At 49.7% G+C, this 69,414-nt stretch overlaps 2 protein-coding genes and 2 long non-coding RNA genes across 4 annotated transcripts; all 4 read left to right on the top strand.

Annotated features, from left to right (window-relative positions):
* Positions 1-33,159: 33,159 nt before the first annotated feature.
* Positions 33,160-35,729, top strand: LOC125322654. The gene is made up of 3 exons (XR_007202143.1): positions 33,160-33,190; positions 34,582-34,670; positions 35,621-35,729. It is a non-coding gene; the product is annotated as an uncharacterized LOC125322654 (long non-coding RNA).
* A 6,176-nt stretch (positions 35,730-41,905) lies between these two features.
* Positions 41,906-44,820, top strand: LOC125322558. Its single transcript, XR_007202076.1, has 3 exons — positions 41,906-41,947; positions 43,448-43,600; positions 44,781-44,820. It is a non-coding gene; the product is annotated as an uncharacterized LOC125322558 (long non-coding RNA).
* A 46-nt stretch (positions 44,821-44,866) lies between these two features.
* Positions 44,867-51,207, top strand: LOC125322364 (TOG array regulator of axonemal microtubules protein 2-like). Its single transcript, XM_048296017.1, has 5 exons — positions 44,867-44,898; positions 45,855-45,958; positions 48,679-48,883; positions 50,067-50,283; positions 51,194-51,207. Exons 1-5 carry the CDS (start codon positions 44,887-44,889, stop codon positions 51,205-51,207), a joined length of 552 nt encoding a protein of 183 aa, XP_048151974.1. The 5' UTR covers positions 44,867-44,886.
* A 412-nt stretch (positions 51,208-51,619) lies between these two features.
* On the top strand, positions 51,620-53,265 carry LOC125323597 (TOG array regulator of axonemal microtubules protein 2-like). The gene is made up of 2 exons (XM_048298720.1): positions 51,620-51,703; positions 52,882-53,265. Exons 1-2 carry the CDS (start codon positions 51,631-51,633, stop codon positions 53,115-53,117), a joined length of 309 nt encoding a protein of 102 aa, XP_048154677.1. The 5' UTR covers positions 51,620-51,630; the 3' UTR covers positions 53,118-53,265.
* Positions 53,266-69,414: the final 16,149 nt, after the last annotated feature.

Raw genomic sequence — 69,414 nt, 5'->3', positions numbered from 1 at the left:
ATCAGGATGGGCAAAAGCCAGAGCTTAGGTCTTTACCACTACTTTATGCAGCTCAGCTTTCCAATGGATCAATAAGAACCAACTGCTCCAGTTCTGCCGAGCTGGAGTAACTCAAGAGTAGATTTGCTGTTCATTCTCAGCACAGGCTATGAACCCAAGATCCCAGCTGTGGTGGCTGAATCAGGAGGCAGTTTGTGCTCCTTGTGCAAGGAAAACCGGTGCAGGAAAAAGCTGCTGTGGAGCAGGCTTACCTGAGGAGTTGCGTGGGAAGCTGCCGTCTCCATGGATGATGGGCTTCTTGGGCAGTAAGGGCACGTTGTCCTGCTTCCTCAAGACCTTCTTCTTCAAGGCACTACCAGGGTGTTTCCTCTGCACACTGGAAGCTGTGCCATTGACAGGCGGTAGGCTAAAGCCTGCAGGGACCAAAGAGGAGCTTGGAAGTGGAGGGTGACAATGGAAAGGCCCAGAAAACTTGCTGGAGCTGGGTAACATCTCTTTGTTATCCCAAAGAACTTCAAGTATAACAGTGGCACAGAAACCAATGGTTTCTGAAGAATGTCTCCTGTCCTCACCTTGGCAATTACACACAGTGAGGTGGAATGCTTTATTGCCATAACCTCCCACTGCTCCAAGGTACTGTTTCTCAGCCTGTGTCAGGAGGCCCTGCTTGAAGCAAGAAAATCACAGGAGTGCTCCAAGACAGATGAAGAGCCTACGTGATCAGTGAGCAGGCAGTTCCCTTCCTACAGGCCATGGCAGGAGAATAAAAACCATGTGCAATACGCAGCAAGGAGGGGTCAGTAGCTGTTGCTTAACACTCATGGCCAGGAATTGCAGCTGTTTCTCACTTCTGGCTACTGAAGGACTCAGCTGCTCTCGGAGACCGTGAGGCCAAAAAGAGGAGTCACGTGAAAACAAGTTGCAGAAACATTGATGGTAATGCATGGAAAAATTGAGAATGAGAGGGCTGTGAGATACAGCAAGAAAGGTAACCAGGAAAAATCAAACTCTCCCATTTTATTTTGCACCCTTGCTTACACTCAGCATGAGAATCCTTGCTTCTGTGCTTCCCAGGATGCACTTTGCCCACATTCACTGATGTGTAGCTTGCTCTGCCATTCAGAACTTCTCTACAAGGGCCTTTGCACATAAAGAATGCTTCTGGCATGACCTTAGCACCATCTCCAAACCAGTGACCTTGCCACCACTGGAAATAGCCAAGCAATTGCTCTGTAGCTGTCAAATATATTCCCAAGAGAATCCCCACCCCCCAAGAGTGGAAGATTATGATTTTCAGGGACAGTTTGGGCCTAGCACTAAACAGTCACTGGAAAGGAAGTCTGCTCATCCCTGTCCTTATCCCTCACCTTTCCAAAGCCATCCTTCAGGGCTTCGGCACTCGTAAGGCCAGCACTGGTGGGGTGATCCATCTCCTTGGCCTGGCTCACTGGGAGGCCTGTTAATGGAAGCAAAGGTTCCTGTAAATCTCTGGCACACTTCAAGCCCCCAACAGCGCCTTGCTGGGCAACAGGCAAGACAGCTTCCAGATTGCAGAGCTCTGATAAGACCCAGAGATTGTGTCTGAGAGCAGCAAGCTACATATGCCTAGAACCTCTCCCAATGGATGGGCTACTGCCACAGTGCACTGGCAGCAGACATGGCATTGCTCTGTGGCCAGCAGAATGAAACCTCCTGCATGATGGAGGCCTCAGCCCTGGATGCTGGAGAGCCGCTGCGTTTGATAGAGAAGGGCAGAGACGGAGCTTGCTCTTGACAGAGATTCTTATCTGTCCTAATTCATGCTGATTTTAGTAAACATCTTCTTCCTGGTTCCTAAAAGAACTCCTGGGTTTCAATGCCCGTAAGCATTTGGATCAATATTTTCTTGTCTTTGTGGCAATATGTTAGAGGACATGAAAAGAAAAGCTTAGGATTGCAGGAGTGTTAGCAAAACGTGAATTGTGTTCTTGAAACTGGATAATTTGCTTTCCCCAAGGATTTTCATTCTAAACTGTGTGAGATTGGGCCACTTTCAGGCCAGTCTGACTAAAGGCTGATTTTCCTAATGGAAGTGGAACAATGTAGCTCATTCTGAAACACTCTCCAACAGAGCCCTTAAAACTCAGAGGATGAATCACTCTTTACATGGCTTCACAGAGGATAAAAACACGTGGCAGCAAAGTAGCAGAAAACCAATGTCTTAAATCTGGATTTTTTGCCCTGCAAAATGGTCAGCTTAATAATAAAAAAGAGTTAGATATGGGCTTTGAGGAAGGAGGGCTATTCTGGATTGGGAGGCAAGGCCTTGGAAGGTAAGAGCATCTGAGAAGTTGACAGGGAAACTACTGACTCCAGGGTAACCTCCTTGGGACCAGTGCAGTCAGTCCCAAGTGCAAAGTGGAGACACAAAATATAACAGAGGCCACAATGCCAACATAAAGCATCTGAAGCTACAGTATTTCATGTGAGAGATTCCCTGGAAACTTCTAAAGAGCTGCACAGGGAAACACGCTCCTGCCAGCAGCCACTTGAGGCAGGCTGTGTGAATGAAGAGACACTGGCACATCAGAACCTCTGCAGAGCAGCCTCCTGGAAGGCTCCACATCATAGGCATTAGCTTCATTAGGACAGCAGGATCAGTTCTTTACTGCATGCTTGCATGAAGATCATTTGGGACCTCCTTTTTGTATCTCATGCAGGAAAGGAGCTCTTAATAATACCCTGCTACTGAAACCCACACTGGGGTGTAGCTCTGTAGTGGTTCCCAATGAAGCAGATTGCCTGCTTTGTCACTGCCAGCCCTGGTGACCCTGTGAGGGACCAAACTTCATCCCACACACGTTCTGTCTCCAGGAAAAGCTTGCCTTGGCTTATTAGAGTGGAAAAAAATAGAAGAATAATAAAATGGACAATTATACTTGGATACGATCACGCTGTCGATGTCAGCCTTGTACCTCATTCTCCCAAGGCTTGTAAGACATCCTGAAACATATCAATAGAAAAAACTCAGATCCTATGCTACATCTGAATGAAATTGCCTCAGATCATTAAGAATTCTCCTGTCAGGACCAGGACAAAACCCTTCCCACACTCGCTTGTAGCTGTCCTGGATTTCTGCAGCTCTTTGTGGAAACCTGCTGTAGGCAGAGTGTCTGGAGTTGGTTTGGGCCTTTAGGAAAGATTTGTGGAACAGCAGCAGGGCTCTCCTAGGAGAAAAATGCTGGCCAGCGATCATATTTTAGTAGTCCCCTGTGGGGGATGGCTTCACACAGCAAGAGCCCCAAGGCTGCTGAGAGGAAGGCACAGAGGAAGATAACCCTCCTATTTCTGAGGGAAATTCTCTGACAACAAACCAACCTGAGTTGTCAAACAGCTGTGAGAAATATTCACTCAGCCATAAGGCTGAAAGAGGAGAAAGTCATCTAAGCAAAACTCTTTATGAGTATAAACAAGTCAGCTGAGTTGAGTGCATCTCCCTTAACATAAACAGAGTTGCCCAATCAAAATTAATAAAGAAATGACATTTATTATGCGACCGAAATATCGTTTTCAAACACCACGATCGAGAAAAACAGCACCGAGCCCGGGGTCGGAGCTGGGTGAACACGCATAGATCTGATCTCTATCGCATCAGACCTTCCAAGTTCACGAGTGCTGCTTTGGCTGGTCCCTTCTTATACAGTTTTTGGGCAGAGTCCGAATTAATTCTATTCTTCTCGTATTCATGAAGTTTTCTTGTCCCAGAGTAGTTGGGCCGCACAAAGCCTTTCCTGGGTCTGATGAATTGTCCATCCTGGGTGATGAGTGGGCCATTTCTGCTGATGGATGGGCCATCTCTGGTTCCCGGAACAGTTATTTTTAGTTCCCGGAATGTCCGATTCCTTCTCAGATGCGCTGTAGATATCAGAGTGTGGTGATCAAGTCGTCATGGTGCAAATGTCCCGGTGATAAGATCCAACCCCACCTAGGTGGAATCCTCACTTATTGTGAAAGAAATACTTTTAGTGTTGTGAAATTTTTCTCTCAGCCACGCTGGTGCAGGGATTTAGAAACTCGGTCTCTGTAGGGTCTCATTACATTTCAGTTTTAGATAGAATAGCACGAATTACATATTTTATTTATAACATCCCTGATGAGGCACAGCTCTGCCTCAAATGCACAAACCTTTATGCCTTTTCCTGGCCCATGGGGCTGCCTGTCCCCTTTCCCACGTGCCGGCTGCTCAGGAACTTACGTTCTTTCCGACTGCCCACCAGGCTCCAAGCAACAGCTCCTTTCCCCTCCCCTTTCTCTGCCGGTAACAAGCGTGGGTTCCCTCCCCTTTTCCTCCCGCCCACACTCAGCAGGCCTGGCCTCCTGCTCGTTACATCTTTGCTTGTGTGACATGAGCACTCCTTCTCATGGCTACCTGCAATGCCTGAACGAAAACATCATTTTATCCCTCACGCAGCTGGCCTGATGTTTCGAGACATGGGCCAAAGGGGAAACCTTTCAGTGTGTTTGGTCAAGGCCGGGCTATGCTCAAGGCAAAGGTGTGTCAGTGTACTCGGCTCCTTCTCTCCTCATGGTGTCCGGCAGGCACAGGAGCCCAGAGCTCCTGCAGAAACCATCACAGCACTCGGTGGGAGCAAACTTGTGTCCAGTCCTCACACAGAGCTCTGGTGTCCAGCACTGCACCTCCTTGGAATGAGGAATTGTTGCAGTGCTCTTGGAAGGAGCTAAGGAGGTTTGGCCTTCAGATCAGCTCCTTCCTAGCTCCTGATTTGCTGCCCTGGGTAAGCTGCTGCCTGTGGCAACACTTGGTTCACAGCTGACAGCCCTGCTCTGCTGGCGGGCAGCCATTGCAGGAGCTTTTGCTGGGGACATTGAACCTTTCAGATCTTCCCAAGGAGAGCTAAGGAGGGAACTTGTCAAAAGAGCATTGCCTGGGCAAAGCTTTTAATATTAAATCTTTCCTCTGTGCTCATTACCATGCACAGGAAATATTTGAGGAAGCAAGCTTCCTGCTCCAGAAATTCCCCAAATCTATCAGTTTTCCAGAAAGAAAGCACAGATTTGGGATGTGTAATCTCACTTTAATTCATTGTGCAGAAAAATACAGGAGCACTTCTTGGGAGCTGTGTGTCTAACCTAAGTGACCTTGCCACCAAGAACTGAGAAAGGTGGGGAGAGATGGAATCAGTGGCACAAGGATCTGCAGTGGGATTCTCCCGCAGGCCTGAGGAAACTGCCCCGTTCCAATGGGCTTGTTGCACTAGATAAAACTCATGCTTCAGGTACATGATCTCTAAGCTGAAATTTCAGGGCTCAGAAAAGCCTCAAAGAACTGACATCACTCAAATTTAATTTTATCCTCCCATCAAGTCTCTGACTGATGATAAACTGTGTTTGACCTCCACAGCAGCTCCAGTCCTGATGGGCTCTGTAGCGTGCTTGCCATGAGCATGTTTCATATAACATTACTGTATGTTTGCTGCACAACAATGGGAGAACATCATGGACCTATTTCCTTGCTATTACTCCTATGAAATGAAACCTTGGAAGATATACCTGACTCCCTGCCTTATGTACTAGCCCCACTCTCAATGGGTCCCACAGAGAGCTTTGGCTGGAACTCAGGGGAACAGGAGAGTTTATCATCTTTGGAGAAAGGGGCAGGCAACTCAGGAGGACTCTACGGATGTCGTGAGGTTATGCAGGGACAAAATTGGAAGGGACAAAGCCCAAGTTTAATCTGACTCCTGCAGGGAAATCGTAGAATCACAGAATGACTTAGATTGGAAAGGACCTGAAAGATTCTCTACTTCCAAAGCTCTGGCTGTGGGCAGGGATACCTTCCACTATACCGGGTTGCTCAGGGCCCCATCTGACCTGGCCTTGAACGCTTCCAGGCTTGGGGCATCCACAGCTTCTCTGGGTAACTTGTTCCCAGTGCCTCAGCAGCCTCACAGTAAAGAATTTCTTCCTAGAAACTTGCAAAAGAGAGTAGAACTATTGCTGTAAATACAACAGCAACAAAAGGAGGGCTGAGGAGAATCTCTGCCTTTTATGTGGGGGGAAACAGAGAACAAAGCCTGAGGAAAAGCCTGAAGTACTTCATGCACTCTTCCTTCCCTGGGTGAAGACTGTCAGGGAGTGGTGGAATGAAATGGAATTAAATGCAGTTGGTGGCTGGTCACAAGTGGTGTTCCCCAGGGCTCAGCACTGGGGCCAGTCGTGTTTCATATCTTTATCAATGATCTGGAGGAGAGGATCAAGGGCCTCTCAGCCAGTTTGCAGACGACGCCAAGCTGGGTGGGAGTGTTGATCTGCTGGAGGGTAGGCAGTCTCTACAGAGAGATCTGGCCAGGCTGGATCATGGGCTGAGGTCAGTTGTATGAGGTTCAACAAGGTGAAGTGTCCCGTCCTGCACTTGGGCCACAACAACCCCACGGAAGGCTACAGGCCGGGGGCAGAGTGGCTGGAAAGCTGCCCAGCAGAGAAGGACCTGAGGGTGCTGCTTGGCAGTGGCTGAACGTGAGCCAGCGTGTGCCCAGGTGGCCAAGAAGGCCAATGGCATCCCGTCCTGGGATATGCTTTAGTGGTGGCCTTGGCAGTGTTAGCGGGCTCAGGTTATTGGGGGAACTCTGTGAGCTTAAAGGTCTTTCCCAATGGAAACAGTTCTGTGCTTCTAAACCTCCATTCCTTGTTTTGAAGGATGCAGTCCCAAACAGACCTGCATTTGTGTTTTTAAGGAATTTAGCATCTACTTTTCCGTGCAAGTAAGAGGAATCAGGCTTGAAATGCTCTCGAAACACTTTTATTCCTTGATCTTAAGCTGTGTGTTTGAATTGAGGAGATTTTGTACAGAAAGGTTGGACCAGAAGATAAATGCAGGCAATTTAGCTGCAATGGCACTTGTTTCATCTGCTTTTCTGCTTCCTTTCCCCATGGGGGGCAGATTTGGGAGTATTTGTCTTGTGCTTTGAGTTCTGGCCCAGACTTGCTCATGGATGTGCTGTAAAATCTTATCTACCCCTTTCTACTGACAAAATCTTGCAGACTGGTGGGAATTGCTAGAGACAAGGCTTATAAAGCAGTCCCCAGTATGATTAGCCCAGTGTCCCTGCTTAAATCCAGGCCTGCTTGTATTAAAAAGGAGCAAACTCTTCTAACCACCCCGCCTTTTATTTGTAGCTCTTGGGGCAAGTCCTGTGTGCCATTCCAACTCTTTGTTATCAAATGTGCAAAGTGATGTTGCTGCTGTAGCAGCAGCCTGAGTTCAGTGGGAACAACTCCAAAGCACTGTCCTGGGTCCCACTGCAGTGGGCAAGGTCAGAGACTTGCCTCTGCTGCCATGGGCATCCTGCCATGGGGAGAGCAGCTGCTGGGGCTTCCTCCATTCTGCTGACAGCGGTCTGCCTCCAACATGTGGACTGTATGGCCATGATTTTGACAGCATGTGGAAAATGCATCATTTGAACATTTTTTATGTTGCTCTAACATGACCTGACTCGAGCAGTTTGGTAGGCAGGACGCCCTGTGGGCAGGGCCATGGCAGGGATGGGTGGCTGTCACTCGCACTGGCAGCGTTATTTTTCCATGCAGGCTCCTGATGCTGCGGGGCAACGCACCAGCAGCTGTATCGGGCCCAGCGACCAGCAGCACATCGAGGAGACCCTCATCTGCACAGAGCCCATCACCCCTTTGCTCCCCCCATGGCGGCACAAGACAATTCCGCCCCAGGTGAAGGGCTGCAGCAGACTGGAGACTCCTTCAGCCAGGACTCGTTGCAATCTCCTTCCTGCAGCTGTGCCCGGAGGATGTTGGCCTGCAGCAGCGGTGCCCATGCCCAGGAATGCTGCTCGGCTCAGGGAGGCGGAGTGTGTACAAAAGCTGCGCTCAAAGCGCTGATCGCGAGACCCCGGAGCCGCTGGCAAGTGCAGCAGCTCTTCTTCATTCTGTGCAAGTGAGAGCCCAGCCTTAGAGCCTGTCCCTGGGGACAGGGAAACGCTCTGTGTATAGTTTTGAATTTTCAGGGACAGCCAAGATGAGAATTGTTTTGAGGCAGGTGATGTTAATGTTGGGTTTGGGTGTGTCTGCAGGAAAGAAAGCAGGAATAAACCCCTGCCACAAGGAAGGAGAACATTTGCATGGCCAATTTACACCCTACAGATACACTGATCGTATCGGCCCACTGAATACTGGGAGCATCTAATGCAGGGGGCAAAGCTTCCTTTAATAGATGGGAAAGATGAGATTTGAACAAATAATTTTGCTGATGCAGACAAAGGGATCAGATCCACTGGTCCCTTGCCTCAGGGTTAGTTCTGCCAAATCCTGGCACGGCCCCTTTGGAATGATTCCTTAATTGCTGATATGCAGCTGGAATGCTGAATGCATCTGGGGAGAAGAATTGCTGAGTATGTAAGGTGGCATTTTTGCTGGATTAATTCTGGACTAGGAGTGAGCTATCTCATTAAAGCTTATCTTTCTCTCTTTTATTATTGACTGTAATGTTCTACAGGGGGCAAAAAATCCTGATTTCAGAAAGTTATTCCTTTTTTTTTACCGCTTGGCTGCCACATGATTTTATCATTGGTGGAGGCCTGTACAGAATGATTAGTTCTCTGAGTTTTAGGAGCTCTCTTGGAGAGCATTTCAGAATGACCTGCCCAGTGGTATTTCCATTAGGAAGATTTTCAATTGTTAGGATTAGCCAAGATCAGAAATATTTTGAGGCAGGTCATGTTTATGTTGCGTTTGGGTGTCTCTGCAGGAAGGAAAGCAGGGAATAAACCCCTGGAAAAATGAAGTAGAGCAAAAGTGGATTGTTTGGATAGGCCAGTTTGTTCCCTACAGATATGGGCTGCTTGAATACTGGGGATATCTAATGGAAAGTGCAAAGCTTCTTCAACTTCTAACATGAGGTGCCATTGTTCATGTGCCAGCCCTTCGTTTGTTGTGAACAGAAAAAATCAAATCCAAAAAGTGCAAAACCCAGCCCAGATGTGAGTGGGAGTTACAAAAAGAAATGCCTTGAAAAGTAGCTTTGGAAAGTGCCTTTCCTCCTAGACAGTGTCAAACCCACAGGCCTGGCCTGCTGGGGCTTAGGGCTGGCTGCCCTTGGGAAGGGAAGGGGATGGTGTTGGGATGGGGGTTTTGCGGCCATGGAAACGAGAGAACCACGGGCGAGCGCGTCACAAAGGGGCAGCCCCGCGCTGAGGTTGTGAAGGTGGCGGGTGTCACAGACACGGCGGCAGGAGACGCGTCTGGCTCTGCCTCTCTGGGCCGACTGCTGGCGATTGGAGTCCCCTGACCTTGTTCTAAGGCTGGGTACCAAGCTCCCGTTGCTGTCTACGCCGAGAGCGTTCCCAAATTCAAACCCAGATACTTCTGCGAGGCAGAAGCACGGGTTCCAACATGGACTTCAGTGGAAAAGGAAAGACCGCTGAAGAAAAAGGTGAGGATAGAATGGAGATGAAAGGCCTCAGCCAAATGGAAAAAAATCCCAGCAGATTTCAGGGAAAACTGGTCGATGGTGGTCAGTGCTGGCTCTGTGTCAGAGTAGGTGGCTGACAGGTACAGATGATCCTGTTGGGATGCCCAAGGCATCACAACATTCTGTCCTTAGTTTACTCTGCTTTCTCCTTTTTCTGGGTAGCCAAGTCACTCATACTGCCAGCCAGGACAGGGACTGTGGCCACAGCAGACCACAAGTGGACATGGTCATAAGATGCAAGGCCTGTTTCTACCTTTGCCATCAATGTCAGGTCTCACTAAAAATAAATTTCCTGTTCTTCCTCTGCTTGCTGATCAGCTCGAACCCTGAGGATGTTATAAAGGTGCTATTAAAACACCAGCAAGGCCTGCCTGCTTGCTGAGAGGTCTTGCTGCTTTGCAGGAAAAGTAGTCAGGACTGTGTGGGTCTGTACTTGGTAGGCACAGAAGCCCAGTCTCAAGAAGGAATGGGTTTTTTCCCCACTTATCATTGCAGCCTTCCACCTTGCCCTTCAGGCTTGGCAGGTCCATACTGTTAAGAAGAATTACAGCGATGCAAGTTTCATGAAAGATCAAAACAAAGCAAACTTCTCAATATTTAAAAAACCCCTTGAGTGCCTCACCCATTCGATGAGTAGATATCAAAGGCTGGAGTTCGACTAACTCACTTCTTCCCTTGTACCTGATCCACAGCTTCTTCAGTAGACAAAACCTCAAGGAAGAAGTGGATGGAGACCATGCCTAAGGAGGGCCCTGTGCGGCCTCCCCACCCTGGTGCCCTCCCGCCCCTGGCTGGCTGCAAGGATGCTGTGCAGACCCCCAGGCTTGGCAGTGCAGGTCTCCGCTCGCAGCCTGCTCAGGGGGCCTTGGCCCAGGAGCCCCGGCAGGGGCAGCTGAGCAGCGCTGCCCCCGGGGTCACTGCCAGGGAGCACAAGGTGAAGGCTGAGCATGGCTCAGCCTCACAAAGAGGTAAGGCGGGAGCTGGGCCGCTCTCTGGCGGGAGGAAGGCTCTTGTGCCAGCCTAGAGAGCCTGGGCACATTGCCAGGGAACAGTTCTGCCCTGCATGTGCCCCCTGCACTGAGCTGTGCTGCTCCCAGTGCCCCGTGGAGCTGTAGGGCTGCTCAGCTGTGGGGCCGGGAGAGGAGCAGGAGGGTGCGTGTGCAGCTGAGCCATTCCTGGAAAGCACAGGCCTCTGGGCTCCCTGCTGTCCCAGGGCAGCCCAGAGGCCAGGCTGTTCCTGTGCTGGCTCTGTGCAAGTGGGTCAGGGTGTCTCCCTGGCCTGCCTCAAGTGGTTGCTGGCAGGAGCATGTTTCCCTGTGCAACTCTTTAGAAGTTTCCAGGGAATCTCTCACATGAAATATTGTAGCTTCAGAGGCTTTATGTTGGCATTGTGGCCTCTGTTATATTTTGTGTTTCCATTTTACAGGACTGACTGGCTACACTCTTGCCAAGAAGTTTACCGTGGCAACTCCCTCTATGCTCCTTCCCTCCAAGCAATTGCCTCCCATCCAGAAGAGCTCTCCTTCTTCAAACGCAAAGAAAATAAGTAGCAGAGAGCAGGAGAATGGGAAAAATGGCACTAGCTACGACGAAGACGGTAGAGCAAACCAGGAGTTGAGTACAGAGGGAAAAGGATGGAAGGTAAGGAAATGAAGCTAGAGTCCTGTGTGAAAGGTTTTCAGTTTATGTGCTGTAGGCAGAGCTCGGAGACCTTTTGCTGTGGTGTGAGGCCAGGGAAGCAGCTGAGCAAAGGGAGAGCTCAGCAGGACACTGCACTTCAGGCTGTCTTTGCAGTGGGTGTGTTGTGCAGGCTTCATGTCCTCAGCGGGTATCAATAGCAGGGGAGGTCTTTGAATGGTTTCTGGCTCTCTTGTGGCTCCTGCTCTGTGTTATGGCTGAGAAAACACCAACAGGCAGTCAGAGCAGCTGAAGTTGGCCAATCTTGTGAACCAATCCTTCTACATTTAGTAAACTACGGGTATGTGTGAACCATCTCTGTGTCTTGGTGTTGTTCTCTGTCAGCTGTGTCCGGTTTGGACGGAGAAAGGTGTTTGCTGGAACAGGCAGTCCTGCAAAGTCAGTTCCAGGTTGTGTCAGCTTTTGAGTTGTACAGCCATGCCCTTGTGCCCAGTTGTCTCTGATGCTATTTCTAGACTTCATCAGCTTCTGGGCAGCTTTGTGCATTCTGGCATGGCTTTGTCCAGAGGGAAGGGATGGCAGGTGGCCATGGGGAGAGCAGCCCAGAGCCCACCCCCACGATTGCCTTTGCAGCAGGGCCAGGACCTGCAGTTGTTTTGGGTTTGCCGTGGGGTGCAGGAGGAGGCAGATGAACAACAGCTTTGGTAAACAGAATGTCCAACCCAAGGCTTGTGTACTTGATTCCAGCCTTGCTGAGAAAGGGCCCAGCGTATCCCTGAGAGGAACCGATCCGTCCGCTGAAGTTTGAACAGGGCCTGATTTGGCTCTTTAGCTGTGCCAGGGACAATGGGATGCTAAGGAAGGGTGTGCATCTGCCCCCGCTGCCTCCACCCCGCTTGCTGGACATGGCATGGGGGCCCTGGAGCAACTTGGGCAGGCAGAGGCCTTCCAGAGAGCAGCAGGGCAGGGAGCTCAGCAGAACTTCCTAAATGCCAGTGAGCCTGAGATGATGGATGTGTGGGAGCTGGAGAGCACCGAGCATGCCCAGAGCTCAGCAGCATTGGGGCTCAAAGGCTGCTGGGGAACTGTACGAGGGAAGGGAAGCAGCAGCAGAAATGAGGGGCTTGAGAAAAGCAGGTTTGGACATCCTGCAGGATGGCTTTGTGGGGACTTGGCTGGAGATCCGCACTGGCTGTTAGGTGCTATAGGGACAGGGAGAGAATAGGGATCCAAGGCCATTCCCATACAATCCAAAAGGCCAGTGGAGGCAGTGGCACCGCAGAACATCTTGGTGCCAAACATGTGGATACCATCTGGGAATGTAGATTTCCAGAGAAGTGAGCACAGGGATAGCGGTGGCAAATGTGGGACATGGCCTCTCCCTCACCACTTCCCTTTCCATTCCCGGTCCTAGACCAAGTTGCTCCATCAGTTTGACATTTCTGCCAGGTCTCAGCTAAGAGCATGGCTAAATGTCTTCAGGCATGAATGGGGGCGAGGCTGGATGCTTGATCTGAGGAGTACTGTGTTCTACTCTTTGCAGGCTTCCTTGCTGTGTTCCAGTGGTGGGGATATGAAGAAGGGATCATTGGGACCACCTTTGATCCCCCCAATACGCAAGGCAGTGAGTCCCCCTGTGAGCAGTGCGGCAGCGTCTGTCCCAAGCTCTCCGCAGCTGGATTTCCAGGAGTCCCAGGAGATGAGGTAAGCCAAGGTTTCTGCTGCTCCAGTGTGCTGTTCGCCTCGCTCTTCCCATCTCGTGAGGTTATTTTCCACAGTCATCTCTCCCTTGTATTTAGGCAAACCTCAGTGTATTCCCCATTTTGCCCATCTGTGGTGATCCAGCACAATGGCAAAGCCAACACCATATGCCCTAAGAGCAGAGGTGGTTGTGGGGAAGAGGAGGCAGGGCTTAAGAGCACCTCAGAACAGGTCCTCTGCTGGACTTGGCTACTGATTCCCTCTGTGGTGTTTGTGCTGTCATTTGGGAACTGGATTGCATGGATGTGGATACTGCGGTTCTTTGAATACTGTGATCCTTGCCTGTCAACTTCTGCAGCCATGAGGATATGTCAGGGCAAATATTGGCTACTGAGGAGGTGTCTGCAAATTCAGGTGCTGCTCCTGTAAATGTCAGGTGTGACTTCTCTGTGCCTGGGCCTCCACCGTGAAACCAGAGCCCAGATAAAACTTGGGGTACAGATGTATCATCTGATCGAAGTTTAGTATTTCGATCTGGGCTTACGATCAAAGAGGGCAAGGTGCTAGAGAAGAGTTATAGGACTGTACCTGATGCAAAGACATTGGCTTGGATATATGTGTGAGAAAATGTAGCTGTCAAGCTTATCCTAGTGACAAGGATAAAGCAGGAGTCCCAGAAGTATCATTCCAATTGAAAAGCGTCCGTAGGGCTTTTAAAGTGCAATCGGAATATCCTTACCTAGCAGCTGAGTTGGAAAAGGCCTTTTTGTCCTTGAAAGAGCAAGGAGGTGTACTGTCATTCTCAGGAGAGAGCAGTGCTATGGCCCCATGTAGCCCGAGACTGTCACCAGTGTAAGGCATGAGCAGGCAAAGTCAAGCTTGGGCAGGAGAACAAAAGTAGCTGCCCTCCATACAGACTTGTGTCTCAGCTCAGCAGCTCTTGCTGCTTCACAGAGGCTGTAGGAGCCACTTGGCTCCAAAAGGAGAGAACTGGGCAGGTCTGATGCAAGTTGAAGAATGACTGCTGTGTTTCAGCCGGAGCTTGGCAAGCTCTGTGGGACTCCAGCACCTGAAAGCTTAAGGACAATTCCTCAGCTTTGCATCGTGTTGGGTTTATGTGTTGCATTTCCTCCTTCATCAGGGGGACCATGCTAAGAAGGTTTGCCTCCTTTGATGCTACACACATTCCATGCCCTTCTCTTTCTACCTGCTCATATGTTCTTTTGTCCTCCCTTTTCTCAAGGCCAAGATCCAGCGGAAGAAGCAAAGAGAAGAACTCTGAACATGCAGGTAGGTACAGGGCATGTCTGTCCTAAAATGACCATTGGAATGCTGACCCAGGGGTGGCATTGTGACAGTTTGGTTGAAAACCATCCTGGTTTAAATGTCTTCAAATTCCTTTCAATTCCTTGATGGGCTCTCCCAGAGCCTGGTCACTGGGAGTGTGCTCCGGTGGTGCAGTGAAAATTACTCCAGGAGCTGCACTGGTACCTTGGGGCTTGGGAAATGCACCGCAGGAACCGAAAACATTCCTCTCCATCCTGCACATGCCTTTCATCTCCCTGCACCCTTTCTAAGGTCATAATTAGTAGAGAAAAAAAGACATTTAGCATGAAAGGAGAAATGTTCCCACTCCTTCCTCCTGCCTTTGAAGGAAGAAGGAGAACACCTTCCCTTGGGGCAGTTTCTGCGCTGAACCCTTTGAGATCTGAAGGAGATTCATGGACATTGCCTGGTTTTGCATGGGGAGAAATAGGGAAACCTCCTTAGACAGAAAGTCCTTGTGAATGTTCCAGTTAAGGGGAAGGAGACTTCCAAATGGATGCAGCCTATGCAGGATCAGAGTTTGTCATCCTCTGACAGCACAAGCCTAAAGCCACCTATGGCAGGTTCACGATGGCAAATCTCTTCCCCGACTCTCTCTGCCCGTGTCAGTATTGCAGGCTGAGGCTGGGGGAGGAGATGCCTTCTGCCTTGTCCCCCGTCCCTGCCTTGCCTGATCCCTGACAAGAAGAGTTGTGCCAGACCAAATGAGGTGTCTGGTGCATGTGTGTCAGCCCCTGCTTTCAAGTTCAAAGCCTCAATGCCAGGGTTGTTGTTCCCTTGCCATCTCTGGGCATGGAATGATAGGAGAGATGAGATTTGAAGAAACAATTTTGCTGATGCAGAAAAAGGGATCAGATCCACTGGTCCTTTGCCTCAGGGTTAGTTCTGCCAAATCCTGGGCACGGCCCCTTTGGAATGATTCCTTAATTGCTGATATGCAGCTGGAATGCTGAATGCATCTGGGGAGAAGTATTGCTGACTTAGTAAGGTGGCATTTCTGGATTAATTTTGGAGTAGAAATGAGCTATCTCTTTTAATATTGACCTGGCCTTTCTACAGGGGGAAAAAATTCCAGATTTAAGGCAGGTGTTCGTTTTATGATCTACCCCATGCCACTTCCATTAAGAAAATTTTGAATTGTCAGGAACTGCCATGATCAGAAATGTTTTGAGGCAGGTCATGTTTGTGTTGGGTTTCAGTTTCTTTGCAGAGAAGAAAGCAGGCAATAAATCCCTGGAACCATGAATTAGAGCAAAAGTGGGATATTTGGATGACCCATTTGTTCCCTACAGATACAGGCTACTTGAGTATTGGGGACATCTCATGGGGAGTGCAAAGCTTCTGCAGCTTCTAACATGGGGTGCCATTGTTTGTGTCCCAGCACTGCCTTTGTTGTAAAGAGAAATAAAAACCACCAAGAAAACCCAACCCAGAACTGAGGGGGAGTTACAGAAACAAAGGCCTTGAAAACTTGCTTGGGAAAGCAATTACTTCCTAGGTGGAATTGTCAAATTCTAGAGACCCCTGTGGGTTGCCAACTGTTTGGAAGGAAAGGGATCCCCAAGTAGTGGATGAGCCATGAGCAGCACAGAAGCAAAGTAGTGGAATCTCTCTCTCCTGTCCTGCCAGCTCCATACAGTTCAGAGCAATTATAGTGATGCTAGTTTCATGAAAAATAAAAACAAAGCGATCTTCTCAATACTTAAAAATCCCCTTGAGTGCTTCACCCATGATTGTAAAGGTGGGAGTTCGACTAACTCACTTCTTCCCTTGTACCTGATCTACAGCTTCTTCAGTAGACAAAACCTCAAGGAAGAAGTGGATGGAGACCATGCCTAAGGAGGGCCCTGTGCGGCCTCCCCACCCTGGTGCCCTCCCGCCCCTGGCTGGCTGCAAGGATGCTGTGCAGACCCCCAGGCTTGGCAGTGCAGGTCTCCGCTCGCAGCCTGCTCAGGGGGCCTTGGCCCAGGAGCCCCGGCAGGGGCAGCTGAGCAGCGCTGCCCCCGGGGTCACTGCCAGGGAGCACAAGGTGAAGGCTGAGCATGGCTCAGCCTCACAAAGAGGTAAGGCGGGAGCTGGGCCGCTCTCTGGCGGGAGGAAGGCTCTTGTGCCAGCCTAGAGAGCCTGGGCACATTGCCAGGGAACAGTTCTGCCCTGCATGTGCCCCCTGCACTGAGCTGTGCTGCTCCCAGTGCCCCGTGGAGCTGTAGGGCTGCTCAGCTGTGGGGCCGGGAGAGGAGCAGGAGGGTGCGTGTGCAGCTGAGCCATTCCTGGAAAGCACAGGCCTCTGGGCTCCCTGCTGTCCCAGGGCAGCCCAGAGGCCAGGCTGTTCCTGTGCTGGCTCTGTGCAAGTGGGTCAGGGTGTCTCCCTGGCCTGCCTCAAGTGGTTGCTGGCAGGAGCATGTTTCCCTGTGCAGCTCTTTAGAAGTTTCCAGGGAATCTCTCACATGAAATATTGTAGCTTCAGAGGCTTTATGTTGGCATTGTGGCCTCTGTTATATTTTGTGTTTCCATTTTACAGGACTGACTGGCTACACTCTTGCCAAGAAGTTTACCGTGGCAACTCCCTCTATGCTCCTTCCCTCCAAGCAATTGCCTCCCATCCAGAAGAGCTCTCCTTCTTCAAACGCAAAGAAAATAAGTAGCAGAGAGCAGGAGAATGGGAAAAATGGCACTAGCTACGACGAAGACGGTAGAGCAAACCAGGAGTTGAGTACAGAGGGAAAAGGATGGAAGGTAAGGAAATGAAGCTAGAGTCCTGTGTGAAAGGTTTTCAGTTTATGTGCTGTAGGCAGAGCTCGGAGACCTTTTGCTGTGGTGTGAGGCCAGGGAAGCAGCTGAGCAAAGGGAGAGCTCAGCAGGACACTGCACTTCAGGCTGTCTTTGCAGTGGGTGTGTTGTGCAGGCTTCATGTCCTCAGCGGGTATCAATAGCAGGGGAGGTCTTTGAATGGTTTCTGGCTCTCTTGTGGCTCCTGCTCTGTGTTATGGCTGAGAAAACACCAACAGGCAGTCAGAGCAGCTGAAGTTGGCCAATCTTGTGAACCAATCCTTCTACATTTAGTAAACTACGGGTATGTGTGAACCATCTCTGTGTCTTGGTGCTGTTCTCTGTCAGCTGTGTCCGGTTTGGACGGAGAAAGGTGTTTGCTGGAACAGGCAGTCCTGCAAAGTCAGTTCCAGGTTGTGTCAGCTTTTGAGTTGTACAGCCATGCCCTTGTGCCCAGTTGTCTCTGATGCTATTTCTAGACTTCATCAGCTTCTGGGCAGCTTTGTGCATTCTGGCATGGCTTTGTCCAGAGGGAAGGGATGGCAGGTGGCCATGGGGAGAGCAGCCCAGAGCCCACCCCCACGATTGCCTTTGCAGCAGGGCCAGGACCTGCAGTTGTTTTGGGTTTGCCGTGGGGTGCAGGAGGAGGCAGATGAACAACAGCTTTGGTAAACAGAATGTCCAACCCAAGGCTTGTGTACTTGATTCCAGCCTTGCTGAGAAAGGGCCCAGCGTATCCCTGAGAGGAACCGATCCGTCCGCTGAAGTTTGAACAGGGCCTGATTTGGCTCTTTAGCTGTGCCAGGGACAATGGGATGCTAAGGAAGGGTGTGCATCTGCCCCCGCTGCCTCCACCCCGCTTGCTGGACATGGCATGGGGGCCCTGGAGCAACTTGGGCAGGCAGAGGCCTTCCAGAGAGCAGCAGGGCAGGGAGCTCAGCAGAACTTCCTAAATGCCAGTGAGCCTGAGATGATGGATGTGTGGGAGCTGGAGAGCACCGAGCATGCCCAGAGCTCAGCAGCATTGGGGCTCAAAGGCTGCTGGGGAACTGTACGAGGGAAGGGAAGCAGCAGCAGAAATGAAGGGCTTGAGAAAAGCAGGTTTGGACATCCTGCAGGATGGCTTTGTGGGGACTTGGCTGGAGATCCGCACTGGCTGTTAGGTGCTATAGGGACAGGGAGAGAATAGGGATCCAAGGCCATTCCCATACAATCCAAAAGGCCAGTGGAGGCAGTGGCACCGCAGAACATCTTGGTGCCAAACATGTGGATACCATCTGGGAATGTAGATTTCCAGAGAAGTGAGCACAGGGATAGCGGTGGCAAATGTTGGACATGGCCTCTCCCTCACCACTTCCCTTTCCATTCCCGGTCCTAGACCAAGTTGCTCCATCAGTTTGACATTTCTGCCAGGTCTCAGCTAAGAGCATGGCTAAATGTCTTCAGGCATGAATGGGGGCGAGGCTGGATGCTTGATCTGAGGAGTACTGTGTTCTACTCTTTGCAGGCTTCCTTGCTGTGTTCCAGTGGTGGGGATATGAAGAAGGGATCATTGGGACCACCTTTGATCCCCCCAATACGCAAGGCAGTGAGTCCCCCTGTGAGCAGTGCGGCAGCGTCTGTCCCAAGCTCTCCGCAGCTGGATTTCCAGGAGTCCCAGGAGATGAGGTAAGCCAAGGTGTCTGCTGCTCCGGTGTGCTGTTCGCCTCGCTCTTCCCATCTCGTGAGGTTATTTTCCACAGTCATCTCTCCCTTGTATTTAGGCAAACCTCAGTGTATTCCCCATTTTGCCCATCTGTGGTGATCCAGCACAATGGCAAAGCCAACACCATATGCCCTAAGAGCAGAGGTGGTTGTGGGGAAGAGGAGGCAGGGCTTAAGAGCACCTCAGAACAGGTCCTCTGCTGGACTTGGCTACTGATTCCCTCTGTGGTGTTTGTGCTGTCATTTGGGAACTGGATTGCATGGATGTGGATACTGCGGTTCTTTGAATACTGTGATCCTTGCCTGTCAACTTCTGCAGCCATGAGGATATGTCAGGGCAAATATTGGCTACTGAGGAGGTGTCTGCAAATTCAGGTGCTGCTCCTGTAAATGTCAGGTGTGACTTCTCTGTGCCTGGGCCTCCACCGTGAAACCAGAGCCCAGATAAAACTTGGGGTACAGATGTATCATCTGATCGAAGTTTAGTATTTCGATCTGGGCTTACGATCAAAGAGGGCAAGGTGCTAGAGAAGAGTTATAGGACTGTACCTGATGCAAAGACATTGGCTTGGATATATGTGTGAGAAAATGTAGCTGTCAAGCTTATCCTAGTGACAAGGATAAAGCAGGAGTCCCAGAAGTATCATTCCAATTGAAAAGCGTCCGTAGGGCTTTTAAAGTGCAATCGGAATATCCTTACCTAGCAGCTGAGTTGGAAAAGGCCTTTTTGTCCTTGAAAGAGCAAGGAGGTGTACTGTCATTCTCAGGAGAGAGCAGTGCTATGGCCCCATGTAGCCCGAGACTGTCACCAGTGTAAGGCATGAGCAGGCAAAGTCAAGCTTGGGCAGGAGAACAAAAGTAGCTGCCCTCCATACAGACTTGTGTCTCAGCTCAGCAGCTCTTGCTGCTTCACAGAGGCTGTAGGAGCCACTTGGCTGCAAAAGGAGAGAACTGGGCAGGTCTGATGCAAGTTGAAGAATGACTGCTGTGTTTCAGCTGGAGCTTGGCAAGCTCTGTGGGACTCCAGCACCTGAAAGCTTAAGGACAATTCCTCAGCTTTGCATCGTGTTGGGTTTATGTGTTGCATTTCCTCCTTCATCAGGGGGACCATGCTAAGAAGGTTTGCCTCCTTTGATGCTACACACATTCCATGCCCTTCTCTTTCTACCTCCTCATATATTCTTTTGTCCTCCCTTTTCTCAAGGCCAAGATCCAGCGGAAGAAGCAAAGAGAAGAACTCTGAACATGCAGGTAGGTACAGGGCATGTCTGTCCTAAAATGACCATTGGAATGCTGACCCAGGGGTGGCATTGTGACAGTTTGGTTGAAAACCATCCTGGTTTAAATGTCTTCAAATTCCTTTCAATTCCTTGATGGGCTCTCCCAGAGCCTGGTCACTGGGAGTGTGCTCCGGTGGTGCAGTGAAAATTACTCCAGGAGCTGCACTGGTACCTTGGGGCTTGGGAAATGCACCGCAGGAACCGAAAACATTCCTCTCCATCCTGCACATGCCTTTCATCTCCCTGCACCCTTTCTAAGGTCATAATTAGTAGAGAAAAAAAGACATTTAGCATGAAAGGAGAAATGTTCCCACTCCTTCCTCCTGCCTTTGAAGGAAGAAGGAGAACACCTTCCCTTGGGGCAGTTTCTGCGCTGAACCCTTTGAGATCTGAAGGAGATTCATGGACATTGCCTGGTTTTGCATGGGGAGAAATAGGGAAACCTCCTTAGACAGAAAGTCCTTGTTAATGTTCCAGTTAAGGGGAAGGAGACTTCCAAATGGATGCAGCCTATGCAGGATCAGAGTTTGTCATCCTCTGACAGCACAAGCCTAAAGCCACCTATGGCAGGTTCACGATGGCAAATCTCTTCCCCGACTCTCTCTGCCCGTGTCAGTATTGCAGGCTGAGGCTGGGGGAGGAGATGCCTTCTGCCTTGTCCCCCGTCCCTGCCTTGCCTGATCCCTGACAAGAAGAGTTGTGCCAGACCAAATGAGGTGTCTGGTGCATGTGTGTCAGCCCCTGCTTTCAAGTTCAAAGCCTCAATGCCAGGGTTGTTGTTCCCTTGCCATCTCTGGGCATGGAATGATAGGAGAGATGAGATTTGAAGAAACAATTTTGCTGATGCAGAAAAAGGGATCAGATCCACTGGTCCTTTGCCTCAGGGTTAGTTCTGCCAAATCCTGGGCACGGCCCCTTTGGAATGATTCCTTAATTGCTGATATGCAGCTGGAATGCTGAATGCATCTGGGGAGAAGTATTGCTGACTTAGTAAGGTGGCATTTCTGGATTAATTTTGGAGTAGAAATGAGCTATCTCTTTTAATATTGACCTGGCCTTTCTACAGGGGGAAAAAAATCCAGATTTAAGGCAGGTGTTCGTTTTATGATCTACCCCATGCCACTTCCATTGGGAAAATTTTGAATTGTCAGGATTAGCGAAGATCAGAAATGTTTTGAGGCAGGTCATGTTTGTGTTGGGTTTCAGTTTCTTTGCAGAGAAGAAAGCAGGCAATAAATCCCTGGAACCATGAATTAGAGCAAAAGTGGGATATTTGGATGACCCATTTGTTCCCTACAGATACAGGCTACTTGAGTATTGGGGACATCTCATGGGGAGTGCAAAGCTTCTGCAGCTTCTAACATGGGGTGCCATTGTTTGTGTCCCAGCACTGCCTTTGTTGTAAAGAGAAATAAAAACCACCAAGAAAACCCAACCCAGAACTGAGGGGGAGTTACAGAAACAAAGGCCTTGAAAACTTGCTTGGGAAAGCAATTACTTCCTAGGTGGAATTGTCAAATTCTAGAGACCCCTGTGGGTTGCCAACTGTTTGGAAGGAAAGGGATCCCCAAGTAGTGGATGAGCCATGAGCAGCACAGAAGCAAAGTAGTGGAATCTCTCTCTCCTGTCCTGCCAGCTCCATACAGTTCAGAGCAATTATAGTGATGCTAGTTTCATGAAAAATAAAAACAAAGTGATCTTCTCAATACTTAAAAATCCCCTTGAGTGCTTCACCCATGATTGTAAAGGTGGGAGTTCGACTAACTCACATCTTCCCTTGTACCTGATCTACAGCTTCTTCAGTAGACAAAACCTCAAGGAAGAAGTGGATGGAGACCATGCCTAAGGAGGGCCCTGTGCGGCCTCCCCACCCTGGTGCCCTCCCGCCCCTGGCTGGCTGCAAGGATGCTGTGCAGACCCCCAGGCTTGGCAGTGCAGGTCTCCGCTCGCAGCCTGCTCAGGGGGCCTTGGCCCAGGAGCCCCGGCAGGGGCAGCTGAGCAGCGCTGCCCCCGGGGTCACTGCCAGGGAGCACAAGGTGAAGGCTGAGCATGGCTCAGCCTCACAAAGAGGTAAGGCGGGAGCTGGGCCGCTCTCTGGCGGGAGGAAGGCTCTTGTGCCAGCCTAGAGAGCCTGGGCACATTGCCAGGGAACAGTTCTGCCCTGCATGTGCCCCCTGCACTGAGCTGTGCTGCTCCCAGTGCCCCGTGGAGCTGTAGGGCTGCTCAGCTGTGGGGCCGGGAGAGGAGCAGGAGGGTGCGTGTGCAGCTGAGCCATTCCTGGAAAGCACAGGCCTCTGGGCTCCCTGCTGTCCCAGGGCAGCCCAGAGGCCAGGCTGTTCCTGTGCTGGCTCTGTGCAAGTGGGTCAGGGTGTCTCCCTGGCCTGCCTCAAGTGGTTGCTGGCAGGAGCATGTTTCCCTGTGCAACTCTTTAGAAGTTTCCAGGGAATCTCTCACATGAAATATTGTAGCTTCAGAGGCTTTATGTTGGCATTGTGGCCTCTGTTATATTTTGTGTCTCCACTTTGCAGGTGTGACTAGGTTCATTTTTGCCAAGTCTTTCCGGCCATCTCCCTTTATGCCCCTTCCCTCCAAGCCATTGCCTCCCATCCAGAAGAGCTCTCCTTCTTCAAACGCAAAGAAAATATGTAGCAGAGAGCAGGAGAATGGGAAAAATGGCACTAGCTACGACGAAGACAGTAGAGCAAACCAGGAGTTGAGTACAGAGGGAAAAGGATGGAAGGTAAGGAAATGAAGCTAGAGTCCTGTGTGGAAGGTTTTCAGTTTATGTGCTGTAGGCAGAGCTCGGAGACCTTTTGCTGTGGTGTGAGGCCAGGGAAGCAGCTGAGCAAAGGGAGAGCTCAGCAGGACACTGCACTTCAGGCTGTCTTTGCAGTGGGTGTGTAGTGCAGGCTTCATGTCCTCAGCGGGTATCAATAGCAGGGGAGGTCTTTGAATGGTTTCTGGCTCTCTTGTGGCTCCTGCTCTGTCTTATGGCTGAGAAAACACCAACAGGCAGTCAGAGCAGCTGAAGTTGGCCAATCTTGTGAACCAATCCTTCTACATTTAGTAAACTACGGGTATGTGTGAACCATCTCTGTGTCTTGGTGGTGTTTTCTGTCAGCTGTGTCCTGTTTGGACAGAGAAAGGTGTTTGCTGGAACAGGCAGTCCTGCAAAGTCAGTTCCAGGTTGTGTCAGCTTTTGAGTTGTACAGCCATGCCCTTGTGCCCAGTTGTCTCTGATGCTATTTCTAGACTTCATCAGCTTCTGGGCAGCTTTGTGCATTCTGGCACGGCTTTGTCCAGAGGGAAGGGATGGCAGGTGGCCATGGGGAGAGCAGCCCAGAGCCCACCCCCACGATTGCCTTTGCAGCAGGGCCAGGACCTGCAGTTGTTTTGGGTTTGCCGTGGGGTGCAGGAGGAGGCAGATGAACAACAGCTTTGGTAAACAGAATGTCCAACCCAAGGCTTGTGTACTTGATTCCAGCCTTGCTGAGAAAGGGCCCAGCGTATCCCTGAGAGGAACTGATCCTTCCACTGAAGATTGAACAGGGCCTGATTTGGCTCTTTAGCTGTGCCAGGGACAATGGGATGCTAAGGAAGGGTGTGCATCTGCCCCCGCTGCCTCCACCCTGCTTGCTGGACATGGCATGGGGGCCCTGGAGCAACTTGGGCAGGCAGAGGCCTTCCAGAGAGCAGCAGGGCAGGGAGCTCAGCAGAACTTCCTAAATGCCAGTGAGCCTGAGATGATGGATGTGTGGGAGCTGGAGAGCACCGAGCATGCCCAGAGCTCAGCAGCATTGGGGCTCAAAGGCTGCTGGGGAACTGTACGAGGGAAGGGAAGCAGCAGCAGAAATGAGGGGCTTGAGAAAAGCAGGTTTGGACATCCTGCAGGATGGCTTTGTGGGGACTTGGCTGGAGATCCGCACTGGCTGTTAGGTGCTTTAGGGAAAGGGAGAGAATAAGGATCCAAGGCCATTCCCATACAATCCAGAAGGCCAGTGGAGGCAGTGGCACCGCAGAACATCTTGGTGCCAAACATGTGGATGCCATCTGGGAATGTAGCCACATTTCCAGAGAAGTGAGCACAGGGATAGCGGTGGCAAATGTGGGACATGGCCTCTCCCTCACCACTTCCCTTTCCATTCCCTGTCCTAGACCAAGTTGCTCCATCAGTTTGACATCTCTGCCAGGTCTCAGCTAAGAGCATGGCTAAATGTCTTCAGGCATGAATGGGGGCAAGGCTGGATGCTTGATCTGAGGAGTACTGTGTTCTACTCTTTGCAGGCTTCCTTGCTGTGTTCCAGTGGTGGGGATATGAAGAAGGGATCATTGGGACCACCTTTGATCCCCCCAATACGCAAGGCAGTGAGTCCCCCTGTGAGCAGTGCGGCAGCGTCTGTCCCAAGCTCTCCGCAGCTGGATTTCCAGGAGTCCCAGGAGATGAGGTAAGCCAAGGTGTCTGCTGCTCCAGTGTGCTGTTCCCCTCACGCTTCCCATCTCATGAGGTTATTTTCCACAGTCATCTCTCCCTTGTATTTAGGCAAACCTCAGTGTATTCCCCATTTTGCCCATCTGTGGTGATCCAGCACAATGGCAAAGCCAACACCATATGCCCTAAGAGCAGAGGTGGTTGTGGGGAAGAGGAGGCAGGGCTTAAGAGCACCTCAGAACAGGTCCTCTGCTGGACTTGGCTACTGATTCCCTCTGTGGTGTTTGTGCTGTCATTTGGGAACTGTATTGCATGGATGTGGATACTGCGGTTCTTTGAATACTGTGATCCTTGCCTGTCAACTTCTGCAGCCATGAGGATATGTCAGGGCAAATATTGGCTACTGAGGAGGTGTCTGCAAATTCAGGTGCTGCTCCTGTAAATGTCAGGTGTGACTTCTCTGTGCCTGGGCCTCCACCGTGAAACCAGAGCCCAGATAAAACTTGGGGTACAGATGTATCATCTGATCGAAGTTTAGTATTTCGATCTGGGCTTAAGATCAAAGAGGGCAAGGTGCTAGAGAAGAGTTATAGGACTGTACCTGATGCAAAGATATTGGCTTGGATATATGTGTGAGAAAATGTAGCTGTCAAGCTTATCCTAGTGACAAGGATAAAGCAGGAGTCCCAGAAGTATCATTCCAATTGAAAAGTGTCCGTAGGGCTTTTAAAGTGCAATCGGAATATCCTTACCTAGCAGCTGAGTTGGAAAAGGCCTTTTTGTCCTTAAAAGAGCAAGGAGGTGTACTGTCATTCTCAGGAGAGAGCAGTGCTATGGCCCCATGTAGCCCGAGACTGTCACCAGTGTAAGGCATGAGCAGGCAAAGTCAAGCTTGGGCAGGAGAACAAAAGTAGCTGCCCTCCATACAGACTTGTGTCTCAGCTCAGCAGCTCTTGCTGCTTCACAGAGGCTGTAGGAGCCACTTGGCTGCAAAAGGAGAGAACTGGGCAGGTGTGATGCAAGTTGAAGAATGACTGCTGTGTTTCAGCCGGAGCTTGGCAAGCTCTCTGGGACTCCAGCACCTGAAAGCTTAAGGACAATTCCTCAGCTTTGCATCGTGTTGGGTTTATGTGTTGCATTTCCTCCTTCATCAGGGGGACCATGCTAAGAAGGTTTGCCTCCTTTGATGCTACACACATTCCATGCCCTTCCCTTTCTACCTGCTCATATGTTCTTTTGTCCTCCCTTTTCTCAAGGCCAAGATCCAGCGGAAGAAGCAAAGAGATGAACTCTGAACATGCAAGTAGGTACAGGGCATGTCTGTCCTAAAATGACCATTGGAATGCTGACCCAGGGGTGGCATTGTGACAGTTTGGTTGAAAACCATCCTGGTTTAAGTGTCTTCAAATTCCTTTCAATTCCCTGATGGGCTCGGTGCACTCTCCCAGAGCCTGGTCACTGGGAGTGTGCTCCAGTGGTGCAGTGAAAATTACTCCAGGAGCTGCACTGGTACCTTGGGGCTCGGGAAATGCGCCACAGGAAAAGAAAACATTCCTCTCCATCCTGCACATGCCTTTCATCTCCCTGCACCCTTTCTAAGGTCATAATTAGTAGAGAAAAAAAGACATTTAGCATGAAAGGAGAAATGTTCCCACTCCTTCCTCCTGCCTTTGAAGGAAGAAGGAGAACACCTTCCCTTGGGGCAGTTTCTGCGCTGAGCACTTTGAGATCTGAAGGAGATTCATGGACATTGCCTGGTTTTGCATGGGGAGAAATAGGGAAACCTCCTTAGACAGAAAGTCCTTGTGAATGTTCCAGTTAAGGGGAAGGAGACTTCCAAATGGATGCAGCCTATGCAGGATCAGAGTTTGTCATCCTCTGACAGCACAAGCCTAAAGCCACCTATGGCAGGTTCACGATGGCAAATCTCTTCCCCGACTCTCTCTGCCCGTGTCAGTATTGCAGGCTGAGGCTGGGGGAGGAGATGCCTTCTGCCTTGTGCCCCGTCCCTGCCTAGCCTGATCCCTGACAAGAAGAGTTGTGCCAGACCAAATGAGGTGTCTGGTGCATGTGTGTCAGCCCCTGCTTTCAAGTTCAAAGCCTCAATGCCAGGGTTGTTGTTCCTTTGCCATCTCTGGGCATGGAATGATAGGAGAGATGAGATTTGAAGAAACAATTTTGCTGATGCAGAAAAATGATTTATCATTGATGGAGGCCTGTACAGAATGATTAGTTCTCTGAGTTTCAAAAGCTCCGTTGGAGAGCATTTCAGATTAACCTGCACCATGCCGTTTCCATTAAGAAAATTTTGAATTGTCAGGATTAGCGAAGATCAGAAATGTTTTGAGGCAGGTCATGTTTATGTTGGGTTTGGGTGTCTCTGCAGGAAGGAAAGCAGGGAATAAACTCCTGGAGCAACAAAGCAGAGAAAGCTGGGACGTTTGCATGAACAATGTGTTCCCTACAGATATGGGCTGCTTGAATAGTGGGGACATCTCATGGGGATTGCAAATCTTCTTTTGCTTCTAACACGTGGTGCCATTGTTTGTGTCCCAGCACTGCCTTTGTTGTAAAGAGAAATAAAAACCACCAAGAAAACCCAACCCAGAACTGAGGGGGAGTTACAGAAACAAAGGCCTTGAAAACTGGCTTGGGAAAGCAATTACTTCCTAGGTGGAATTGTCAAATTCTAGAGACCCCTGTGGGTTGCCAACTGTTTGGAAGGAAAGGGATCCCCAAGTAGTGGATGAGCCATGAGCAGCACAGAAGCAAAGTAGTGGAATCTCTCTCTCCCTTCCTGCCAGCTCCATACAGTTCAGAGCAATTATAGTGATGCTAGTTTCATGAAAAATAAAAACAAAGTGATCTTCTCAATAATAAATAACCCCTCGAGTGCCTCACCCATTAGTTGTGGTGATTGTAAAGGTGGGAGTTCAACTAACTCACTTCTTCCCTTGTACCTGATCTACAGCTTCTTCTGAGTCTACAACAAAAACCCAGAGGAAGAAGGGAAAGAGTTCATGGTGTGTGATAGGACCTGGGATGCCTCTGTTCCCAAGGGAACTGGCTGAACTTTTCGGCTTGAAGACTGACGTACGGAAGCCCGGCCTTGGCAGTGCAGGTCTCCGCTCGCAGCCTGCTCAGGGGGCCTTGGCCCAGGAGCCCCGGCAGGGGCAGCTGAGCAGCGCTGCCCCCGGGGTCACTGCCAGGGAGCACAAGGTGAAGGCTGAGCATGGCTCAGCCTCACAAAGAGGTAAGGCGGGAGCTGGGCCGCTCTCTGGCGGGAGGAAGGCTCTTGTGCCAGCCTAGAGAGCCTGGGCACATTGCCAGGGAACAGTTCTGCCCTGCATGTGCCCCCTGCACTGAGCTGTGCTGCTCCCAGTGCCCCGTGGAGCTGTAGGGCTGCTCAGCTGTGGGGCCGGGAGAGGAGCAGGAGGGTGCGTGTGCAGCTGAGCCATTCCTGGAAAGCACAGGCCTCTGGGCTCCCTGCTGTCCCAGGGCAGCCCAGAGGCCAGGCTGTTCCTGTGCTGGCTCTGTGCAAGTGGGTCAGGGTGTCTCCCTGGTCTGCCTCAAGTGGCTGCTGGCAGGAGCATGTTTCCCTGTGCAGCTCTTTAGAAGTTTCCAGGGAATCTCTCACATGAAATACTGTAGCTTCTGATGCTTTATGTTGGCATTGTGGCCTCTGTTATATTTTGTGTTTCCATTTTGCAGGACTGACTGGCTACACTCTTGCGAAGAAGTTTACCGTGGAATCTCCCTCTATGCTCCTTCCCTCCAAGCCATTGCCTCCCATCCAGAAGAGCTCTCCTTCTTCTAACACAAACAAAATAAGTAGCAGAGAGCAGGAGAATGGGAAAAATGTCACCGGCAATGATGATGACAGGAGAAAAAAGCAGGAGCTGAGTTCAGAGAGAAAAGGACATATGGTAAGGACACCAACCTAAGTCCTGTCTGGTGGATTTCCAGTTTATGTGCTGTAGGCAGAGCTCGGAGACCTTTTGCTGTGGTGTGAGGCCAGGGAAGCAGCTGAGCAAAGGGAGAGCTCAGCAGGACACTGCACTTCAGGCTGTCTTTGTAGTGGGTGTGTAGTGCAGGCTTCATGTCCTCAGCGGGTATCAATAGCAGGGGAGGTCTTTGAATGGTTTCTGGCTCTCTTGTGGCTCCTGCTCTGTCTTATGGCTGAGAAAACACCAACAGGCAGTCAGAGCAGCTGAAGTTGGCCAATCTTGTGAACCAATCCTTCTACATTTAGTAAACTACGGGTATGTGTGAACCATCTCTGTGTCTTGGTGGTGTTTTCTGTCAGCTGTGTCCGGTTTGGACGGAGAAAGGTGTTTGCTGGAACAGGCAGTCCTGCAAAGTCAGTTCCAGGTTGTGTCAGCTTTTGAGTTGTACAGCCATGCCCTTGTGCCCAGTTGTCTCTGATGCTATTTCTAGACTTCATCAGCTTCTGGGCAGCTTTGTGCATTCTGGCATGGCTTTGTCCAGAGGGAAGGGATGGCAGGTGGCCATGGGGAGAGCAGCCCAGAGCCCACCCCCACGATTGCCTTTGCAGCAGGGCCAGGACCTGCAGTTGTTTTGGGTTTGCCGTGGGGTGCAGGAGGAGGCAGATGAACAACAGCTTTGGTAAACAGAATGTCCAACCCAAAGCTTGTGTACTTGATTCCAACCTTGCTGAGAAAGGGCCCAGCGTATCCCTGAGAGGAACCGATCCGTCCGCTGAAGTTTGAACAGGGCCTGATTTGGCTCTTTAGCTGTGCCAGGGACAATGGGATACTAAGGAAGGGTGTGCATCTGCCCCTGCTGCCTCCACCCCGCTTGCTGGACATGGCATGGGGGCCCTGGAGCAACTTGGGCAGGCAGAGGCCTTCCAGAGAGCAGCAGGGCAGGGAGCTCAGCAGAACTTCCTAAATGCCAGTGAGCCTGAGATGATGGATGTGTGGGAGCTGGAGAGCACCGAGCATGCCCAGAGCTCAGCAGCATCGGGGCTCAAAGGCTGCTGGGGAACTGTACAAGGGAAGGGAAGCAGCAGCAGAAATGAGGGGCTTGAGAAAAGCAGGTTTAGACATCCTGCAGGATGGCTTTGTGGGGACTTGGCTGGAGATCCGCACTGGCTGTTAGGTGCTTTAGGGACAGGGAGAGAATAGGGATCCAAGGCCATTCCCATACGACCCAAAAGGCCAGTGGAGGCAGTGGCACCACAGAACATCCTGGTGCCAAACATGTGGATGCCATCTGGGAATGTAGCCACATTTCCAGAGAAGTGAGCACAGGGATAGCGGTGGCAAATGTGGGACATGGCCTCTCCCTCACCACTTCCCTTTCCATTCCCTGTCCTAGACCAAGCTGCTCCATTGACATCTCTGCCAGGTCTCAGCTAAGAGCATGGCTAAATGTCTTCAGGCATGAATGGGGGCAAGGCTGGATGCTTGATCTGAGGAGTACTGTGTTCTACTCTTTGCAGGCTTCCTTGCTGTGTTCCAGTGGTGGGGATATGAAGAAGGGATCATTGGGACCACCTTTGATCCCCCCAATACGCAAGGCAGTGAGTCCCCCTGTGAGCAGTGCGGCAGCGTCTGTCCCAAGCTCTCCGCAGCTGGATTTCCAGGAGTCCCAGGAGATGAGGTAAGCCAAGGTGTCTGCTGCTCCAGTGTGCTGTTCCCCTCACGCTTCCCATCTCATGAGGTTATTTTCCACAGTCATCTCTCCCTTGTATTTAGGCAAACCTCAGTGTATTCCCCATTTTGCCCATCTGTGGTGATCCAGCACAATGGCAAAGCCAACACCATATGCCCTAAGAGCAGAGGTGGTTGTGGGGAAGAGGAGGCAGGGCTTAAGAGCACCTCAGAACAGGTCCTCTGCTGGACTTGGCTACTGATTCCCTCTGTGGTGTTTGTGCTGTCATTTGGGAACTGTATTGCATGGATCTGGATACTGTGGTTCTTTGAATACTGTGATCCTTGCCTGTCAACTTCTGCAGCCATGAGGATATGTCAGGGCAAATATTGGCTACTGAGGAGGTGTCTGCAAATTCAGGTGCTGCTCCTGTAAATGTCAGGTGTGACTTCTCTGTGCCTGGGCCTCCACCGTGAAACCAGAGCCCAGATAAAACTTGGGGTACAGATGTATCATCTGATCGATGTTTAGTATTTCGATCTGGGCTTAAGATCAAAGAGGGCAAGGTGCTAGAGAAGAGTTATAGGACTGTACCTGATGCAAAGACATTGGCTTGGATACATGTGTGAGAAAATGTAGCTGTCAAGCTTATCCTAGTGACAAGGATAAAGCAGGAGTCCCAGAAGTATCATTCCAATTGAAAAGCGTCCGTAGGGCTTTTAAAGTGCAATCGGAATATCCTTACCTGGCAGCTGAGTTGGAAAAGGCCTTTTTGTCCTTGAAAGAGCAAGGAGGTGTACTGTCATTCTCAGGAGAGAGCAGTGCTATGGCCCCATGTAGCCCGAGACTGTCACCAGTGTAAGGCATGAGCAGGCAAAGTCAAGCTTGGGCCGGAGAACAAAAGTAGCTGCCCTCCATACAGACTTGTGTCTCAGCTCAGCAGCTCTTGCTGCTTCACAGAGGCTGTAGGAGCCACTTGGCTGCAAAAGGAGAGAACTGGGCAGGTCTGATGCAAGTTGAAGAATGACTGCTGTGTTTCAGCCGGAGCTTGGCAAGCTCTGTGGGACTCCAGCACCTGAAAGCTTAAGGACAATTCCTCAGCTTTGCATCGTGTTGGGTTTATGTGTTGCATTTCCTCCTTCATCAGGGGGACCATGCTAAGAAGGTTTGCCTCCTTTGATGCTACACACATTCCATGCCCTTCTCTTTCTACCTGCTCATATGTTCTTTTGTCCTCCCTTTTCTCAAGGCCAAGATCCAGCAGCCGAAGCAAAGAGAAGAACTCTGAACATGCAGGTAGGTACAGGGCATGTCTGTCCTAAAATGACCATTGGAATGCTGACCCAGGGGTGGCATTGTGGCAGTTTGGTTGAAAACCATCCTGGTTTAAATGTCTTCAAATTCCTTTCAATTCCCTGATGGGCTCAGTGGATTCTCCCAGAGCCTGGTCACTGGGAGTGTGCTCCGGTGGTGCAGTGAAAATTACTCCAGGAGCTGCACTGGTACCTTGGGGCTCAGGAAATGCGCCACAGGAAAAGAAAACATTCCTCTCCATCCTGCACATGCCTTTCATCTCCCTGCACCCTTTCTAAGGTCATAATTAGTAGAGAAAAAAAGACATTTAGCATGAAAGGAGAAATGTTCCCACTCCTTCCTCCTGCCTTTGAAGGAAGAAGGAGAACACCTTCCCTTGGGGCAGTTTCTGCGCTGAACCCTTTGAGATCTGAAGGAGATTCATGGACATTGCCTGGTTTTGCATGGGGAGAAATAGGGAAACCTCCTTAGACAGAAAGTCCTTGTGAATGTTCCAGTTAAGGGGAAGGAGACTTCCAAATGGATGCAGCCTATGCAGGATCAGAGTTTGTCATCCTCTGACAGCACAAGCCTAAAGCCACCTATGGCAGGTTCACGATGTCAAATCTCTTCCCCGACTCTCTCTGCCCGTGTCAGTATTGCAGGCTGAGGCTGGGGGAGGAGATGCCTTCTGCCTTGTCCCCCCTCCCTGCCTTGCCTGATCCCTGACAAGAAGAGTTGTGCCAGACCAAATGAGGTGTCTGGTGCATGTGTGTCAGTCCCTGCTTTCAAGTTCAAAGCCTCAATGCCAGGGTTGTTGTTCCTTTGCCATCTCTGGGCATGGAATGATAGGAGAGATGAGATTTGAAGAAACAATTTTGCTGATGCAGAAAAACGATTTATCATTGGTGGAGGCCTGTACAGAATGATTAGTTCTCTGAGTTTCAAAAGCTCCGTTGGAGAGCATTTCAGATTAACCTGCACCATGCCGTTTCCATTAAGAAAATTTTGAATTGTCAGGATTAGCGAAGATCAGAAATGTTTTGAGGCAGGTCATGTTTATGTTGGGTTTGGGTGTCTCTGCAGGAAGGAAAGCAGGGAATAAACTCCTGGAGCAACAAAGCAGAGAAAGCTGGGACGTTTGCATGAACAATGTGTTCCCTACAGATATGGGCTGCTTGAATAGTGGGGACATGTAATGGGGATTGCAAATCTTCTTTTGCTTCTAACACGTGGTGCCGTTGTTTGTGTCCCAGCACTGCCTTTGTTGTAAAGAGAAATAAAAACCACCAAGAAAACCCAACCAAGAACTGAGGGGGAGTTACAGAAACAAAGGCCTTGAAAACTTGCTTGGGAAAGCAATTACTTCCTAGGTGGAATTGTCAAATTCTAGAGACCCCTGTGGGTTGCTAACTGTTTGGAAGGAAAGGGATCCCCAAGTAGTGGATGAGCCATGAGCAGCACAGAAGCAAAGTAGTGGAATCTCTCTCTCCCTTCCTGCCAGCTCCATACAGTTCAGAGCAATTATAGTGATGCTAGTTTCATGAAAAATAAAAACAAAGTGATCTTCTCAATAATAAATAACCCCTCGAGTGCCTCACCCATTAGTTGTGGTGATTGTAAAGGTGGGAGTTCAACTAACTCACTTCTTCCCTTGTACCTGATCTACAGCTTCTTCTGAGTCTACAACAAAAACCCAGAGGAAGAAGGGAAAGAGTTCATGGTGTGTGATAGGACCTGGGATGCCTCTGTTCCCAAGGGAACTGGCTGAACTTTTCGGCTTGAAGACTGATGTGCGGAAGCCCGGCCTTGGCAGTGCAGGTCTCCGCTCGCAGCCTGCTCAGGGGGCCTTGGCCCAGGAGCCCCGGCAGGGGCAGCTGAGCAGCGCTGCCCCCGGGGTCACTGCCAGGGAGCACAAGGTGAAGGCTGAGCATGGCTCAGCCTCACAAAGAGGTAAGGCGGGAGCTGGGCCGCTCTCTGGCGGGAGGAAGGCTCTTGTGCCAGCCTAGAGAGCCTGGGCACATTGCCAGGGAACAGTTCTGCCCTGCATGTGCCCCCTGCACTGAGCTGTGCTGCTCCCAGTGCCCCGTGGAGCTGTAGGGCTGCTCAGCTGTGGGGCCGGGAGAGGAGCAGGAGGGTGCGTGTGCAGCTGAGCCATTCCTGGAAAGCACAGGCCTCTGGGCTCCCTGCTGTCCCAGGGCAGCCCAGAGGCCAGGCTGTTCCTGTGCTGGCTCTGTGCAAGTGGGTCAGGGTGTCTCCCTGGTCTGCCTCAAGTGGCTGCTGGCAGGAGCATGTTTCCCTGTGCAGCTCTTTAGAAGTTTCCAGGGAATCTCTCACATGAAATACTGTAGCTTCTGATGCTTTATGTTGGCATTGTGGCCTCTGTTATATTTTGTGTCTCCACTTTGCACTTGGGACTGACTGCACTGGTCCCAAGGAGGTTACCCTGGAGTCAGTAGTTTCCCTGTCAACTTCTCAGATGCTCTTACATTCCAAGGCCTTGCCCCCAATCCAGAATAGCCCTCCTTCCTCAAAGCCCATATCTAACTCTTTTTTATTATTAAGCTGACCATTTTGCAGGGCAAAAAATCCGGATTTAAGACATTGGTTTTCTGCTACTTTGCTGCCACGTGTTTTAATCCTCTGTGAAGCCATGTAAAGAGTGATTCATCCTCTGAGTTTTAACGGCTCTGTTGAAGAGTATTTCAAAACGAGCTACATTGTTCCACTTCCATTAGGAAAATCAGCCTTTGGTCAGACTGGCCTGAAAGTGGCCCAATCTCACACAGTTTAGAATGAAAATCCTCGGGGAAAGCAAATTATCCAATTTCAAGAACACAATTCACGTTTTGCTAACACTCCTGCAATCCTAAGCTTTTCTTTTCATGTCCTCTAAAATATTGCCACAAAGAGAAGAAAATATTGATCTAAATGCTTACGGGTATTAGAACCCGGGAGTTCTTTTAGGAACCAGGAAGAAGATGTTTACTAAAATCAGCACGAATTAGGGCAGATAAGAATCTCTGTCAAGAGCAAGCTCCGTCTCTGCCCTTCTCTATCAAATGCAGCAGCTCTCCAGCATCCAGGGCTGAGGCCTCCATCCTGCAGGAGGTTTCATTCTGCTGGCCACAGAGCAATGCCATGTCTGCTGCCAGTGCACTGTGGCAGTAGCCCATCCATTGGGAGAGGTTCTAGGCATATATAGCTTGCTGCTCTCAGACACAATCTCTGGGTCTTATCAGAGCTCTGCAATCTGGAAGCTGTCTTGCCTGTTGCCCAGCAAGGCGCTGTTGGGGGCTTGAAGTGTGCCAGAGATTTACAGGAACCTTTGCTTCCATTAACAGGCCTCCCAGTGAGCCAGGCCAAGGAGACGGATCACCCCACCAGTGCTGGCCTTACGAGTGCCGAAGCCCTGAAGGATGGCTTTGGAAAGGTGAGGGATAAGGACAGGGATGAGCAGACTTCCTTTCCAGTGACTGTTTAGTGCTAGGCCCAAACTGTCCCTGAAAATCATAATCTTCCACTCTTGGGGGGTGGGGATTCTCTTGGGAATATATTTGACAGCTACAGAGCAATTGCTTGGCTATTTCCAGTGGTGGCAAGGTCACTGGTTTGGAGATGGTGCTAAGGTCATGCCAGAAGCATTCTTTATGTGCAAAGGCCCTTGTAGAGAAGTTCTGAATGGCAGAGCAAGCTACACATCAGTGAATGTGGGCAAAGTGCATCCTGGGAAGCACAGAAGCAAGGATTCTAATGCTGAGTGTAAGCAAGGGTGCAAAATAAAATGGGAGAGTTTGATTTTTCCTGGTTACCTTTCTTGCTGTATCTCACAGCCCTCTCATTCTCAATTTTTCCATGCATTAGCATCAATGTTTCTGCAACTTGTTTTCACGTGACTCCTCTTTTTGGCCTCACGGTCTCCGAGAGCAGCTGAGTCCTTCAGAAGCCAGAAGTGAGAAACAGCTGCAATTCCTGGCCATGAGTGTTAAGCAACAGCTACTGACCCCTCCTTGCTGCGTATTGCACATGGTTTTTATTCTCCTGCCATGGCCTGTAGGAAGGGAACTGCCTGCTCACTGATCACGTAGGCTCTTCATCTGTCTTGGAGCACTCCTGTGATTTTCTTGCTTCAAGCAGGGCCTCCTGACATAGGCTGAGAAACAGTACCTTGGAGCAGTGGGAGGTTATGGCAATAAAGCGTTCCACCTCACTGTGTGTAATTGCCAAGGTGAGGACAGGAGACATTCTTCAGAAACCATTGGAATGTACATGGAGCTGCATCAAGGACTGTGGAAATCTATGGACTCTGTGCTCCTGATGAGATGTTGTGTCTGGTTTGTGTGTCTCTGCTTACAGTCTGTGATGCATTCCCATTGCATGTAGGTCCGTGCTGCATTGGGCAAGTTGGCTCAAAGGAACTTAGAGCGGATGCCAATGGAGCTTTTGGAGAAAGAGATCAAGACAGAGAGAGAAAAGGAAACGTCCTTGCAGCTGCCTCCACAGAGAGTTGACCCCGGGGATGCAGCTGCGGCAAGTAAGTGGTTGCTACACCTGTGGTCCTTTCTGATCACTTGCTTGCCCTCTGCACAGTGTTGCCCTCAGACTGGGGGGCTGTTACATTTGCATCTGAGTGGGAGTTTGCATAGGATGTATTTCCGGTCCCCAAAGAAAAATGGAGAGGCATGAAGTGTCTTGCCCATGGCCTCACTGAGTCCGTAACAGAATATCAGCTTCCCACCTTCCCCTCTGAAGTCCTTCAGAGTGTAAAATTCTGTCTTGCAAAGTACACTGGGGCTTCAGACTCTCTCCTGGATAGCAGCCTCCAGGAAAAGCGGGTCCAAAAGAATGCTTTTCAACCAAGGTGCAACCTGGAAGAAACAAAATTCAACTCCTTCTAATGAAAACCCCAGAGACCCTTCTCCCACCACTCCCTGCTGAGGAGCTGGTGCTGTAGAGCTGTGCTGAAGCCCCGAGCCAGTGCTTCTGTTGTAGCCCCAGGAGCAAGCAGCGTTGCCGACTGAATCCGGGCTGAGGGGCTCTGACTGCAGTGCTGTGTGCGCTGCCCCAGGGCAGCAGCAGGGACCTCAGGAGGCAGCACTCAGCCCGAGGGCATCACGCAAGGTTATCTGTGCTTTCTTTTGGTAACTTCCCCAGCCAGCCTCTGAAACAGGAAAACAAAAGCAAAGCAATACTGGGGTTTCCTTGTTTCTTCGGGGAAGCATCACTGCAATTTGGTTCTAAACCAGAAGAGGGTAGATTTTGATTAGATATTAGGAAGAATTTCTTTATAATGAAGGGGATGAAACACTGGAAGAGTTTGCCCTGAGAAGCTGTTGTTGATCGATCCTTGAAGGTGTTCAAGGCCATGTTAGATGGGGCCCTGAGGAAGCTGCTCGTGCTGAAGATGTCCCTGCTCATGGGGGCTGGACTAGATGGTGGTTAAAGGTGCCTTCCCACATAAACTCTTCTAGGATTCTGTGATCACTTTCCCATGGTGCTGTGCCACTGTTATACTTGAAGTTCTTTGGGATAACAAAGAGATGTTACCCAGCTCCAGCAAGTTTTCTGGGCCTTTCCATTGCCACCCTCCACTTCCAAGCTCCTCTTTGGTCCCTGCAGGCTTTAGCCTACCGCCTGTCAATGGCACAGCTTCCAGTGTGCAGAGAAAACACCCTGGTAGTGCCTTGAAGAAGAAGGTCTTGAGGAAGCAGGACAACATGCCCTTACTGCCCAAGAAGCCCATCATCCATGGAGACGGCAGCTTCCCACGCAACTCCTCAGGTAAGCCTGCTCCACAGCAGCTTTTTCCTGCACCGGTTTTCCTTGCACAAGGAGCACAAACTGCCTCCTGATTCAGCCACCACAGCTGGGATCTTGGGTTCATAGCCTGTGCTGAGAATGAACAGCAAATCTACTCTTGAGTTACTCCAGCTCGGCAGTACTGGAGCAGTTGGTTCTTATTGATCCATTGGAAAGCTGAGCTGCATAAAGTAGTGGTAAAGACCTAAGCTCTGGCTTTTGCCCATCCTGATAGAGCAAACTACAGCACTGGTGCCAGGAGGCAGCTGTAACTGCAGGGATGAGCTCGGGGCAGTCTGGCAGGGTGTGCTCACTGTGCACCTACGAGTACCACCACGATCAATTGTCCACTCTCCATCTTGGCCCTCTGCCTGTGCTGCTGTCTGCCTCTGCAGCCAGCTTTCCTGCTCTCCCAGCAAGGGTTGTCTCTGCATGGCAGTCAGCCACTTGGTGCAGCCGTGCTGCTGCTCCCAGAAGTGCCCAATGGCTTCTCGCCGCTGCCATCCCACGGCCTGCAATGCCAAGAGGGAACAAGCAGCACCTCCTGTGTCACCCCACCCAAATACAGCGGCCTGTGTAGCAGGTGACAGCCAGGAGGGGCTGCCTGGTGCTCCCAGGCTGTTTGCTGCCCGCAGTGAATACACAGCACATAGTCCCTAGTGGCTCTTGCCTCTCCTGTGAGGGCAGCCTGCCTGTGCTATGATCCTGAGTAGGGTAAGAGAAGAAGAAGGGAGCTAGGAATGATACTTTGAGTGCTCTTTTCTAGTGATGCTACTTCCATGGTCACAATTGACCAGAACTAGCCTGACGTGGCTCCCCATTCCTATTGAATATAGATGTGTACATCCACATCCTTCTGCAGTGACACCACTGATGGCAGTGACAGGGGTACATCAGTGACAGCCAGATAGCTCCCATCTGAATATTCTAGATTCTGTGCAATATTTAAACTCCATCATTTGAGACAGCTCAGATGTTTCCTTGTACACATTAGAAAACGACCTGTTGAGTGCATGACATGAAATTGATGATCAAGAGTCCTTTGGATGACAAGTGGGTTTCTTAAGAAATGCATTTATCATCTGAATTTTCTCATACCTTGTAAACTGACTATCAAGAGATTGTGTCTGCCAACAATTTGCATCTGTATTTATGTATTCTTATCATCAATTTGCATTTGGAAGGCTTTTTTATCAACCATCTGGGCTAGAGATTCCATTTTTCCACAAGAGAAAGCTTAGGCTTGCACAGTGTGCACACAAGTCCATTTGAGGACAAACAAATTTCACCTCAGCATCTTTCAAATACAGCCAGTGTGTACTTTATTGAAATAGTAAAGATTCATGATGCTTGGAAAGAACAAAATCCATGAACTACTCCCTTCCCAAGAGCAGGCTGAAATGTAAGTGCACTCAGCTGCCCTCTGTCTAGAATATTTGAAGCCAATGGGAACAGAGGCGCTGTGAGGTGTGAAGGGTCAGGTATCGCTGTTCCCTGGTAGCTGCTCTGAGGGGATTCAGCCGGGCCCAGCAGGACTCGCTTGTTCAGGCTCGGCTTGGTGCTGTCACGAGGCAGCTGCAGGTCTTTCCTCAGGGAGTTGCAGAGTGCCTCTGTCCTCAGGGCTCGGGGAAATCAGGGCGCTGAGACAGGAGAGGCAGCTGAGGGGTCCCTCGTGGGGAGCAAGTCCTGCTGGTGGGCACTGTCTCACAGGGAGTGGGAGCTCTGCGGCCTCAGGAACGTGCCGCTGGCTGTGGTACCTGTGGCACTTGGGAGCTGGCGCTGTGTGGGCAATTGTCAGGTTGAGCCAAGGAGCTGTGCCCAGCTGGGGGGGCTGGGAGAAAGCAAGGAGCCAGAGAGCAGGGAATTCTCTGAGCCAGTGCCAGTTTGTACCTCATGGAAGCCTGGCTGGGAGATGGGGCTGCAGGCCGCTCCATGGCGGGGTGCCTTGCCCGGGGCTGCAGCGCTCATGGCTGACCCTCTCCTTACAGTGACCCCGCAGATGGCCACTGGTGCCGAGCGCCGAGAGGAGCCGCTCCGTGGGAAGGGGCAGAAGGACGGAGCCTCTTTGGAGCCACAGCAGTCCTTGCTCGAGGCACTCTCCTTGCTCAGCAGCGATGACTGGTAAGAAAGGCCCCGTTCACTCTGTCTCCCTCTTAGCGTTAAGGTAGGTTAGGAGAGCATCTTGCTAGTGCCTCTGAGCCCCAGCAGCCCAGAGGGCCGAGGGGCACCAGTGAAACCACTCCAGAGCAGAGAGAGGATAAAGATTTGAGAGCAGCCTTTTCTTGGCCTTGGTCTGCAGCAGTGCTCCAGCTGCAGCAGGTCCGTGCTGTTTCCTCGCTTTGCCTGCTGCTCTGTGGAGCTGCAAAGGAAATCTTGAGGGAAGAGAGAAAGCTGTGGGACAAGATGATTTGCTGGCTGAAGCCAGAAGCAGGATGGCAGCAGTTTGGAGTGTAGAGATTTGGGTGCCTCGGGGCCCAGTGGGACTGAGTAAGATTTGTCTCTGGCCCCACTGCTGGCAGCAGTGGCAGGAGTCAGGGTCTGCCTGTGACCTTCCGCATGTGAGTCCCAGGAGCAGCTACAGGGAGTTCTTCTTTCTGAGAAATGCACTGAGTTGTGCTATAGAGTCACTCAGCCTGTCATTAGTCCTGAGGGGCTCATGGCAGAAGAGAAGGAAAAAGAAATAAAATCCTCTAGGAATCTTGCACTTTTGCAAGTCAACTGTTTCCTTCTCACTGCTTCATATGGGCCTGAGATGTTTTGTCAATACTCACAATGTGTCCCAAACTTAGACACTGACAGAAGGAGGCCTGTAGAGGCCCAGAGGTGATAACCCCACAAATGTTAGGTGATACTGGTTGTCTTTTTGATGTCTGGGTTATCATCTACTCACTGCTTCATTCACACTGGGATAAGGACACCATTCACCCTGGGATGAGCATGAAAAATCTGCCGCGATGCATCTCCTTGTGCAGTCGCCTTTGCTCTGCCCTGTCTCTTCTGCTTTCTCTTCCCCATTTCTGTTTGGTGCCCTGTGAGGTGCAGAGAGCTTCTGCAGCTGTGGGGGGGTCCGGGTGACACTCAGGGATGCCCGTGGCATCAGCCGCCAGCCCTGCGCTGCAGCCCTGATGCATCACGCGCCTTCCTGTAGCTCAGGTCCTGCACAAAGCAAGTGCTGAGAGAGGGAGTTGTTTGCACCTTGTAAATAACATGTTGCTGCTGTTTTAGGTAGGGGCTTTTGGGAAAAGCTAGACTTTCAGCTGTTCTTGCCCGGGTGTGGAATCTTCTGGGGCATCCTGCTGCTTTCTTGGGGAATGTGTGAGGTGGAGTGGAGTGGGTGACAGACAGGCCTAGATTGCAGAGTGGAAACTCAGCTACAGAGTGCCAGTGCAGACTCTCACTGCTGAACTGCCTGCTGGGGCTGGCAAAGAAGGCAAATGCCCCAGACACAGCCCAGTGGGACTGTGTCTCAGGGACAGGTACAGGGAGGTGACAAGAAACAGCAGCATGGCACGGTCTCACAGCCTCCAGGAAGCACTGACATAGGGACTTCATGTGCCAGAGACTTCAGAAAGGCTGTCTTGTTAAACGGCCACAAATGAAGACTCTGAAAGCCCTCTATTTGCCTCTTGGATTTGTGTATGCTTTTGACAGCCACAGCAACCTGTGGCAGCAAGTTCCACGATTTCATCACGTACTGCTTGAAAAGCACCTCCCTTTGTTTGACTGAGCCGCCAGCCTGGTAAATTCAGAAGGTGCTGCCTAGTTCTTGGGTGGAGAGAAAGTCAATCTTTTTGGTACTTGCCTTTCAGGGAGCTGAAGGAGAAGGGACTCTTCAGCATCAAACACCTGGCTGAGTCCCACTCAGAAGTCCTTCTTTGTAGACTTCGTGAGGTTTGCTTGGTACTTACCAATGAGGTAAGAACATTGTTCTGAATCGTCCTCCGTGCTTCTTACACGGTGTGTAGAGTAGATATGTGCTTGTTCATCTCCCTGTGTGCTCAGGAACTGCCTTCATTTCTGTTTCTAGACCTTATCTTTCTCATGTCTGTCAGCTCTCTATAGGATCTGTGTGCACATGTAGCTCTATTTACTGGTAGGTCGGGCATCTGACACTCTCCTCTTGGAGCGAGCTGCCATTACAATGCAACGTGCAAATGCAGAAGCGGAGACACTAATTATGTTATTTGCTGCAGTCCAAATCTCTGCCCAAGCTGTAATTCAACACTGCCAATTAGTCTGTAGACTTGAGCTTGTGTTTTCTGTTTCCTGGCTGAGGGCTTCAACTGCTGCTGTTACTTTTTCAAACAGGAGCAAATTACTCTTTTGTCTTTATGACTTGTGCCTTTATGGCTTGAGAGCAGCCCTTGCTTTAATTTGTTTCTTTGTTTTTTGAATAAAAGGGCCTAAAACCAAAGCAGTGGACATTCCAGAAGAATTAAGTAGAACACTTTAAGTGAAATAATATGTTTTAGGCCTGCAGGAAGCAGGCCTGAGGCCTAGCACAAGTAGGTGCCAGAGTTAAGTGCCTTTCTGTGCTTGTGCTCTTCTGCTCTGCCTGTGCTTTTGTGTTCCCCTGGACACAGCGGGAAGTGTTGTCATTTCCTGGGACTTTTGTCTAAGGCAACTGGTTTTCTTTTCAAGGTGATTCTTATGTTTCCCCGCATGACTTCCCCAGGTGACCAACCTTCGCTCAAAGGTGTCTTACTCTGCAATCGTCACTCTTGGAGAGCTCTTTGTGACCTTGCAGAAGGACATGGACTCGGAGGTGGATGAGGTTGCTCGGGTCCTTCTCCAGATGGTGTGGAACTCCCCAGAGTTTGTTCAGAAAGCAGCCAGTCACACCCTGGGAGTCATGGTGGAGCATGTGACTCCTGCACGAGCAATGACTGCTCTCATGGACAGTGGAGTCCAGTAGGTTCTTCTTCTCTTAGTGATATTCTTCACCTTCTATTGTGTGTGGGGGGGAGAAGGGCTGAGAGAGAGAATGGGAACGGTGGGAGGGAAGGGTCCTGTATCCTGCATCTTCTGTGAACTCAGTGACTTGATTCTCCAATCAACCTCACTTCTTTCCTCTTGTCACCTATTTCTGCCCTCGTGCAGCCCTTTAGTTGACAGAATCACAGAGCTGTAGAATATGCTGAGTTGGAAGGGGCCCATCAGGCTCATCGAGTCCAGCTCCTGCCCTTGCACAGAACAAACACGCCAAGGGTCACACCATGTGCCTGAGAGCGTTGTCCAAAGGCTTCCTGAACTCTCTCAGGCTTGGTGCTGTGACCAGTGCCCTGGGGAGCCTGTTCCAGTGCCCAGCCACCCTCTGGGTGAAAAACTTTTTCCTGATATCCAAGCTCAACCTCCCCTGACTCAGCTTGCTGCTGCTTCCTGGAGTTCTCCCAGTCTGTCCGAGTTGCCTAGATGTGGTGAATGGTGGGCAAGTGAAAGTGCCTGCAAAGGCTAAGGATAGAGCCCTGTGGTTTTGTGGGAAGAGGGACAATTGCAACTGCAGCTGTGAGCGCTCTTTGATATTTCACAGCCCTAACCACAGAGGCCTTGGGAAAAACCATGCATCCTCATTATGCCATTCACTTGAGAAGTAAGGAGGGTTCTTGCTGGGGCATGGAGCACATGGGGGAGAACGTGCTGGGTGTGGCACAGCCTGCACAGCAGGTGCAGCTCCTGCCAAGAGGAGTCTTGTAGGACTGTCCTGGCCTTAGAGGCCCACTTGCTATTCAAACTGATGTCTCATGTTAGCCTTGAGATGATGAATCACTGTACAGGCACCTTCACAGGCCGACTGCCATGGGACAGCTGAAGCAGGTGCTGCCTTAAGTGTTGGTGCTGGGCCTGATAGTCCCCAAGAGACACTGTCTAGAACAGGACAAGCTGGCTAAACTGACTGCCACCCTTTCCTCAGCTTTGGAAAAGGGGGAAACGTTCAGATGTATCTCTCGCCAAGCCTCACAGAAGAAACTGGCTGCATTGCAGAATATTCTGCAACTTCATGTCCCACAGCGTGTTTTCCCTGCATTTGTTTCTTTCCCAAGGTCTGCAGATTTGGGGGTAAATGGGTGCAAATATCCTCAATCCTGCTGCGGCTGTCTGTGTAGTGGCTGGCCCCTGATGGGTCAGCCTGGGTTGTCTTTAATTTCCCTCTTTCTCAGAGTGAATTTGGGGAAAGACATTGAGTATCAGATAGTGCAGGGAGACTGAATTCCTCACTCTTGCTTGCAGGCAGTCCTTCTGTAGAGTGCTAACTTTGTGTTTCTCTGCGGACAGAACCTTCTACAGGTGTCCCAAGTGTCAGGGAGAACCCAGGCCTCCTTCCCCCAGCAATGACAGGGAGCATGCTCTGGCCAAGGCCTGCGCTGTGTCCCTCTGCTCCCTGTGCCCCAGTGTCCGCTCTCTTCTTCCCAGGAGCCGCCACGTCCAGGTGCGGAAGTGCGCGGCCCAACTCCTCCTGTCCTTGATGGAGAAAACTGGAGTCACGAAGCTCGCAGGAACGCCCAGGGCTGAGAGGCTGGCGCACGCGGCAGGGACGCTTGCTCAGGACTGTCACAAGGACACAAGGTAATGATCTTCATTTCACCTCCTAAAACAGGAAAACTGTTGGGTGTCTGGCTGTAAAGGGCAAAACCACAAAAGAGTGGAAGCTAAAGGAAATATTAAGTTCCCTCACTGTGTGGATGAGGTTCACAGAGTCACGGAATACGCTGAATTGGAAGGGACCCATCAGGGTCATCGAGTCCAGCTCCTGCCTGTGTGCAGGGCCCCCCAAGAGTCACTCCATGTGCCCGAGAGCATTGTCCAAAGGCTTCTTGAGCTCTGTCAGGCTTGGTGCTGTGACCACTGCCCTGGCTTGTCTGGGGAAATGACTGTGCTGGGGAACGTGAGGTTGTCCCGCAAGAGGGAGCATTGCCAACTTCCTGGGACTTGAATGATTCTTTCCTGAGATCAAAAGAGCCATCAGATGAGCCAGTCAAACAGTTTTGCTTGGCCTTAGGTGCACAAGACAAAGCCAAAATGTTGGCTAATGTTCATCACTGAAGGATCGCATACATCTATTTCTCATTAACTTAAGACTTTCCTAGAAATATTCCAGGGGTCTTTAGCCAATGTATTCAGTCTTTCTAAACCTCTTCTGCAGATTTCTATAATGCTCTTATCTGTGGCTGAATGACCTCCAAATTGCTTCCTGAAGAAAACTGTGGTTTCCTAGTGGCAAAATCAACCCAAACCACCCAAATCCCCTCACTTTGAGGATTCAATTCCCATTAATAGCTGCCAAGAACGCATGAGCAACTAGCTGTCCCTGTGCATACATATGGTATAGAATAATCAAAAGCAAGCATGAGGCATTTGGTCCTGGCTTCCCTGCCAGTTAAAGAAAGGCAAATTACTGTGCAATGGCAGCAAGACACTGCTAATAAGCTCTGACTCAAAGCAGAGGTGTTTTGCTTGTTCCCTGGGATCCTTCGATGCCACAGAAGCGCACCCACAGTTTCAGAGTGAGATTGTATTTTTCTGTTGCCCCACGTTCTCCTCTTGCCTCTTGTGTTCAGCTGACAGCACTGTGCAGTGCCAAGTGGAGGTAAATCTCTCTCTTTGCTGAGTAGGTAATGCCTTCTCATGCAGGTATGGCAGCTGCTGAGTTTAAGGTATCAGCTTATTCTGTTAATGCTCCTCCTTTGTTTGTTCACCTTCTATTCTTTCTTTCTTTCTTTCTTTCTTTCTTTCTTTCTTGTTTTAGGCATTATGGACAGGAGATGGTGAAAATGATGCTGAATCACCAAAAATTTAAAAGGCTTTTGGAACAATCTCTTTCCACCCGTGACCTGGAAGATATTCTGACAAGAATGAAGAAGAAAGTAAGTGCTTGGTAGGAGAAATGTCTCCTTTGTGCAAGTATTGCCACTGCTGATATGAGATCAAACAGACCTAATCTTATCTCATTCCTTTCCTGCCAAATCATTTTGCTCCTGGGAATGAACTGTTGATCTGTAGCCTGTTCATCTGCAGAGCACAAAGGAATTGATAATATTAGGGGAAAAGTGGGGTATTGGATATTTTGAATATTGGCCACAAACAGGGAAGGGAAAGAGGAGAAAATGTGTTTACATTTAAGCATAACCCCCCACCCCACTATCCCTACTCTGCCCCCAGTGACGCAATTAAGTGAGAACAGTGCTTCTGGAGATAACAGAGTCTTTACAAAAGACACAGGAAGCAGTAGTGCCAAGAAAATTTCCAAATATTCAAAAGATGTCCCAGTCAATCCCAATTCCTACAATTACTATCTGTCTTCTGGGAATACTGCCTTGCTGTCATGCCCTGTGCAGCTGGAAGAAGCTTGGTGAATTCAGCAGCATCCAGAGGAAAATCATTTGTTTGCCTGGGGTATTTTTTTATTCTTTTTACCTACGTTATAGAAGGGAGTGTGGCTTTGTGCAGCACCAGGGAGAGTGAGTGTGGAACCAAATCAACTTCCAACACAATGGGCCAACCTCCAAAGAGTCCAAATTTTTCTGCAGCTTCCTTTAAGAGCATTAGTTCCCTACCAGTTTGCATTATTCCCATTTATGCTCAAGAGGAATGCATTTGGGATTTTAGACTGCTGCTCAGTATGGTAGCAGCCATAACCTGCCTTGGGCTATTGAAAACAAAGAGTTGGCATCACTGAACCTCTGGCCTGTTTCCTTCTGTAAGTTCGGAAAGGTTTGCCCAAGCCTTGGTAGCAGTGATCCTGGTTATATGTTGTGTTTTAAACAGGTAATTTCCTATTTTACATTCTAAAGATCCATGGGGTTTCTTTATGCCTTTGTAGGGGATGGAAACGCAGAAGGATGAACACCCATCTGTCGAGAAGCCTGTGAAGAAGAGGAGCGATGGCTCGAAGAAGCCCCAGGCCACATTGCCTTCTAGTAAACGGTACTGAGCACTTTAGTTAGATGTGACAAAGCACGTGGCAAGCTTTACATGTCTCTTCCTCAGGAAAATCTTTCTGGTGGAGATGACCTGTGCCAGAGATTGTTTCCTTTCCCTACAAATGCTCTATCATAAAAAATGTCTCCTTCTGCATTACGCTGAACACAACTTCTCTGGAAGGGTTTCCACAAAAAATGGGCGACAAAAAGACACCCATTGGTTGCAGCTCAGAAGATCCAGTGCAGTGGCAAGGACAGTGCTGTGGAGGCTGTGAGAGGGCCATGTCTCCGCTGCCTCACTTGGGACAAGTAAATTCAAGCAGGGTTTTTTTCCTCTGAGAGCAGTCTTTTTCAGATGGGTGTTTTGATGAGAAGTCCCAGTCTAGAAGCAAGATGCTGTTCCCCAAAATAGCACTTCCCATGCATGTGGTTTGGCCTTCCTGAGTCATGGTTTTCTTACCCTCAGACAGTACCAAGATGAGTAGTAAGTAGCAAGCCAGTTCCTGAGCAACTTTGGTCAACAGGTGTCTCAATGTGGACGTTTTGTCTTGACATTCCTGTCCTTCATACTGTTTGCTTGATGGACAGCATGTTTGGTTTATTTCCCCCTGTGCTGCAATCAGCATTTGAGACAGGAATTTGGTCCTTGCTGTCTCTTCCTGCCAGTGGGAGAGCTACTTGTACCTGTTGTCCTCTGATAACAGAGGGGATTTATTTAGCTCTGTCATGCTCAGCGCTGGCAGGAGAGTGACCACATGCCTCAGTAGCGTAGTCAGGATCTTCCCATGCTCAAGAGAGTTGTTCCCAGTGGGTTTGTTAAGCTGTGGATCTAGTCTCTAGGGAAGCAATCATGTGAGCGTAGTGCTGGGATGTCTGGCTTCTGTTTTTATCCCTCTTACGGATTTTCTGGATCCTTCAGATATGCCCCTATCCATCTGTTCAGATGCATCTGAGCTACTTTTCCAGATTGTCATGCCTGCTGTAGAGACACTTCTCCAGAGGGATGAGTTTCCTTATTATAAGACGCACACCTCCCTCATGATGAGGCATTTAAACATGGAAGTAGCGTCTCTCTTTCCTCACAAAGCAGTGCGACATGTGTACCTGGGAAGCCGTCTGGAGAGAAGTGAGATGCATCTCATCCTTGGTTTTCCTGAGTAAGCACTGGTGAGAATGTTGCTTGCAGATTGTCTCCTGTAATGATTGTGTAGTGGGTTTGGTTTGTAACCAGGCAGAAACACCAATTTAGTGTAGTGGTTTGGTCCAAAATACTCATTACTATTTACCTTCTGTGAGATAAGAATTAGGAGAAACGCAAAGCAGTCACCAAACTTGAAAGAATAGAAAGAAGTTTATTAACAGACCTAAAAGAAGAAAAAAAAAGTCATACCACGCCTTCAGAACACTTCTCCTCCCCCCTGCCTTTCTCCCTTCTTGCAGTGATAATGTAAAAAGACAGCCCTTGAGATGTTCAGTCTGTTTACCACTTCCATAATAACCTTGTTCAGTCCATTTAGGAAGAGGAGTCTCTTGCCCATGCTATGAAAACATTATCGCAAGGAGCCAGCCACCCGGGTTGGTTCTCTGCTTGCATGTGAGTCCCTTCCCCCGTCTTGCAGCTTTTCCCACAACTGCTTTCGAGGGTCCACTCTTGAATTGCTGGGGTAAAATTTTAAGGTTGAGCCGTTCAGAAACAAAAGTTCTCTTCACCCATCTCTGGGAGTATTTCATTTCTAAGAATAGAGGCCCTTCTCCTTCCCTGGAAGCAAAGGGTCTTCCTCATCTTCCTCTTTAGAACTATCTCTGGGAGCATCTCTAGGACCTGAGGTTTTCTCCTTTTCCATTTGGAGCAAAAGTCCTCATCACTTCCATCTCTCCCTGTTCAAACTTCTCATGAAATTACAGCTGCGTCAGCATCTGCTTATCTCAGCGCAGGTGCTTTTGCTCACAAGTACAAGTTGAATGCTCCACCCCCCATGCCTTCATGAAATTACAGCAGGTACTCTGATCTATCATAGCTTCACAACAGAATTTCAGCTTTAAGCATCTCCTCTTTCACTTCCCTCTGGTTTTCAGCTCTTCATAGCGCTAAAAGGGTTAATCTCACCTAGGCCTTGCAGCTGGAATGTGGCTTATCGCTGTTGGTCACATGACCTCTGCCAGACAGCCGTGCAGCTTTAGCTGAATCTTGGCAGCTCTGGAGAGGGGGAGCCGAGCCGCTCCGGCTGCCCACAGCCCTGCTGTGGGGGGGGTTCCGTGGGTGGAACAGGGCCCGTCGGCTCCAGGATGGCCGTGGCCCGACCCGGCCTGGCCTGAGCAGGGCCTGGGCCGGGCCCGCTGGCCCCCACACGGGGCCCGCAGCCACCTGTCCCAGCACCGGAAACAAGACAGAGAGAGTCTGCCTCGGGGTTTCCTGTTCTTAAGTGTGGATCACAGAGGCGGTCACAACTTTAAGTGGCTTAAAGAATTGTCCATATTCAAAGTGGCCAGCTGATAGGTTCTGTCAGGTCACAGAAGGAGCTGTAAGCACTCCTTTGCAAGAACATCACTTCCGGGACTATGCTTGCTAACCCATGACAGATTGTCATGAGGTCTCCCGTTGTTTTTCAGATAAGGATTTTCTAGCTTGAAATCACATCATTAGGAAACCTCCCCAAGATGTTCTGCTCACAATTAACTGAAGGTATGATCACCAACAGGTCCGCATTTGGTTTTATTTTCCAGGGTGAAGTCTACCTCTGATGGACGCCTCCTACGCCGCCCAAAAGCCCAGGTCACGTTACCTCCGGCTGTGGAAGAAACGGAGTCGCTCCAGAAGCTGTACAATCTCCTGGAAGCCAAGGAGTTTAAGACACGGATGGAAGGAGTGGCACTCCTCCTAGACCTGTGCAAAAGCCGCCCCCAGCTCGTCTCCACTAACACTGTCCAAGTATGTAGGGTGTCTTCATTGTTCCTTTCCTTTAGCTCCTTTCCCAAGCCTGTAGCAGGAAAGTTAATTCAGTGTGTCTTGGCACTACATCCTGGCTGTGTGGGACAGGCTGCTGCCTCTTACCCTGAAATATTTAATTCAGGTCCACGCTTCAGGACAAGTTCTTTCAGTCCAGATGTATTTGGCTGGCAGGTGCCTATTGATGCTGTTCATCAGATGAGGACAGAGTTTTCTGCTGGTGTAACTTCTGCTGTCTCCTACTCCCACTTGGGTTAAGTGAAGGGAATCCAGCCACTGAAAGCGTGGCAATTATTCTCCAGACAAAAAAATGGGTTTGGATGGGGAAGAGAAGTATCAGGCTGGGCAGGTTTAAACCAAGTTTTTTTAAAAGGATACTTCTGTAAACTCCGACTTGTCTTGCACAGGCACAACTCTGGTTACTCGTTTCCATCGGCATCCCTAGTCCTCTTGGTAAAGATGGTGCTCACCCTTCTTGGGGGGGTCTTTTTTCTCTTTGGAAAAGGAGGGAAATGGCTAGGGACAGATCTCTTCCTTCTCCTCCCAGTAGCTGCTTTTTCCCTTTGTCCAGAAAATGGTGCCTGATAATGTGGCTGTCAAGGGACTGAACCTGCTCTAATGAGAGCGGTCCAGCACATTAAATTTCAGAAGTCTACCTGCTGGGTAGACAATTGGTCTGGATCCTGGAAGAGTTGATCAGAGCCCTGCACTTCTCCAGACACAGGTTCTGAGACAGATGGAACAAAACCTGGATCTCCTCCAGCCATAGTTTTGGCAAAATCGTAACTGCCCTCAGAACTTGAGACAACTGCGTAGAAAAAGGGGCATTGTAAATATCTGGTTCCATACTTCGAAAGCAAAGATACCGTTTTGCATCAATAAATGGGATGAATTTAATGACTGAAATGTGGAGAGAAACACCATAGGAACTATTCTGTCCCCACCCAAAGCTCTTCAAAATATATGAAAATCTTTCAACCAGCATGAGATTGCGCAACCATTCCAGTGAGCGGCCCACAGGAAAACAGGGAAATTGTGCAAGCAAGTGCTGACCTGACAGGAAGGATCACTTTCATCTTTTACATTGCTGAGTGCTCACTTCTGCGTCCCTTCCTCAAACAAGGACATTTTAATCCAGCTTTCATGTTGTTTGTTCTCTTCACAGATTTTTGATTATTTTGTCCCGAGACTTGGTGATACGCACAAGAAAGTGAAGCAGAAGGCGCTGGACGTGCTGGCTGAAATCGTAGGCATCCTGAAAGATGGCTTAAACCCGGTGATCATCTGTCTGGTTGAAGGAATAACAAACAACCTAAACTCAAAGGACCCCGGGGTTTATGCCGCAGCTGTGAAAGCACTGGAAGAATCCATGGCTCACTTAGGTAAGGCTGAGCCCTGGCATGGACTCTCCTCAAGTGTGTCTCTGCCTCTGCGAGTCAAGAGAACGCTGAGTGCCTTGACAGCTGTTGTTGTCTGTGGAAACCTCCAGCTGACATCCACCAGAAGCTGTGCAGGTGCAGTCCTTACGCACCAGTCCCCCACCAGGCTTGAATGTGCATCAGCATTTCCCAAAAGTCCCAGGAGCCCTTGGCTCTGTGCTGCTTGTCTGAAGAGGAAGTGCTGGACTACAGCTTTGCTGGAATTCAGGGCCAAAGGGATTTTTGGAGTTTGCCTGGGCCCCAGTTGACTTCCCAAATGAATAGCTTTGCTGTTGGCATGAAGGGACAGCGGCGCATCAGAACCTCTGCAGAGCAGCCTCCTGGAAGGCTCCACATCATAGGCATTAGCTTCATTAGGACAGCAGGATCAGTTCTTTACTGCATGCTTGCATGAAGATCATTTGGGACCTCCTTTTTGTATCTCATGCAGGAAAGGAGCTCTTAATAATACCCTGCTACTGAAACCCACACTGGGGTGTAGCTCTGTAGTGGTTCCCAATGAAGCAGATTGCCTGCTTTGTCACTGCCAGCCCTGGTGACCCTGTGAGGGACCAAACTTCATCCCACACACGTTCTGTCTCCAGGAAAAGCTTGCCTTGGCTTATTAGAGTGGTAGGACTCGAGGCTTGCAGGCCAATGCAGGCAACAGTAAATTCAAACATGACCCCCAAAACCGCGACAGATAGGCACAAGGAAAACCAAAATACATACGCCGGTCAAGTATTGGGAAATCAGTTCATTTTCCAGTCTCTCTGCCAAGATCTGATTTCACAGATGTTACAGAAACCCACAGGCTACTGAGGCACTGAGCACTAATAGCTCTTGTATGAGTAACTTGGAGTCTTGTCCCTAGATCCACACAGGTAACCTGACAATTTAAAAACAGCTTATCCTTCAGGTGGGAACGGAGGTGTGCATTTTGGAGCCTTCTCACCCTTTTCCATAGGGGAGAGAGAAGATCACCTCTGCAAAGCTCTGGGATGCAAAACCTTTTCACTGCTTACGTGTGATTGAAGTCTTGAGGTCCCTGATGTGAAATGTTTAACATAGCTCCTGGTACAGCAGACAACTTTGGATTTAAAAAGTGACAGGAGAGCTTTTCTTTTGGAATTTAAAATCCTCCCAAGTAGGCTGGAAGGAAAGAAGAAAAGGATTCAAAAATCGGCAGGAATTTCCTTTCTTTTACAAAATGTAGTTGCCCCTGCCCTTTCCCTCCCCACTGTCCTTTCTCTTATGACCTCAGAAGAGAGAGCAGAAATGTGTGTTTCCCTTGTAGATAAAGTATCCCTGATGAAAGAGTTCAGCCACCGCAGGAGTGAACTGAAGGGCCAAGCTCTGCTGGTTGTCACGGAGCATCTCTCAGGTATGGCCTCCCCTTCTAAGGCAAGAGGTCTTCCGAGGCAGAATTTACAGGGAACGCCAGTGAATAGACACTAGAGTGGCTCCTCCAAATCAGGAGGTGCTGAGCTTGTCCCTCCTGCCCAATACCCATGGAAGGTGTATTGGGCAGGTTTTCCCTGGCTGCTGCAGAGGTGTGCAGCATCTGAGATGGGGGCGGCACTCGGCCTCGGGGCTGAGCTCTCACTGGGGCATCTCAGAAGCTGCCTCCAGGAAAGAGAGGGGCTAAAAATTCCCAAGCTGGCTCCTCTCTTGGAAGCTCAGGGACAGCTCTGATCCTTTAGGGAAAATGGTGGCAAATGCTGTTTCAGGGGATCGGTTTGTTTTGTCCTCACAGAATTCTTGCTTTGCTCTTGGAAAGTTTTGAGGCGGAAGCCTGCAGTGCCTGGGGGTCACAGCTTAGGTCAAAACTCAGCACACATGTTAGATGCACGGATTTTGTGCAAGGCAGCCTTTGGGGGCAGAGGGGCAGAAGCAGAGTGCTGAGGCTCCCTGCCTGTGCTGTGGAAGTGCCATTGGACTGAGCATTTCAGGGTGTGCAGTCAGGGTCTTCCTATGTCAGCGCTGCCCAAAATGCTCCAAATGCAGCTGATAATTGATTGCTCAGAGGAGCTTGCTATGTCAGCAATAGCCAAGGGATGGAAAAATGATAACCTCAATATATACTAGAGAAGACAGTGTATAGCCTTGCTTTATTTATAGCCTTGCTTTAGCGGGGTCTAAATCCACTGCTAATTAAGCCAGGTCACAAAAACGGAGTCATCCTTTTTATTAGAAATCTCTCAATTTCCTCTCTAAAGTGCCTTTCAAACCTTCAGCAGTGGGTTTAGACAACTTCTAAATGGAAATAAACAGCAATTTGACATTTTGGTCATTCATCATGCCAGAAACAGATTGTGGAATGATTTAGTAAAGCTGTGAAGTCTGCCACAGGTACAAGGCTCGGATCTGGAGAAATTAGTCCTGAGGGCTTGGTGGTTCTGTTTTGGGGATGTTCAGCTGCTTTGCCCATTTCTGGATCATGGGGCTCTCACTGTTATTTCACTGATCTTAGCCAGAGAGACTCCCAAAATCACAACTAGAGGTAGATCCTTGTTTGCATTAAGGCTGGTGGTTAAGAAGTTTGTGTCTCTCTTCCGGCAGCGCTTGTGGCATGGGTTTATCCCAGGAGCCCCGAAGTCGTCCAGCGCTACGCCCTGCCCGTGCTCTGGTCCTTCCTGGGGAACAAGGCGCTGCCTGTCCGAAGCGCCAATGTCCGCACTGTGGTCACCAAGCTTGCCTGCGCCCTCTACAAGGTGATGGGCGCCAAGCTGAGGAAGCATGCTGCCAGCCAGCCTCCGCATGTGCGGGAAAACCTCTCCGACATTTTGGGCTGGTGAAGGCTCGATGACCTGCAGGAAGATGACAAAGTGCTGAGTTGGACACCTCCGGACGTGACTTCTTAGCTGTGCCAAAAAGGACAGAATGCAAAGGAAGGGTGTGCACCTGCCCCCGCTCTCTCCACCCCCCTTCCTAGTCGTGGCATGGGGTGCCTGAAGCAACTTCCAATTGAGGACAAGGTGAAGGCTGAGCATGGCTCAGCCTCACAAAGAGGTAAGGCGGGAGCTGGGCCGCTCTCTGGCGGGAGGAAGGCTCTTGTGCCAGCCTAGAGAGCCTGGGCACATTGCCAGGGAACAGTTCTGCCCTGCATGTGCCCCCTGCACTGAGCTGTGCTGCTCCCAGTGCCCCGTGGAGCTGTAGGGCTGCTCAGCTGTGGGGCCGGGAGAGGAGCAGGAGGGTGCGTGTGCAGCTGAGCCATTCCTGGAAAGCACAGGCCTCTGGGCTCCCTGCTGTCCCAGGGCAGCCCAGAGGCCAGGCTGTTCCTGTGCTGGCTCTGTGCAAGTGGGTCAGGGTGTCTCCCTGGCCTGCCTCAAGTGGCTGCTGGCAGGAGCATGTTTCCCTGTGCAGCTCTTTAGAAGTTTCCAGGGAATCTCTCACATGAAATACTGTAGCTTCTGATGCTTTATGTTGGCATTGTGGCCTCTGTTATATTTTGTGTTTCCATTTTGCAGGACTGACTGGCTACACTCTTGCGAAGAAGTTTACCGTGGAATCTCCCTCTATGCTCCTTCCCTCCAAGCCATTGCCTCCCATCCAGAAGAGCTCTCCTTCTTCTAACACAAACAAAATAAGGAGCAGAGAGCAGGAGAATGGGAAAAATGTCACCGGCAATGATGATGACAGGAGAAAAAAGCAGGAGCTGAGTTCAGAGAGAAAAGGACATATGGTAAGGACACCAACCTAAGTCCTGTCTGGTGGATTTCCAGTTTATGTGCTGTAGGCAGAGCTCGGAGACCTTTTGCTGTGGTGTGAGGCCAGGGAAGCAGCTGAGCAAAGGGAGAACTCAGCAGGACACTGCACTTCAGGCTGTCTTTGCAGTGGGTGTGTAGTGCAGGCTTCATGTCCTCAGCGGGTATCAATAGCAGGGGAGGTCTTTGAATGGTTTCTGGCTCTCTTGTGGCTCCTGCTCTGTCTTATGGCTGAGAAAACACCAACAGGCAGTCAGAGCAGCTGAAGTTGGCCAATCTTGTGAACCAATCCTTCTACATTTAGTAAACTACGGGTATGTGTGAACCATCTCTGTGTCTTGGTGCTGTTTTCTGTCAGCTGTGTCCGGTTTGGATGGAGAAAGGTGTTTGCTGGAACAGGCAGTCCTGCAAAGTCAGTTCCAGGTTGTGTCAGCTTTTGAGTTGTACAGCCATGCCCTTGTGCCCAGTTGTCTCTGATGCTATTTCTAGACTTCATCAGCTTCTGGGCAGCTTTATGCATTCTGGCATGGCTTTGTCCAGAGGGAAGGGATAGCAGGTGGCCATGGGGAGAGCAGCCCAGAGCCCACCCCCACGATTGCCTTTGCAGCAGGGCCAGGACCTGCAGTTGTTTTGGGTTTGCCGTGGGGTGCAGGAGGAGGCAGATGAACAACAGCTTTGGTAAACAGAATGTCCAACCCAAAGCTTGTGTACTTGATTCCAGCCTTGCTGAGAAAGGGCCCAGCGTATCCCTGAGAGGAACTGATCCTTCCACTGAAGTTTGAACAGGGCCTGATTTGGCTCTTTAGCTGTGCCAGGGACAATGGGATACTAAGGAAGGGTGTGCATCTGCCCCCGCTGCCTCCACCCCGCTTGCTGGACATGGCATGGGGGCCCTGGAGCAACTTGGGCAGGCAGAGGCCTTCCAGAGAGCAGCAGGGCAGGGAGCTCAGCAGAACTTCCTAAATGCCAGTGAGCCTGAGATGATGGATGTGTGGGAGCTGGAGAGCACCGAGCACGCCCAGAACTCAGCAGCATCGGGGCTCAAAGGCTGCTGGGGAACTGTACGAGGGAAGGGAAGCAGCAGCAGAAATGAGGGGCTTGAGAAAAGCAGGTTTGGACATCCTGCAGGATGGCTTTGTGGGGACTTGGCTGGAGATCCGCACTGGCTGTTAGGTGCTTTAGGGACAGGGAGAGAATAGGGATCCAAGGCCATTCCCATACGATCCAAAAGGCCAGTGGAAGCAGTGGCACCGCAGAACATCTTGGTGCCAAACATGTGGATGCCATCTGGGAATGTAGCCACATTTCCAGAGAAGTGAGCACAGGGATAGCGGTGGCAAATGTGGGACATGATCTCTCCCTCACCACTTCCCTTTCCATTCCCTGTCCTAGACCAAGCTGCTCCATTGACATCTCTGCCAGGTCTCAGCTAAGAGCATGGCTAAATGTCTTCAGGCATGAATGGGGGCAAGGCTGGATGCTTGATCTGAGGAGTACTGTGTTCTACTCTTTGCAGGCTTCCTTGCTGTGTTCCAGTGGTGGGGATATGAAGAAGGGATCATTGGGACCACCTTTGATCCCCCCAATACGCAAGGCAGTGAGTCCCCCTGTGAGCAGTGCGGCAGCGTCTGTCCCAAGCTCTCCGCAGCTGGATTTCCAGGAGTCCCAGGAGATGAGGTAAGCCAAGGTGTCTGCTGCTCCAGTGTGCTGTTCCCCTCGCACTTCCCGTCTCATGAGGTTATTTTCCACAGTCATCTCTCCCTTGTATTTAGGCAAACCTCAGTGTATTCCCCATTTTGCCCATCTGTGGTAATCCAGCACAATGGCAAAGCCAACACCATATGCCCTAAGAGCAGAGGTGGTTGTGGGGAAGAGGAGGCAGGGCTTAAGAGCACCTCAGAACAGGTCCTCTGCTGGACTTGGCTACTGATTCCCTCTGTGGTGTTTGTGCTGTCATTTGGGAACTGGATTGCATGGATGTGGATACTGCGGTTCTTTGAATACTGTGATCCTTGCCTGTCAACTTCTGCAGCCATGAGGATATGTCAGGGCAAATATTGGCTACTGAGGAGGTGTCTGCAAATTCAGGTGCTGCTCCTGTAAATGTCAGGTGTGACTTCTCTGTGCCTGGGCCTCCACCGTGAAACCAGAGCCCAGATAAAACTTGGGGTACAGATGTATAATCTGATCGAAGTTTAGTATTTCGATCTGGGCTTAAGATCAAAGAGGGCAAGGTGCTAGAGAAGAGTTATAGGACTGTACCTGATGCAAAGACATTGGCTTGGATACATGTGTGAGAAAATGTAGCTGTCAAGCTTATCCTAGTGACAAGGATAAAGCAGGCGTCCCAGAAGTATCATTCCAATTGAAAAGCGTCCGTAGGGCTTTTAAAGTGCAATCGGAATATCCTTACCTAGCAGCTGAGTTGGAAAAGGCCTTTTTGTCCTTGAAAGAGCAAGGAGGTGTACTGTCATTCTCAGGAGAGAGCAGTGCTATGGCCCCATGTAGCCCGAGACTGTCACCAGTGTAAGGCATGAGCAGGCAAAGTCAAGCTTGGGCAGGAGAACAAAAGTAGCTGCCCTCCATACAGACTTGTGTCTCAGCTCAGCAGCTCTTGCTGCTTCACAGAGGCTGTAGGAGCCACTTGGCTCCAAAAGGAGAGAACTGGGCAGGTCTGATGCAAGTTGAAGAATGACTGCTGTGTTTCAGCCGGAGCTTGGCAAGCTCTGTGGGACTCCAGCACCTGAAAGCTTAAGGACAATTCCTCAGCTTTGCATCGTGTTGGGTTTATGTATTGCATTTCCTCCTTCATCAGGGGGACCATGCTAAGAAGGTTTGCCTCCTTTGATGCTACACACATTCCATGCCCTTCTCTTTCTACCTCCTCATATATTCTTTTGTCCTCCCTTTTCTCAAGGCCAAGATCCAGCAGCCGAAGCAAAGAGAAGAACTCTGAACATGCAAGTAGGTACAGGGCATGTCTGTCCTAAAATGACCATTGGAATGCTGACCCAGGGGTGGCATTGTGGCAGTTTGGTTGAAAACCATCCTGGTTTAAATGTCTTCAAATTCCTTTCAATTCCCTGATGGGCTCAGTGGATTCTCCCAGAGCTTGGTCACTGGGAGTATGCTCCGGTGGTGCAGTGAAAATTACTCCAGGAGCTGCACTGGTACCTTGGGGCTCGGGAAATGCGCCACAGGAAAAGAAAACATTCCTCTCCATCCTGCACATGCCTTTCATCTCCCTGCACCCTTTCTAAGGTCATAATTAGTAGAGAAAAAAAGACATTTAGCATGAAAGGAGAAATGTTCCCACTCCTTCCTCCTGCCTTTGAAGGAAGAAGGAGAACACCTTCCCTTGGGGCAGTTTCTGCGCTGAACCCTTTGAGATCTGAAGGAGATTCATGGACATTGCCTGGTTTTGCACGGGAAGAAATAGGGAAACCTCCTTAGACAGAAAGGCCTTGTGAATGTTCCCGTTAAGGGGAAGGAGACTTCCAAATGGATGCAGCCTATGCAGGATCAGAGTTTGTCATCCTCTGACAGCACAAGCCTAAAGCCACCTATGGCAGGTTCACGATGTCAAATCTCTTCCCCGACTCTCTCTGCCCGTGTCAGTATTGCAGGCTGAGGCTGGGGGAGGAGATGCCTTCTGCCTTGTCCCCCCTCCCTGCCTTGCCTGATCCCTGACAAGAAGAGTTGTGCCAGGTCAAATGAGGTGTCTGATGCATGTGTGTCAGCCCCTGCTTTCAAGTTCAAAGCCTCAATGCCAGGGTTGTTGTTCCTTTGCCATCTCTGGGCATGGAATGATAGGAGAGATGAGATTTGAAGAAACAATTTTGCTGATGCAGAAAAACGATTTATCATTGATGGAGGCCTGTACAGAATGATTAGTTCTCTGAGTTTCAAAAGCTCCGTTGGAGAGCATTTCAGATTAACCTGCACCATGCCATTTCCATTAAGAAAATTTTGAATTGTCAGGATTAGCGAAGATCAGAAATGTTTTGAGGCAGGTCATGTTTATGTTGGGTTTGGGTGTCTCTGCAGGAAGGAAAGCAGGGAATAAACTCCTGGAGCAACAAAGCAGAGAAAGCTGGGACGTTTGCATGAACAATGTGTTCCCTACAGATATGGGCTGCTTGAATAGTGGGGACATCTATATTTGATTGCAAATCTTCTTTTGCTTCTAACACGTGGTGCCATTGTTTGTGTCCCAGCACTGCCTTTGTTGTAAAGAGAAATAAAAACCACCAAGAAAACCCAACCCAGAACTGAGGGGGAGTTACAGAAACAAAGGCCTTGAAAACTGGCTTGAGAAAGCAATTACTTCCTAGGTGGAATTGTCAAATTCTAGAGACCCCTGTGGGTTGCCAACTGTTTGGAAGGAAAGGGATCCCCAAGTAGTGGATGAGCCATGAGCAGCACAGAAGCAAAGTAGTGGAATCTCTCTCTCCCTTCCTGCCAGCTCCATACAGTTCAGAGCAATTATAGTGATGCTAGTTTCATGAAAAATAAAAACAAAGTGATCTTCTCAATAATAAATAACCCCTCGAGTGCCTCACCCATTAGTTGTGGTGATTGTAAAGGTGGGAGTTCAACTAACTCACTTCTTCCCTTGTACCTGATCTACAGCTTCTTCTGAGTCTACAACAAAAACCCAGAGGAAGAAGGGAAAGAGTTCATGGTGTGTGATAGGACCTGGGATGCCTCTGTTCCCAAGGGAACTGGCTGAACTTTTCGGCTTGAAGACTGACGTGCGGAAGCCCGGCCTTGGCAGTGCAGGTCTCCGCTCGCAGCCTGCTCAGGGGGCCTTGGCCCAGGAGCCCCGGCAGGGGCAGCTGAGCAGCGCTGCCCCCGGGGTCACTGCCAGGGAGCACAAGGTGAAGGCTGAGCATGGCTCAGCCTCACAAAGAGGTAAGGCGGGAGCTGGGCCGCTCTCTGGCGGGAGGAAGGCTCTTGTGCCAGCCTAGAGAGCCTGGGCACATTGCCAGGGAACAGTTCTGCCCTGCATGTGCCCCCTGCACTGAGCTGTGCTGCTCCCAGTGCCCCGTGGAGCTGTAGGGCTGCTCAGCTGTGGGGCCGGGAGAGGAGCAGGAGGGTGCGTGTGCAGCTGAGCCATTCCTGGAAAGCACAGGCCTCTGGGCTCCCTGCTGTCCCAGGGCAGCCCAGAGGCCAGGCTGCTCCTGTGCTGGCTCTGTGCAAGTGGGTCAGGGTGTCTCCCTGGCCTGCCTCAAGTGGCTGCTGGCAGGAGAGTGTTTCCCTGTGCAGCTCTTTAGAAGTTTCCAGGTGGTCTGTCCCATTAAATACGTAGCTTCCGATGCTTTAGGTTTGCATTGCGGCCTCTGTTATATTTTGTGTCTCCACTTTGCAGGCGTGACTGGCTACAGTCTTATCAAGAAGTTTTCCTTGGACATTTCCTATGTTCCCTAACCGACAAAGCCCTTGCCTCCTGTCCAGAAGAGCTCTCTTTCCTCGAGCTCAGGAAGAAGGTGCTGCCTGTCCGAAGAATGTTTGAAGATTTGGATTTATACGTTAGGCTTTGTAGTTACAGATGTACATATGTTCTGACATGTAGATGTAGTTTGAATAAATGTGTTGTCATTTTATCTTTTAAATTTTGAAACTAGATTTTCAACAGTATATATTTTATTTTGATTGGTTTTGTTTGTTTTAAATAAAATAATTTTTAAAAAAAACAAGCCGAGAATGTGAGACCTGCTAGCCTAGAGGTTGTCAGAGTGCAGCTGACTCAACGTGCCACTGTCTCACGGTATTCTTTCCTCACAGCGCCTCTCCTCTTCCTCTTTTGCCATGTTTTCTTCATGTCATTTGTGCTGCTGTTTGTTATTTAGCATTACAATGGGGCCACCTATTACCATGTTTGGGGGACAATGGACCCAGAAGATCCTGTGTAGTCTCCAGTTTTCTGCCTCGATCTATTCTGTGCTCACAAAAGGCCTGAGCAAAGCAACAAAGAGAATGTGCCCAAATCCCAAAGCTTTGCTCCTTTGCAATGTCAGACGGATCTGGCTCAGAGGTGTCTTCAATCACAATTCCATAGGTAAGAAGAGGACGTGTATTTCACTGGGAAAAGAGGCACTGCTTTGGAAAAGGCATCTGTATGTATATTTACCCAGGACAGCAGTCCAACGGCGTTGTTTGCAACTTGTTTGCAGAAGGATGAGCGGACTGTGAGGTTATTGAACAGGTGACAAGGGTTCCTCAAATCTGTACCCTAGCCTGGGTGCCATTCAGCCCAGAGTTATGGGGTAATGGCGTAGTACATCCCACACATATTCTGCCTCCAAGAAAAGCTTGGCTTGGCTTAATCGAGTGAAATAAATAGAAGAGCAATGAAATGGACATTTAAACTCGTCACTTTAGAGTGATTCTCCTGCTTTCCAATGTCAGCCCTGTACCTCATGCTCCCAAGGCTTGTTACGAACGAGTGTTTGAGATTGCTTAAAAATTCACTGTCAAGGTTATCAGTAAAACCAGATTGAATATGTCCTAGGTTACAGTGTAAGATGCAACCAAGAGTATGTATTCTATTGTCACCTTCACAAGCTGTTAAAACAGATGGGGCTGTGTTTGTTATCTCCTACCATGACTCATCCTTGATAAATCCCTCTGGGGGCTATCTCTGTTTAATGGGCAATCAATGACCCACCCCATGACTCACAGAATTACATCAGCCCATTGGGAGATGCTCCACCCAGGGGGAGGAGCCAAGCATTCCCACCTGGATATAATCAGGTAGGATTGAAGCACAAGCAGCTCTTCTCTACTGGATTCCCAGAGGATAAGAGCTACTACTGGACCCTCTTCTGAAAACCAGAGTCTTCTACAGGATCACTGCTTCAATAGGACCACTTCATCTGGGCTCCTACCACCACCCTGACTAACAGGGTGTCAGGTTGTATCCTGACTCTGTCAGTGTTCTTGTACTATTGCAATTATTTTAATTTTCCTATTAAATTACAGTTCTGTCTTGTGATCTCTCACTGGTTTGTTTTCAAACTAGTACAGAATGTTAAGTAACAGCTCAACAAAATTTGTTGGCAACATTCACACTATTACTTACTAGTCCTTTAAGGCACAACAAGGAAAAAAAGCAACAAACAAAATGCAGTCAATCAAACTAGACATGAACTGAGAACTCTCTCTCTCTGTGTGTGTGTTTAGACGGGTTTGACAAAGGGAGAGAAAGGACAAGGATGAAAAGGAATGTGGCCTAAAAGCTTAACAGCACTCAAGCTTAACAGTAGTTAAACTGGAGCCGTGAGGAGTGGGGGTATTGGCCCAGGATCCATTGTTGATCGACGATCCTTGAGCTCGCTGGCTCTGAGAGGCCCCACTGGAGGTTGCCAGTGGCAGCCGCTGTGGTCCAGGAGAGCTTCCAGGGCTTCCTTTTGGACCGCTGTTTATGGGCCACAAGACAGTGGGCTTCAGTCATAAAATGCTTCATCATGGCCGCACTTTGGGTCAGCACCCTGTCTTTGGAAGTGCGAGAAGAAGGATGTTATGGCCTTCAGGCAAGAAAAGTAGTTTCCAAGACTGTTCATAGAAAACCCCAGGAGCTGGTTAGACAGCACAAGTTCCTGGGAGCACTCAGTGTTTTGGGCAAGCTCAAGAGGAGCTGAGTCCAGGGGCTGTTCATCAAGGCTGGGGCCTAACAAGCATTTCTGAGATCACAGTGTGGCCTGACAAGGCCAGGGAAGATTCACCACCACAGTGTGAAGCATGAAGTTTTGATGTGGAGTGAAAAGCCGCTGCATGAAGTTTTGATGTGGAGTAAAAAGCCATGGCCCAGTGGAAGCCCGGGGCAGTTTCCTCAGGCCTGCGGGAGAATCCCACTGCAGATCCTTGTGCCACTGATTCCATCTCTCCCCACCTTTCTCAGTTCTTGGTGGCAAGGTCACTTAGGTTAGACACACAGCTCCCAAGAAGTGCTCCTGTATTTCTCTATACAATGAATTAAAGTGAGATTACACATCCCAAATCTGTGTTTTCTTTCTGGCAATCTGACTGATTGCAGGAATTTCTGGAACATCAAACTTGCTTCCTCAAATATTTCCTGTGCATGGTAATGAGCACAGAGGAAAGATTTAATGTTAAAAGCTTTGCCCAGGCAATGCTCTTTTGACAAGTTCCCTCCTTAGCTCTCCTTGGGAAGATCTGAAAGGTTCAATTGATGCCATGAAGATTTTTGCCTTTTCTTTTATACCCCGTTATACTTTTTTACAGCTTCTGTATTCCTAGTGCTTTTTGCCTACATTCTTGGACTTGTTTGTCAAGCTAAGAGACTAAACATTTTAGAAGCTTCGTAGCTAGGGATCAGTGTGCCCCAGACCCCAAGGTCCTCTCCAGAACACATTCTGTAAACCAAGATAGAACCATCCAGGGGAAGGTTCCTTGGGGAGGGGGGCTCACTTGAGCCTCTCATTGGGGAATCTTTGATAGATATGCTAATTAGTAAAACCTATAATGTTATACCCAATGTTGAGAGGGGAGACACAGAGAGATAGACTCGGCAGGGTGCATCTTGATGCCTATGACCTGGACGTGTACACCTAAGGATCCTTAAAATAAATACCAAGGTAAAATCCCTTTTCCCCTTCTAACCGTGCATGACTCTTGATTTTAAGACCAAGAAAAGGCATCACAATGACCCCAGCAAAAGCTCCTGCAATGGCTGCCCGCCAGCAGAGCAGGGCTGTCAGCTGTGAACCAAGTGTTGCCACAGGCAGCAGCTTACCCAGGGCAGCAAATCAGGAGCTAGGAAGGAGCTGATCTGAAGGCCAAACCTCCTTAGCTCCTTCCAAGAGCACTGCAACAATTCCTCATTCCAAGGAGGTGCAGTGCTGGACACCAGAGCTCTGTGTGAGGACTGGACACAAGTTTGCTCCCACCGAGTGCTGTGATGGTTTCTGCAGGAGCTCTGGGCTCCTGTGCCTGCCGGACACCATGAGGAGAGAAGGAGCCGAGTACACTGACACACCTTTGCCTCGAGCATAGCCTGGCCTTGACCAAACACACTGAAAGGTTTCCCCTTTGGCCCATGTCTCGAAACGTCCGGTCAGCTGTTTGACGACTCCAGTTGGTTTGGTGTAAAAGAACTTCCCTCAGAAATACTAGTGTCTTGGGGTAACTTTATGATGTGTATCCCATATTGCTGCCCTATGCCCAGAAATTAATTTTTGTGCCTTTTTATGCCTTTAAACTGAGCCTGAGAGGGGGAAGGGAAAACTGAGCAAAACTTTTTCAAAGCAGTTTGCAGCTTGTTCAAGGTCACACACAGATAGTGACATTTTCTCCAGCTGCGGCAGGGGAGGGAGGAGGCACCTGGCTTGCGGCTGCCCGGTCAGCTTTTGGCCAGTTGTTCAGTTTCTTTTTCTCCAGAGAGAGACTGAGAGTTGAACTTTTTTTCCTTCCCAGGAATTTCAGATTTTCTCCCTTTTCTACTGCACTGCTTCAATTATCAGAGCATAGTGGGAGGACTTTCCATCAAGCACAGAGGGCCTGGCCCTGGGCCAAGTCCCAGCTCCAAGGAGACCAAAGGGAGGACTCTTAACACTTTGCCAGGTTTTTTCTCCACAGCGAGAGATTTTTATTAGTTAGCATTATTTTCCTTTTCCCGTGTGTTTGTTAAAGAAATCGTTTTTATCTCTTTCACTTTCCTTTGAGGAAAATTTATTTTTTCCCAAACCTGGTGGGGGAGGGGTGGTGATGGTCCTTCTCTCAGGGGATATATTTCTAAATTTGGCCAAACCGGTACAACTAGGTTTGTCTTCCTCCATGCCTTCCTCTCAGCAGCCTTGGGGATGTTCCTATGTGAAGCCATCTGTCTCAGTTTGAGAAAACTTAGGGCAGTCTGGAATAAGTTGTCTCCTCTAAACTGTTCCAACAATCCCTTTCCAGCAATAGGAAATGAATACTAATAGATGAAAGTGGAAAAAACCCAACATTTTATTAACAAACAGAATGCCCACAAGGCAAGGAAAAATAAGTAAGTAACTTGTAGATATCAAACTGTCAGACCTCACCGTCCTCCCACTGGAACAAAGACCCAAAATGCCAGAGGAAAACCCGCCCAGGACAAGCGTTACAAGATGGCGCTGGCTTCTCTCTCGGGAAAAACAGGAGCTATCACGGAGTAGTTCTAGCAGCAGATGAAAGCTCGGTGGCTCGCCCAGCGTCAACTTCCACCCCACGGCAGAGCTCCGCAGAACGGTCATGGCAGGTGAGGCGGCTGGGCTGGTGCCCCTCGGGGTCTTTTCTCCCCGGCGTGGCTCAGCTCACAGACTCTTGGGCTGGGAGCGGGGCCACTCCACTTCTGCAGGCACGATGTCCCCGGTCTTGGACAAACAGTTTTCTCCTAGGAGAGCCCTGCATACTGTTCCACACATCTTTCCTAAAGGCCCAAACCAACTCCAGACACTGTACCTACAGCAGGTTTCCACAAAGGGCTGCAGAAATCCAGGACAGCTGCAAGTGAGTGTCGGAAGGATTTTATCCGGGTCTTGACAACAGAAATCTTAATAATCTGAAGGAATTTCATTCAGATGTAGCATAGGATCTGAGTTTTTTCTATTGATATGTTTCATGATGACGAACAAGCCGGTACAAGGCTGACATGTGAAAGCATGAGCATGTCCTCCAAAGTGACCAGATTAATTGTCCATTTTATTATTCTTCTGGTTTTTCCCCTCATATAAGCCAAGGCAAGCTTTTCCTGGAGACAGAACATGTGTGGGATGAACTGTGGTCCCTCACAGGGTCACAGGGCTGGCAGTGACAAAGCAGGCAATCTGCTTCATTGGGAACCACTACAGAGCTACACCCCAGTGTGGGTTTCAGTAGCAGGGTATTATTAAGAGCTCCTTTCCTGCATGAGGTACAAAAAGGAGGTCCCTGACGATCATCTTGCAGCCATGCAGTAAAGAACTGATCCTGCTCCCCTAATTAAGCTTTGGCTGTGGCAATGACACTCTTCCCACTCATCTTTTTACACAGACACTTCAGGTTTTCCCCACACTCTTGCAATACTGGCAGTCGCTGTTTCCTATTTACTGTTCTTCCCCAGAGAGTGATGGTATAGCTGCAGCTTGGAAACAAAATGCCCTGAGATCTGGGGATCTTGAAGGATCCTAATTAAATGTTAATCTGGGTAGCTACCCAGATCTGCACTTACCAGTATTCTGAGGCACCAGCAGGAGGATCATGCATCATTCCCGTTTGTTGGTGTTCCTGTTTCTGGTGTGCAAGAGCAATGACTTAGCGGAGAGACAGAAATGCCCCTATTCAAACAGTGGGTGTGCAAGTAGACATGAAGTTTCACTGCCTTTTCTAGGATATTTTAGAAAGATCTAAGAGAATATTGCAGGAGGGAGCAGGTGCCTAATTTTGTCTCCAGAGGAATCCCCAAAGGACACATCCACTCTGCTGGTGATGGCAACCCCATAAGCTCACGGACTAGTTTTCCCTGACGCATGCCAGCCTTCCCAGGCTTTACTAGTCCGGGATTTGACCCATAGCTAAGCAAACACACGCAGCCACGTGACACAGAGTTTTTCCTCCAGAAAACCTAAGTAACACATTCACATGCATTTTCTTCTCTAACATCCAAGCCTGGAAACCATGAAGACTTTGGTGTCAAAAGGTTACAGTTTGCACAGGGCTCAGAAGTGTTTTTCCCTAAGGCAGAGCAAATTGACATGTGAGGTTTAAAAGCTTCAAATGACTATGAAAGGCAACTGAGAAATAAATTCTGGAAAGGCAGCATTGTCAGTGATCATGCAGCCCACCAAGAGCTGGAGCTGAACCCAGAATTGCTTCTTCCAGCTAGGCAGGAATTCAATATGCTGGCAAGCACTGGTCCATGGTACCAAATGATCCCATACCCGTGGGCTGAATGGCACCCAGGCTAGGGTACAGATTTGAGGAACCCTTGTCACCTGTTCAATAACCTCACAGTCCGCTCATCCTTCTGCAAACAAGTTGCAAACAACGCCGTTGGACTGCTGTCCTGGGTAAATATACATACAGATGCCTTTTCCAAAGCAGTGCCTCTTTTCCCAGTGAAATACACGTCCTCTTCTTACCTATGGAATTGTGATTGAAGACACCTCTGAGCCAGATCCGTCTGACATTGCAAAGGAGCAAAGCTTTGGGATTTGGGCACATTCTCTTTGTTGCTTTGCTCAGGCCTTTTGTGAGCACAGAATAGATTGAGGCAGAAAACTGGAGACTACACAGGATCTTCTGGGTCCATTGTCCCCCAAACATGGTAATAGGTGGCCCCATTGTAATGCTAAATAACAAACAGCAGCACAAATGACATGAAGAAAACATGGCAAAAGAGGAAGAGGAGAGGCGCTGTGAGGAAAGAATACCGTGAGACAGTGGCACGTTGAGTCAGCTGCACTCTGACAACCTCTAGGCTAGCAGGTCTCACATTCTCGGCTTGTTTTTTTTAAAAATTATTTTATTTAAAACAAACAAAACCAATCAAAATAAAATATATACTGTTGAAAATCTAGTTTCAAAATTTAAAAGATAAAATGACAACACATTTATTCAAACTACATCTACATGTCAGAACATATGTACATCTGTAACTACAAAGCCTAACGTATAAATCCAAATCTTCAAACATTCTTCGGACAGGCAGCACCTTCTTCCTGAGCTCGAGGAAAGAGAGCTCTTCTGGACAGGAGGCAAGGGCTTTGTCGGTTAGGGAACATAGGAAATGTCCAAGGAAAACTTCTTGATAAGACTGTAGCCAGTCACGCCTGCAAAGTGGAGACACAAAATATAACAGAGGCCGCAATGCAAACCTAAAGCATCGGAAGCTACGTATTTAATGGGACAGACCACCTGGAAACTTCTAAAGAGCTGCACAGGGAAACACTCTCCTGCCAGCAGCCACTTGAGGCAGACCAGGGAGACACCCTGACCCACTTGCACAGAGCCAGCACAGGAACAGCCTGGCCTCTGGGCTGCCCTGGGACAGCAGGGAGCCCAGAGGCCTGTGCTTTCCAGGAATGGCTCAGCTGCACACGCACCCTCCTGCTCCTCTCCCGGCCCCACAGCTGAGCAGCCCTACAGCTCCACGGGGCACTGGGAGCAGCACAGCTCAGTGCAGGGGGCACATGCAGGGCAGAACTGTTCCCTGGCAATGTGCCCAGGCTCTCTAGGCTGGCACAAGAGCCTTCCTCCCGCCAGAGAGCGGCCCAGCTCCCGCCTTACCTCTTTGTGAGGCTGAGCCATGCTCAGCCTTCACCTTGTGCTCCCTGGCAGTGACCCCGGGGGCAGCGCTGCTCAGCTGCCCCTGCCGGGGCTCCTGGGCCAAGGCCCCCTGAGCAGGCTGCGAGCGGAGACCTGCACTGCCAAGCCTGGGGGTCTGCACAGCATCCTTGCAGCCAGCCAGGGGCGGGAGGGCACCAGGGTGGGGAGGCCGCACAGGGCCCTCCTTAGGCATGGTCTCCATCCACTTCTTCCTTGAGGTTTTGTCTACTGAAGAAGCTGTAGATCAGGTACAAGGGAAGAAGTGAGTTAGTTGAACTCCCACCTTTACAATCACCACAACTAATGGGTGAGGCACTCGAGGGGTTATTTATTATTGAGAAGATCACTTTGTTTTTATTTTTCATGAAACTAGCATCACTATAATTGCTCTGAACTGTATGGAGCTGGCAGGAAGGGAGAGAGAGATTCCACTACTTTGCTTCTGTGCTGCTCATGGCTCATCCACTACTTGGGGATCCCTTTCCTTCCAAACAGTTGGCAACCCACAGGGGTCTCTAGAATTTGACAATTCCACCTAGGAAGTAATTGCTTTCCCAAGCAAGTTTTCAAGGCCTTTGTTTCTGTAACTCCCCCTCAGTTCTGGGTTGGGTTTTCTTGGTGGTTTTTATTTCTCTTTACAACAAAGGCAGTGCTGGGACACAAACAATGGCACCCCATGTTAGAAGCTGCAGAAGCTTTGCACTCCCCATGAGATGTCCCCAATACTCAAGTAGCCTGTATCTGTAGGGAACAAATGGGTCATCCAAATATCCCACTTTTGCTCTAATTCATGGTTCCAGGGATTTATTGCCTGCTTTCTTCTCTGCAAAGAAACTGAAACCCAACACAAACATGACCTGCCTCAAAACATTTCTGATCATGGCAGTTCCTGACAATTCAAAATTTTCCCAATGGAAGTGGCATGGGGCAGATCATAAAACGAAGACCTGTCTTAAATCTGGATTTTTTTCCCCCTGTAGAAAGGCCAGGTCAATATTAAAAGAGATAGCTCATTTCTACTCCAAAATTAATCCAGAAATGCCACCTTACTTAGTCAGCAATATTTCTCCACAGATGCATTCAGCATTCCAGCTGCATATCAGCAATTAAGGAATCATTCCAAAGGGGCCGTGCCCAGGATTTGGCAGAACTAACCCTGAGGCAAGGGACCAGTGGATCTGATCCCTTTTTCTGCATCAGCAAAATTGTTTCTTCAAATCTCATCTCTCCTATCATTCCATGCCCAGAGATGGCAAAGGAACAACAACGCTGGCATTGAGGCTTTGAACTTGAAAGCAGGGACTGACACACATGCACCAGACACCTCATTTGGTCTGGCACAACTCTTCTTGTCAGGGATCAGGCAAGGCAGGGAGGGGGGACAAGGCAGAAGGCATCTCCTCCCCCAGCCTCAGCCTGCAATACTGACACGGGCAGAGAGAGTCGGGGAAGAGATTTGCCATCGTGAACCTGCCATAGGTGGCTTTAGGCTTGTGCTGTCAGAGGATGACAAACTCTGATCCTGCATAGGCTGCATCCATTTGGAAGTCTCCTTCCCCTTAACTGGAACATTCACAAGGCCTTTCTGTCTAAGGAGGTTTCCCTATTTCTTCCTGTGCAAAACCAGGCAATGTCCATGAATCTCCTTCAGATCTCAAAGGGTTCAGCACAGGAACTGCCCCAAGGGAAGGTGTTCTCCTTCTTCCTTCAAAGGCAGGAGGAAGGAGTGGGAACATTTCTCCTTTCATGCTAAATGTCTTTTTTTCTCTACTAATTATGACCTTAGAAAGGGTGCAGGGAGATGAAAGGCATGTGCAGGATGGAGAGGAATGTTTTCTTTTCCTGTGGCGCATTTCCCGAGCCCCAAGGTACCAGTGCAGCTCCTGGAGTAATTTTCACTGCACCACCGGAGCACACTCCCAGTGACCAGGCTCTGGGAGAGCCCATCAAGGAATTGAAAGGAATTTGAAGACATTTAAACCAAGATGGTTTTCAACCAAACTGCCACAATGCCACCCCTGGGTCAGCATTCCAATGGTCATTTTAGGACAGACATGCCCTGTACCTACTTGCATGTTCAGAGTTCTTCTCTTTGCTT

Source organism: Corvus hawaiiensis, chromosome 3, assembly GCF_020740725.1.
Source record: "Corvus hawaiiensis isolate bCorHaw1 chromosome 3, bCorHaw1.pri.cur, whole genome shotgun sequence".
Taxonomy (NCBI): Eukaryota; Metazoa; Chordata; class Aves; order Passeriformes; family Corvidae; genus Corvus; species Corvus hawaiiensis.
Note: the sequence above shows the minus strand (reverse complement) of the source record. Positions and strands in the feature narration are given on the sequence as shown.

Bases quoted from the DNA above. Each gene is read 5' to 3' on its own strand.
- LOC125322364 (XM_048296017.1), top strand. The intron at 45,959-48,678 runs GTACTGAGCACT...TTTATTTTCCAG, and splicing joins ACATTGCCTTCTAGTAAACG to GGTGAAGTCTACCTCTGATG. The intron at 48,884-50,066 runs GTATGTAGGGTG...TTCTCTTCACAG, and splicing joins TCTCCACTAACACTGTCCAA to ATTTTTGATTATTTTGTCCC.
- LOC125323597 (XM_048298720.1), top strand. From the start codon at position 51,631: ATGAAAGAGTTCAGCCACCGCAGGAGTGAACTGAAGGGCCAAGCTCTG. The intron at 51,704-52,881 runs GTATGGCCTCCC...CTCTTCCGGCAG, and splicing joins TGTCACGGAGCATCTCTCAG to CGCTTGTGGCATGGGTTTAT.